At 38.4% G+C, this 70,177-nt stretch overlaps 7 protein-coding genes and 1 long non-coding RNA gene across 11 annotated transcripts; all 8 read right to left on the bottom strand.

The window, feature by feature from the left end:
* Positions 1 to 84: 84 nt before the first annotated feature.
* On the bottom strand, positions 85 to 1,812 carry LOC146581499 (signal-regulatory protein beta-2-like). Its single transcript, XM_085283351.1, has 6 exons — positions 1,770 to 1,812; positions 1,311 to 1,631; positions 866 to 1,222; positions 646 to 762; positions 325 to 374; positions 85 to 228 (listed from the first exon to the last, which is right to left on the bottom strand). Exons 1-6 carry the CDS (start codon positions 1,810 to 1,812, stop codon positions 130 to 132), a joined length of 987 nt encoding a protein of 328 aa, XP_085139477.1. The 3' UTR covers positions 85 to 129.
* Positions 1,813 to 6,090: 4,278 nt separating this feature from the next.
* LOC146581500 (uncharacterized) lies at positions 6,091 to 7,675 on the bottom strand. Its single transcript, XM_085283383.1, has 6 exons — positions 7,633 to 7,675; positions 7,150 to 7,473; positions 6,719 to 7,075; positions 6,503 to 6,616; positions 6,295 to 6,344; positions 6,091 to 6,207 (listed from the first exon to the last, which is right to left on the bottom strand). The coding sequence occupies exons 1-6, from the start codon at positions 7,673 to 7,675 to the stop codon at positions 6,091 to 6,093; spliced, it is 1,005 nt and encodes a 334-aa protein (XP_085139509.1).
* Positions 7,676 to 12,564: 4,889 nt separating this feature from the next.
* Positions 12,565 to 14,404, bottom strand: LOC146581501 (uncharacterized). The gene is made up of 6 exons (XM_085283392.1): positions 14,265 to 14,404; positions 13,848 to 14,171; positions 13,323 to 13,661; positions 13,103 to 13,222; positions 12,787 to 12,830; positions 12,565 to 12,678 (listed from the first exon to the last, which is right to left on the bottom strand). Exons 1-6 carry the CDS (start codon positions 14,305 to 14,307, stop codon positions 12,565 to 12,567), a joined length of 984 nt encoding a protein of 327 aa, XP_085139518.1. The 5' UTR covers positions 14,308 to 14,404.
* A 9,831-nt stretch (positions 14,405 to 24,235) lies between these two features.
* On the bottom strand, positions 24,236 to 25,979 carry LOC146581502 (uncharacterized). The gene is made up of 6 exons (XM_085283341.1): positions 25,913 to 25,979; positions 25,442 to 25,771; positions 25,002 to 25,358; positions 24,783 to 24,893; positions 24,532 to 24,575; positions 24,236 to 24,436 (listed from the first exon to the last, which is right to left on the bottom strand). Exons 1-6 carry the CDS (start codon positions 25,956 to 25,958, stop codon positions 24,320 to 24,322), a joined length of 1,005 nt encoding a protein of 334 aa, XP_085139467.1. The 5' UTR covers positions 25,959 to 25,979; the 3' UTR covers positions 24,236 to 24,319.
* Positions 25,980 to 30,872: 4,893 nt separating this feature from the next.
* Positions 30,873 to 32,820, bottom strand: LOC146581503 (immunoglobulin superfamily member 3-like). The gene is made up of 6 exons (XM_085283374.1): positions 32,778 to 32,820; positions 32,282 to 32,611; positions 31,845 to 32,201; positions 31,639 to 31,755; positions 31,270 to 31,319; positions 30,873 to 31,178 (listed from the first exon to the last, which is right to left on the bottom strand). The coding sequence occupies exons 1-6, from the start codon at positions 32,818 to 32,820 to the stop codon at positions 31,062 to 31,064; spliced, it is 1,014 nt and encodes a 337-aa protein (XP_085139500.1). The 3' UTR covers positions 30,873 to 31,061.
* Positions 32,821 to 36,154: 3,334 nt separating this feature from the next.
* LOC146581504 (uncharacterized) lies at positions 36,155 to 46,446 on the bottom strand. 4 transcript variants are annotated; one of them, XR_014893525.1, is made up of 7 exons: positions 41,454 to 46,446; positions 41,163 to 41,293; positions 41,031 to 41,070; positions 40,740 to 40,758; positions 39,424 to 39,716; positions 39,106 to 39,242; positions 36,155 to 39,019 (listed from the first exon to the last, which is right to left on the bottom strand). XR_014893525.1 is itself a non-coding variant. In XM_085283408.1 (2 exons), the coding sequence occupies exons 1-2, from the start codon at positions 46,443 to 46,445 to the stop codon at positions 41,183 to 41,185; spliced, it is 5,103 nt and encodes a 1,700-aa protein (XP_085139534.1). In that variant the 5' UTR covers position 46,446; the 3' UTR covers positions 40,033 to 41,182. The 4 variants fall into 4 exon arrangements, 1 of the variants encoding a protein (XP_085139534.1); XR_014893519.1 differs by having other exon boundaries at positions 41,031 to 41,293; XR_014893518.1 differs by having other exon boundaries at positions 40,740 to 41,293.
* Positions 46,447 to 48,894: 2,448 nt separating this feature from the next.
* Positions 48,895 to 53,553, bottom strand: LOC146581505 (uncharacterized). The gene is made up of 4 exons (XR_014893528.1): positions 53,492 to 53,553; positions 51,465 to 51,496; positions 50,616 to 50,641; positions 48,895 to 49,369 (listed from the first exon to the last, which is right to left on the bottom strand). It is a non-coding gene; the product is annotated as an uncharacterized LOC146581505 (long non-coding RNA).
* A 10,122-nt stretch (positions 53,554 to 63,675) lies between these two features.
* Positions 63,676 to 65,979, bottom strand: LOC146581506 (uncharacterized). The gene is made up of 6 exons (XM_085246592.1): positions 65,920 to 65,979; positions 65,417 to 65,734; positions 64,982 to 65,338; positions 64,773 to 64,886; positions 64,487 to 64,536; positions 63,676 to 64,111 (listed from the first exon to the last, which is right to left on the bottom strand). Exons 1-6 carry the CDS (start codon positions 65,960 to 65,962, stop codon positions 63,992 to 63,994), a joined length of 1,002 nt encoding a protein of 333 aa, XP_085102718.1. The 5' UTR covers positions 65,963 to 65,979; the 3' UTR covers positions 63,676 to 63,991.
* Between the last annotated feature and the right edge of the window lie 4,198 nt (positions 65,980 to 70,177).

Raw genomic sequence — 70,177 nt, forward strand, 5'->3', positions numbered from 1 at the left:
TAGTGATGAAGCAAATTTATGACAAAGACTGAAACTAACAATACCAAAAAGTCACAAACATAGACTCTGTAAAAGGATGTCAGGTTTATTTTCAAGGACATACTCAATATGTTGATACTTCATCAACATTTAGGAGTAGACACTAGTCTCAGTAAACTCCCTCTTCCTTCTTCCTCTGGTTTTTCGTTCAGAGAAATTCAGTGCAGCGTAGTTTATATCAGCTTCAGTCTGTGTTATAATAAGAATACACAAACATAGTTTAGATTGTGATGAGGAACTCTTTAGACATATGTGAACTGAACAGCTGTAATTTCTCGTACTTACTGATTGGAACAAATTGTCGGTTTGGACTTCTGTCACAGCGCTTTCGTATCCTTAAAATATACATTGTAACAATAAATTATAATAGTGAAATGCACTAAATGTGATATTACCTTGTGAATTTATTGTCACAAAAATCTCACTCATAGACATAGATACATGCATTAAACAAATTCAGATACACAAAGTAAAGGCAGTCACTGTGGGGAAGGAGGTGTCGTACAGATTCATTAACAATTAATTTACCTTATGGTGTTATAGGAAAACTCATTTAAAGATTTTGTTTGTAAAAGGCATGACTCTTTACCTTCAGATAACACTTACCTTTACTTTTCTTACATACGCTTCGTCTGCAGATGAGGAAAACATTTCCAATGACTGAAATGGCCAAACAGCTTATTAATATTGCCATTTGATTAAACACGAGTTGTGTTGTTCGCTCTACAAAAAAGAACACAAAAATTACATTCTTAAAAGGTCTTATAACTTATCTTGATATTAACATAGTTTAGTATAAATGCTAGCAAATAAAACAAAATCATACCAAGTTCAACTGTAGTTCCGTTTCCGAATAATATCTCCCCACATGTGGCCACAGCACAGTAGTAAGTCCCAGCATCAGAGGAGCTGACGTTCTTAGAGAAGCGATAAACACATCTATCCTGATGGTCAGAGCTTTTCTCACATTGATCAGTTCTATTTCCATCAGTGTAAATGATGTTTGGATGAGATTTATTAGATCCAGCTCTGAACCAGAAAACATTATTAACTCCTGGACACGTCTTGTTCTCAGAATCAGAGAGAACTGAACACTGAAGAGTTGCTGTGTCTCCTGGACGCAGTGGATTTGATTCTATCGGCTGCTGTACAACAATATAGTTTGATGTCCTTTCAGTGTTTCCTGCATAATATAAAATGTATTACAATGACATTCTTCAAAAAATACTCTGAAAGATTAAAAAGTCTGTAAAAGTTGGTCTGTTTATTACCTTTAACTAACAAATATGTCCCACTCCATTCAAGATCACGCCATGCTGTGGTTCCACAATGATAAATTCCCTCATCCTCTTGGATTGTCTCCAGAATAGTCAGTTTGCTAAAATTGTTTGCGTTCTTTGCAGAAAATCTTGATTTCAAAAACGGAGAATAATACACAGGTTCTGTATCTCGATATAGTCTCACAATTAATTTAAGTGTATCCCCAACACTCTGCCTGTACCAGTATACTTTACTGCTGATGTCTTTGGATATATCACACTTTAAGGTTGCTGGTTCACCAAGCTGAACCATTTTCACTGGAACCAGAGAATCTGAGTTAAAACAAAATGAAGAAAAACAAAATTTTGTTTTAGACGAATATCTTAAAATTATTATTAACATAATTATTGATAAATCCTGACAAATCTATTCAACGTAAATGACAAATGACAGAAGAAATTAGCACTTACTCCCATGATGAAGAAGAAGTAATATCATCCATAACACCACCATCTTGACACTGCTCCTTCTCGGGGTTTTTCAGTAAGTTAAGTTGGTGAAAGGAGCATGTTGGGTTGGGCCATAAAAGAAATCTGATTGGTTAACACGGAAGAGACTCAAAAGTACACTTCCTGTCACACTGGTCTCATTTTGAGCTTTTTAAAAACACATCTTCTCTTTTCATCTTCTGTTGCAAGGTTTCACGTTGTTCACTTTTTATGTTTGACTGTCTCTGTTTGATTTTAATTTTAAATCTTAAGCACAGAAACAGCAAATGGCAATTCTGCTCTTGGTTGTCTTGGTTGCGATATGCACTGCAAGAAATACCTCAAATACATCAAACTCTGCACTTCAGAGGAAATTTGAAAGCAGAATGTTTCATTGCTAAGAGGTCATAATATCTTGTTTTTCAGACGACGTGAACAGCAACATGAAACGATGCTGCATGGTTTTACTTCTTCAGAAAACAGAACAAATGAGTATTTTATTTATTCATATAGGAAACGACCTAGAAGCAGATATTCCACCAAAAGTCACCCACATTAACCACATGTCCAGAATAAGAGCAACATTTTAGTTGTGACTGTCAGTGGACTGAAAGTAGTCAAAGTGCAATCAAAGTGCTTTTTTACTGCAAGCCAATTCAATCCATGCAGTCATGCAAACATTCATACAAGCTCTTTTCCCAACACCTAAGCAGCATGATGAACATTTGTGGACACATCCACATTGGGAGAAACCAGAGGGGCAGCATCTTCATGAAAAATACTTCAACATGCAAAATAGATTAGCTGGGGAATGAATGACTAAGCTTTTGATTGGTAGAAGACTCACTTTTTTCCTGAGCCGCTTCCACCCCAATCTGAGGATTCAAAATAAGTATACTTTATTATTTCAAGACAGGGTAGTAATAAGGAAATGATGCACAAAAATACTAAGCATATGTCCCAGCATATATCAAGGCTGAGCACTGGGGGTCGGTGTGCATCTGTGAGCAGACTCACAAGAGACTGAGATGCTTATAAAGCTGACTCTGACTCTCCTCTCACCACTGTGAAATTACTTATGCTATAGGATCATTATTATATGCATGTGTATATTATGTGGAAACACAGGCAGCAGAAGCCAGTATAGGAGCAAATTATCCTGCAGTTGATCATCTGAGCACATAGGTTTTCTTCACTAATCACCTTAGGCAGTGTAGAAGATTCAGACTTTATTGTGAATAAAACTTTGATTAAAACATTTATGAAAAGGATTCAGATCATCAAAAGGGGACAGTCGACTCCTACGCTGTCGAGTTTGAAAATAAAACAAAATCAATGTCATCAGTGTCTTGGGACAACATTTTCACATTAGTAGATATGAGAAATCACTTGGTTGACCAGATTTTTTAAGTTGAACCAGTTATTTTATAAAATACACCCACTTGATATGAAACTGTATATTTTAATCTGGTCCAATCGTTTTTTTTAAATGTATTAAAAAGTGATTGAGCAACTTTCTCTTTGCCTCTTTGCACTTGGCTACAAACAGCCCCAGTGTGAGCTGGAGGTCACTGCTTGATGAAGGCATAAGAAGCCACATCATCTGCAAAAACAAAAACCTTCTTCCTCTTGTCTGCCTTTAGAAATTATGTCCTTAAAATTATGAAAACACTCATTGACAGAAGGGGAGCTGTGAATGATCTGGCCTGAAAACTGTCTTGATATCACACATTCTCAATGCACCCAACCCAGGCCAAGTACTATGAAGTCATGTTTAATGAAAGAGTACAGATGATAGTCAGAACCCGCACCCACACCCAAAGGTTATAGCATTTGACACAGCCGATCACATGGCAGGTAATCTCAGCTGTATTCAGACAAAGTATCATAAAAATGATTTAAATTGCTTTGAATATGGGATGGTTATTGATGCCACATGGGCTGCACAACCATGCCTAATATCTAGTGAGAAGCAGTTCTGTGGGAAACAATGCCTTCCTGATGCCACATTGAAATAAATGGGGTACATCAACAGAATACCACGGTAGGTGCTCTTCCTGTCAGGTACGAACAAGAAAGAGTTTCACAGAATCATCAAAATCTGATGATAACAGATTCCAAAACATTGCCCAGTCAGAGTAATCTCAATTTCCACTTCAACATTCAGCTGGCAGTCTTAATTTGCTGTAAATAACACAAGAGTATTGCTCTATTCTGCCTTGTTTTAACAATCCAACCTGTTGGTAGCATGTTGATGTGGGGATATTTCCCTGGCAAACTCTAGGGCTTAGTACCAATTAAATATAGTTTAAAATGCCACAGTCCCTTTATGACAACAGCGTTTCCATTTTCTGATGACTACTTTGATTAGGAAGCACACACAATGTCACAATGTCCCTGCACTCAGTGAAGTCAACCTGCAATTAAACCAGATCTCATTCTAATACAGCACCTTGGGATGTGGTGGAATGGGAGAGTTGCATTTAAGCGTTGCAGCTGATTTTCAGCAACTTCATGATGTTATCATGTTAATATGGACCATTAATATGCACCAAGATCACAGAGGAAAGTTTCCAGCACCTTGTTAAAGCTATGTCCAGTGTTGGGAAGGTCACTTTTAAAATGTAGATTACAGATTACAGAGTACATGGCCCAAAATGTATTTTGTATCGTATTACGTTGCGTTACTCAATGAGAGTAATGTATTATGAATACTTTGGACTACTTATATTATATATTATCATGCATTTTAAAACTACATGATGTACTATTGCTGCGTGATTTATTACTATTACTGAAAGTTACTCACCATACCAATACATATTAGATTTTTAAATCTTAATATAAAATGAGTAACAGTAGGTGGACATTAGGTAAGGCTGCACTTTTTGCAGCGACCTCGTGTAGAAAACTATATAAAACAAGTCCGCGGCTCCGAACTGTAGTAAAGGGACCTCTGGCTAATACGTCGGGTTCGTGTTGGGCTCGTAGCTGAAAACTATAGTTTTTTACTTTGCTGTCAGGATCAACAGAGACAGAGAGAGGCGTCAAAAGGCTGCTCCAAATTAGTAATAGCTTAATAGCTTACTTACAACTGGGCTCGTCAGGTACTCTTTTTGGCTGCAGTGGTTATTATTATATTTACATGCTTCTCCCATTTCTGGTCAGTGACAACTCTTACTTTATGACTCTTCTTTGTCTCCCTCCCTCACGCTCACAGACACATAACAGGTATGGCAGTCCATTCTCCCTGCAGCACGGACTACACTGCCCATGAGGCTACATTCTTTAGGGCTATGCCTGTAACACTCTGTCTATTGCCTTCATATTAAATCATTTTTTCAATAATAATTAAAAAAAATATTTCTTCACGTCATTATGTGGGCCGCAAGTAGAGGTGACATCGTCCGCGAGATTGAGACCCAGGCATTAGAGCAGGGGTGGGCAATTCCAGGCCCCGAGGGCTGGTGTCCCTGCAGGTTTTAGATCTCACCCTGGGTCACCACACCTGAATCACATGATTAGTTCGTTACCAGGCCTCTGGAGAACTTCAAGACATGTTGAGGAGCTAATTTAGCCATTTAAATCAGCTGTGTTGGTTCAAGGACACATCTAAAACCTGCAGGGACACCGGCCCTCGGGGCCTGGAATTACCCACCCCTGCATTAGAGCCTCTTATTGCCTGTTTTGTTTGGGTTTCCAGAGGGCATAGCCTAACATATAAAAAAGGAAAAGACCACCATGTAATCCATTTACTTCAGCAAAGTAACTGTATCCTGAGTACCGCTTTTTTAAATGCTAACTGTAACGGAATACAGTCCCCAACACTGGCTATGTCCTAATGAACTATTGCATTTGACCCACTATTGGTTAGGTGTATGTAATAAAGTATTTGTTGAGTGTATGCAGATATTTTCTTATGTTTTTATATTCTGTCAAATGTTTCTCAAACACAGTCTCAATTTCCACATCAGAATTTTAAATTTGCACAAAAAAGAGCTTTAACCTGTTTTGCGTTCTGTTGTTTGAAGTCACAAAATAGCAGAAACAAATAGATACCATTGACCAAACATACAAAGCATTGGAGGAATTAAAGAAACATTTATTAATTCAAAATTTAAAAAAAAAACAAGGACTACGTACAGTTTCAAATTTTGCCCTCAGATATGCAATAAATCTAAGTTACAGGCTTTGAGAGCCCAAATGGTGGAACAAACAAATTGCCAAGTCTCAAATATAAGGTCAATAACAGAATATGAGGTTCCTTTTAAAATTCAGGAAATGCTCAACATTGTCATGAAGTTCAACATTTAACTTGAGAGTAGACGCTGTCCTCAGCAAACTCTCTCTTCCGTCTTCCTTTTGTTTTTCTTTCAGAGAAATTAATTGAGGCGTAGTTTAGCTCTTCATCAGCTTCACCCTGCTTTATAATTAAAACCATGAGCAAAAACTGTAATAAATAACTGGTAAAACAATATTTTAACTAACAATATTTGTTATTACTTACAGCTTGGTGCAATTTGTCATTTTGTGCTCCTGATATAGCACTTTCTGTTCCTGTAAATATGACAGTAGGTCAAAAATGCACTTAATGTGGCATTCGTTCCTGAATTTGTCTGACATGTACATATAGAATATATGTTTATTTTCCATTTTCCAAGTGCAATGAGGTCAGTTTTGCCTTTAAGAAAGACTATAACTTCTATAACACTTACCTTTATATGGTTTCCATAATCTTTGGTAGAAGATGAGGAAAACATTTCCAATGACAGAAATGGACAAGAACACTAATAAGGTCATTTGGATAGATATTGATTGTGTTGTTTGTTCTGGAAAATAAAAACAAATAAATCTTCTTAAAAAGTCTTATGCCTCATTTTAGAATAACATGTTATTGTGTATTAATTCCAGTACTTAATTCATAATCGTACCAAGTTCCACTGAAGATCCATTTCCAAATATAATCTCTCCACATGTGGCCACAGCGCAGTAGTAAGTCCCAGCATCAAAAGCGCTGATATTTTTAGAGAAGTGATAAACACAGTTTTTCTGAGTCTCTGATCTTTTCTCACATTCGTTTTTTCTATTTCCATCAGAGTAGATGATGTTTGGGTGAGATTTTTGTGATCCTGCTCTGAACCAAAAGACATTATAATCTCCTGGACATGCCTCATTCTGAGACTCAGAGAGGACTGAACACTCAAGAGTCACTGTGTCTCCTGTACGGTCCGGTTTTGATTCTGTCGGCTGCTGGACAACAGAGTAGTTTGATGTCCTCTGAATGTTTCCTTTATAATACAAAACACAAACATTCTTCAAAGCATGCTCAGAAGATATTTGATAAATTAGGGTGCAAAATTACCTTTCACTAACAGGTATGTCCCACTCCATTCAGCATTAATCCACTCTGTGATTCCACAGTGATAGATTCCCTCATCCTCTTGGATTGTCTTCAGAATCATCAAGTTGCTAAAATTTTTATCATTATTTACATTAAATCTTGAATTTGAAAATTCAGGACCATATTCCGGTGGTGTATTTTTATACAGTGCCAATATCAATTTAAGAGTTTCTCCAATGTTCTGCTTGTACCAGTAGATTGCTTTACTGCTCAGCTCTTTCGGTAAAGCACATGTTAAGGTTGCCGCTTCACCAAGTTGAACTATGTTCACTGGCACCAGAGAGTCTGAGTTGAAACAAAACACAGAAAAACAAAATTTTGCTTGAAAATTTTTAAATTGTTATCATTTCAAAAACATTATTGTTATTATCTATAACTCTACACATATATATTTTACAGTAACAACGTATATCAGATTTATGAACAGAGAAAAGTAGCCCTTACGTCCTTGATGAAGAAATAGCCATGTCATCCATAACCCCACCATCTTGATACTACTCCTTTTTAGGAACCTCATTGCTATTTCTGTGAGAGAAGGAAGTGAGATGAGTGACTGGGTAAGACCATCTATGCATATGATAGCTCTGATTGGTTAAAACATAATAGATTCAAAAGTACACTTCCTGTCACATTGATCTCAACCAGAGGTTTTTCTGTTTCATCTTCTGTTGCAGTTGTTCAGATTGTTCAGTTTTCATATTTATATTCGAGTTTGTGATTGTAATTCATCTTCTCAAGCAAAAAGCATGGATCCATGGATAATAATTATTGGTACATACAACAAGATATACCCCAGATATGTAACACTTTGTAACACTTTCGAGTAAATTTGCAATGTTTCTTTGGTGGGAAGGTCATGAAATTTCTTCCTTGGAAGAGTTGAAGAGCAGACTGAACTGATAGAATAATAAGTGCAAGATTTTATTTGTGATTTTTTTTTGATAATCACAATATGCAAGCTCTTTTTCTATTAGTTAGCTCCAGGTACACCCTTATTCAGAGATCATGGGTATTATGATTGTCGTTATGAAATCAATTTTTTTGTCAAAAGGTTTTCTTTTTCATCCCCGGCTCAAACTACCATCAGGTTCCTTACCTCCAATTTTTTTCTGGGGGAGTACTGTGGTGTATCTTTAAGACTGACTAAGACTCACCCCAGTCCATTTGTTTGTCTTCTCCACTTCCAAACAAGAGTTGCTCCACCTGAGACAGCAAGGAGGAAGTCTGTGCTACAGCCCATCAGCATCAATGGGGAGTGCGTGGAAAGGTTGTCCAGTTTCAAGTCCCTGGCTGTGCACATAGACATAGACCTCCAATGGAGCTCAAATACCTTGGCGGTTGTAAAGAATACCCAACAGCTTCTCCACTTACTGAGAATCCTCAGAAAAGTGGACCTGAAGTGGGGGCTGCTGATTGTCTTCTACTGTTGCTTCATTGAAAGTGTGCTGACATACTGCATCTGTCTATGGTTCTCCAGCTGCACCATGGCACACAAAAAGGCACTTCAGAGGGTCATTAATATGGCCCAAAATATCATCGGACATCCTCTTCCCTCCCTCAATGACCTGTACAGCACTCACAGGGCACGCAGCATCCTGCAGGATTGCACACACCCAGGACACCGGGTGTTAAGCTGCTGCCGTCTGGCACGAGATTCAGTTTGCTGAGGTGGCGGACAAACAGACTCAAGGATAGCTTTTACAGGGCAATAGCTCAAATCAATGCTAACAGACACCAAAGCGCTCCTCAAAGACAAGAGGAGGGCCTTCCGAGCAGGCAATAGAGAGGAGGTGAGAATGGGTCTATGGCGTTATTAAAGGGAAAGATCAGAGAGGCTAAAGAAAATTACAGGAGATAACTGGAGTGAAAACTCCAGCAGAAGCGCATGAGAGTGGTGTGGAGTGCCGTGACACCCCTCTCCCACTGATTACTTTTACTCACGACCAGATGCAAAGACAAATGAGAAGACTCCACTCAGGCAAGTCTGCTGGCCAGGCAGGATGAGTCCCCGTGTCCTCAAGGCCTGTGCAGCCCAGCCTTATGGATTCTTTAATAAACTGTTCATGTTGAGTCTGAGTCTGCAGAGGGTCCCATTGCGGTGGACGACATCATGCCTCGTTCCTGTACCAAAGATGCCACGTCCCAGTGGCTCCAGGGTTTCGAGCCTGTGGCACTGACTTTCCACGTCATGAAGACCCTGGAAAGAGTCATTCTTGACAAGCTTCCAACCTATTGTCAGGCCACATCAGCATCCCCTTTAGTTCTCTTACCAGCTTACCAGAGCTGAGGACGCCATTGTCTGCCTGCTCTATGCCCATCTGGACCAGCCAGCGAGCACAGTGAGGGTCATGTTTTCAATAACATCAGGCCGACCCTTCTGGGTGATAAGCCCACAGCAATGCAGGTGGATGCCTCTCTGGTGTCCTGGGTTGTTGATTACCTCACAGGAAGATCACAACATGTGTGTCTTCAACATTATGTGTCTGACAAGGTTAGCAGCAACACAGGCACACCACAAGGGACTGTCCTCTCCCCTTTCCTCTTCAACCTCTACACCACAGACTTCAGCCACTGCACAGAGACCTGCCATCCTCAGAAGTTTTCTGATGACTCTGTGATGGTTTTATGCATCAGTGAGGGCGATGAGATGGAGTACCTGGCTGCGGTTCAAGCCTTTGTAAATGGTGTGAGCAAAATCATCTGCAACTCAACGTGACAAAGACCAAAGACTTGAAATTAGACTTTAAGAGGACCAAACCTGTGACGCCTGTTTCAATCCAGGGAGTCGATGTGGACACTGTGGTGGACTACAAATACCTCGGAGTACACATGACAATGCCCAATATTTTTTATGAGTCTGTTGTGGCGAGTTGTGGGTGGCAGATACCAACAGAGTCAATAAACTGATCTACAAGGCCAGTAATGTTGTGAGTATGGAGCTGGACTCCCCTAAGGTGGTGTAGGAGAGGCGGATGTAGTCCAAAAAAATGCTGGACAATACCTCCCACCCACTCCATTATGTGCTGGCAGGTCACAGGAACACGTTCAGTGAGAGGCTGAGATTAACCAAATGCACCACTAATCTCCCTGTACAACTCCTCCATCTAATGCACAGTTCACAGTGCAATAGTTACACATTTTTGCACATGCTCTGTAGTAAAATTAACAAAGTTTTACAGTTGTCAACCATATATATTTCACCTCTATAATATACTGGATATTTATGATTGAGCTATTCGTATATATTAGAGTTATTTCTTATATTTCTTAACTTTGTAATATATTGTGTTATTTAATTTAATCCAGTCTGTTACAGCTATTGTCTTGGAGCAACTGTAACCACATAATTTCCTTTTAGTATTCTGATTCTGATGATGATATACATTGTGAATAAACATGCTCCCTGTGGGGACACTGAAGAGAGTTTAGGCTGGTAGTCAAGCTGCCTCTGGCTCTGTTTTCACTCCTCTTATATCAATTATGATATTGTTAAATTGTTATAGACATTTCCAGATGTCTGCATAAACAGAGGCAGGGAAATAGAGCAGGTAAGTTTTCCCTCACTAATCAGCTTTGCTAACATGTAGAGGAGTGCAGTGTAAATCGATCGTGGCTCAAGAGTTGGGAGTTTGTCTTGTAATCGGAAGGTTGCCGGTTCGAGCCCCGGCTCGGACAGTCTTGGTCGTTGTGTCCTTGGGCAAGACACTTCACCCGTTGCCTACTGGTGGTGGTCAGAGGGCCCGGTGGCGCCAGTGTTCGGCAGCCTCGCCTCTGTCAGTGTACCCCAGGGCAGCTGTGGCTACAATGTAGCTGCCATCACCTGTGTGTGTGAATGGGTGGATGACTGGATATGTAAAGCGCTTTGGGGTCCTTAGGGACTAGTAAAGCGCTATATAAATACAGGCCATTTACCATTTAAATAAACTTTTAATAACTTTTCTAGAACATTTCTAGTATATTAACAATGAAAGCCTTAATAAAGACAGGGGCACATTTTGAAACTGGACAAAGACAACCAGAGTAAACACAAAATTTGTAATCATGATTTTATTTATTAAAGAAAAAAATCTGTCCAAACCTACCAGGCCCAAAGTAACTGCCCTCTAAACCTATAAAATGGTATGTTTAGGTCTAAACTAAAATCAAACATTTGCAATAACTGGAAATTACTTTTACGTTCTGTGTCGTGGTCCTCCAGTCCTCCTGTGCTGGCTTTGGGGGAATGAGCTGACTTGGGGACTTGGGTTTAGTGCATAATTTTTACATTTATGATTTTCTAGTTTCTCTGTTGCTATATTGTGTGCTTGCATTAATCACACAATCTGCTGCAGTGGCAGGTCCTCCTCTGGTTGCCACCCTGCAGTCCAGCACGCAATGTGTTGATTAACTCACATGTTGACAGTCATGTGATCAGCCTGTCTGTTATTTAAACATTTTTTTAAGTAACGCAATAATTACTTTTCCTAGTAATTAATTAATTTACAATTAGTGTTTTGAAGAAGTAACTAGTAACTATAACCGATTACTTTTTTAAAGTAACTTGCCCAATCATTATGTTAAATGTCCAAATAACCATGGAGAATTGGCACCTCCAAGTTTGAGGCCATGGTTCCTAGCTGGTCTGTTGTGGTGATCAGGAGTCTGAGCGCAAAGATGTCAACTTGTTCAAACTACATCCCTGCCATCACCAGTGATCATGAAAGAGTACGTGAAAGTACATGAAACTATATAAATAATGCATGTAGTCATCCATAATTGGTTTGTGGTGCTTTAAAACCTCAATCTTAGCATTTTGGCCTCTGCCATAGTCTTCTCGAGCTAAAAGCAATCATATTTGGAACACAGAGCACAAAATTACAAGCCAAAGCTTGCAAGTGACTTAGTAAGGATTTTAGTTCATAGCACACAATGCTTGTGTCAGTGTTGGGATTGTCATGCAAAAAAAAGTGAATGTATTACACATGACTTAGTCACTGAAGAAAGCAATTCATTACATCGAAATAGTCTCAATTTTTGCATAGCATCACAACCTTTGATCTGTACACAGATTTTCCTTTGATTTTTCGTTCTCCCTGCTGGATTAAATTCACAAATGACCTGAAACCAGATTATACTGCATTATACCTTTGATAACTAGATGTCATTAAATAAACATAAAAAGCATCAGGAGAATTAATTTTGATTTATTGCAGAAAGGATGACAAGTTCATACAGTTCAATCAGGGATGACAAAAAATGCAACAAAACTATGTTGGCTTTGAGAGTCCAAATATAATAAGTAAAACACAGACATTTAAGTTAAAAAGAGTAAAATCAAAGAGTTTCAAACACCGGGTCTGTAACAGGATGTCAGGCTCACTTGAAATTTCAGTTCTATCATTTAACTTGAGAGTAGACGCTCTCCTCAGGCGGCTCTCGCTTCTTTCTTCCTCGTGTTTTTCTTTCAGAGAAATTTAGTGCAGCATAGTTTAGTTCTTCATCAGCTTCGGTCTGCATTGTAAGTACAACAGACAAAACAAATGTTTCTTAATCTGGTTTAGATGGTTATACTAACTTTTCAGACATTTTAACTAAACACCAATATTTTTTATTACTTACCAGTTGGCATAAGGCGTCATTTTGTGCTTCAGTTATTACACTTTCTGCTATAAACATGAGATCATAGTAACAAATACATATTACTAAAATGCACTTAATATGCCGTTTACTTCTGAATTTGTTATAACCATAAAATTCAGTGATATAAATAAATTCTTCCAATAATTAACATAGGAATAATAACCACCATGGAGTGTATTTGCAGTGTATACAATGACTATCTCCCCCATGGATTTATTTTACATAAATGATTAGTCTTTAAATTATTTAAGTGTAATGGAATAATTTTGTTCTCATAATTTTAGATACCTGTAGCTCTTACCTTTAATTGGCGTACATATTCTTCGTTTGCAAACAAGGAAAATATTCCCAGAGACAGAAATGGCCAAACAGACTATTAAGGCTATTTGAAGAAACTCAATTTTTTTGGCTTGCTCTATAAAAAACAAACAAAATAATATGTTCTCAGAATGTCTCATCACTCATATTTTAACATATTTGAAGTATAAACACCAGTACTGAACACAAAATCATACCAAGTTCGAGTGTCGTCCCATTTCCAAATAATATCTCCCCACATGTGGCCACAGCGCAGTAGTAAGTCCCAGCATCGGAGGAGCTGACGTTCTTAGAGAAGTGATAAACACATGTCCTCTGAGTATCAGATCTTTTCTCACATTCATTATGTGTATTAGCGTAAATGACTGGATGAGATTCATGAGATCTGTCTCTGAACCAAAGAACTCTGAGACCTCCTGGACACGTCTTGTTGACAGAGTGAGAGACTGAACACTGGAAAGTCACTGTGTCTCCTGGATGGATTGGATTTGATCCTGTCAGCTGTTGAACAACTACTGATGCTTTCTGATTGTTTCCTGTGTAATAAAAATGCAAAGACATTACGCTGTCATAGTAGCTGAAAAATATTGTAAATGAGTGTTACGTTCCCCTAAAAAGGTTCAGGGGATGAGGGGGATGTAACAAAATGTGTCCAGGTCGAAAAAAGGAGACAGAGAGGCAAAAGAGCTTTTTTAAAGCTTATATTAAGGATGTACACTTACCTTTTACAAACAAATATGTGCCACTCCAGTTAGTCCTAATCCACTCTGTGAGCCCACAGTGATAGATTCCCTCGTCCTCTTGGACGGTCTTCAAAATAGTCACATTGCTGAAATTGTTATCATTATGTTCCTCAAATCTTGATCTAGAAAATGCAGGACCATATTGCGCTGGTGTAGATTTAAACGATGTCATAATTAACTTTAGGGTATCCCCGTGATTCTGCTTGTACCAGTGGACTTCTCCACTCTGGAGCCCTTTGGGCAAAGCACATGTTAAGGTCACTGGTTGACCAAGTTGAACTGTTTTCACTGGAACCAGAGAATCTGAAAGAAGAAAAAATATATAAAAATGGAAAAAGCTTTTTCTTGCAACAATCAATGCACGCAAATTTTTCCACATAACAAAAAAACCCTTACATCCTTGCCGAAGAACAAACAATGTCATCCATAAGACGATCATCTTGACACTGCACCTCGTTCAGGACTTCACTGGTGTTTTAGTGAGTGAAAGAGGTGGCATGATTGTATTAGGTCAGACGCTAAAATGTATCTGATTGGTTAACACTGAAAAGACTGAAAAATACACTTCCTGTCACATTGGTCTCATCCTGGGCTTTGTGAAGCATATCACCTCGCTTTCAACTGTTCAGATGTACAGAAATGCATTGCAAAAGGGGACAAAAGAACAAGCAGAGCCAATGTCCTTTTTCCAATTAATGTGGCAAAGTTTGTGGCAAACGATTCAGCAGTCGCATTAAATATCACCCAGGTTTACCCCATGGTGGAGCTAGAGGTAAAGACAGGATAATGGCAACTGCAAGATTTTAGCTGTCATTATCCTTCCTCAATTAAATTAGAAAGACTTCTTTCATATCAGCTGGATCCAGAAAAACTAAAAGCCAATGGCACTGTTGTATCATGTGTCATGATAGTAGCCATGAAATCAAATCATTATTTGTCAAGACAGTTTTTCTTAATATGGCACTGACCAAACCCTCTTTCAAATTCAAATGTGCACCATATAAACTTCCTCTGAACTGAAATACACGGATAGAGGTCAGAGGTCACAGAGAGAAATGGGAAATAGGAAAAAAAACAAAAACAGAAAGGATTTCTGAATCTTTTAATCTTTAGTTTTTAAATGTATTTAATACACTCTAAATGCCCATAATTTATTTTTAACTTGCAAACTGCTTTGAGATCTCAAATTAAAGTTAAAGTTAAAAAAAAATTAAATTAAATTCATACATCTATTTTCTACTGCTTATAAATCGTGTCAGGAATCTATCTTATATACAATGTTCCCAAAACACCTCACCGAAAAGGTGTCAAAGGTGCATCAGTGTCAGATACCCACATCTTCAGCTGTTTCCTTTGATTCTGAACTTTTTAAAAAAAATGATCAAAGTGTGTTTGAGGTTTGACAAAGTTGCTATCAGCAAAGGCTTACCAGCAAACCTCCCACAGAGCCTTTCCTCCTTGTTATCTATGCAAAGCGTAAACAACAAGAAGCACAGAAGTTAAGCTGGCTCATAACTCAAGCATAAAAGAGTCTTAAAGGGAGAATGACCACTAGTGGTGTGCGGATCGATATTGAAATATCGATTCTTCCGATACCAGTAATTTATGTTCTAGAATCGATTCTCATATTAAAATATCGATATTTTAGTACTTTGGGGTAAATTTGTAGTTTTTCATTAACAGGAACACAGTGGAAAGAAACTATCATTCAGATCGTCTAAATTGGAAGGAACTACTTCCGCTTCTGCCTTTCACAGTCATGTGCGAAATACGGCTGTATAAATGTGTCGCAGCCCCTGGCGTGCGCATTCACAACAATGGCTGAGCGTATAAACGGAGGGATGTGCGCACGTATTTTACCTCCACAAACAGCCAAGACGCGGTTTGCGATACATGTGGCAAGACAGTGAGGTGTTGTGGTAACACCACTAACTTCGTCAAACACCTCACAGTGAATCATATCACAGAATATGACGAGGTTATGTTGAGGTGAACTGAAGAGGAGGAGAGGGGCAGGTGCTGCTAGGGCGAGACAGACGTCTCTGAGTCCTTTAGTGCTGCAGGCAGGCAACGTGTTCAAATAGCGCACAGCTTCAGGTTTTTTATTTCTAAATAATAATTCTGCATTATGAAGCGATAAGAACAAGTAGTCTGATGTCCTGTAATCATTATGAAGCTTTATTATTATATTATTATTACAATTTCATAATACAATTACATATTGTATTATAAACATTACGTTTTTGTACAAAGTATCGGTATCGGATCAGTATTGTCGATTTACCCTGAATTTTACTTGGTATTGGATCGGAAAGGAAATCAGTGGTATCACACATCACTAATGACCACAGTTTAAAGGATGCAAAGTGGCTGATTGGCTCAAAGAAGGCCAACAAGGAGATGATTGGACTAGTGTAATGATGCCACTATTGATTTTGACACTGTGGGAAAGTAGAGATGTAAAGAAGAGACTACCAACTGAATACTGAGGAAACAGGCAGATGAGTGATTACAGACTGTCCTTATTAAACTAAGAACAAACGTAATCAATAGACTAACAAATTTTCTAATTCCATTATCTGATCTGTTGGATATTGCCTGCCTCTGCTAAATTCTTTTTATACCTGGTGGAGATAAAAATGTACTTCGCCCTCTGATTTTAAGTGCTTAATCATGAGTTTACAGCACAATCAACAATGAAATCAGAAATGGACTTTCTCTTTCAACAATCACGATTCTGTTAAAGATGATATTTTATAGCGGGATGATCTGGATGCATCCTATTTCCAACATTTCATTAAGCACAACTATTTCAGTGTGAAAACAGTCAGCTAGAAATGTACGTTTTCCACCTGCCTGGTTGTTGACATTAGAATTCCCTACAAAGGTGAGAGGTCCGGCCTCTCTTTTCAGCTTGATAAAATGCAGCTGCAGACCAAGGCTGCTTTGACATTCTGCAGTTATGAAGGGCATCTCTGGAGAAATTACATGTATGCTTTTTGGCTTTGCTAGTAATAATGCACCTATGACTGGCTTACAGAGAGGAGCAACCACACCTGTGCAAAAAGATTAACCACAACTGTTATTCACAAGCTATGATTTGTTGCCCATGACGCTGTAAAACAGATTACAGACCTAGGTATTGATCAACTTTGACTCCAAAAATGTCCTGATGATCTCGGTAAATTTAACAGCGTGGCCTTATTCTCTGTTCAGAGAAATGCGTATGTGGGTAAAATAAAGCTGCAGATGACCCTTTGCAGAAAAACTCCATGACTAAAGCAGCTTGCTGTCTGCTTTAATGATTCTGACGTGGAAAACTCTATTGTTACAAAATATTTCTCAATTTTTAGCATTTTGTGCTGTTAAAGTTTGAGATTTGTCATGGAAACTCAAAAGACACTGCAAACACCCGATGAGCTTGTTCGAAATGGTTTATTCACATGTCGCAACATGGAGAGAGCGCGCTGGTCAAATGCCAAAGTCATCTCTGAAGATGGGCCGCCACCCTATAAGACATGTATAACATATATATATAAGACATATATATAAGACACTATAGTGTCTTATGTATGAACAAAAAAAGCACAGAGACAAAGAAACTCCACAGCACATCACGCAGGTCTATACCTCCCAGTTCAGCTCATCCTTGAAACCTTCCTATATTCTTGGGAATGCTGGGATTATTACTGTTATTATTATTATTGTTATTATGTTTAAATTTGGAAATTCTATATTTAAAGTTCATAATAAATATGTAGTTGTGGTTGTATATATATTTGAGCCTCTATGTAGATGTTTAACTTGTGTGTATTAGAAAAAAAAATCAAAAATCAATGGAAATTTGTGCACCCAACTCTAGATTTTTTATTGTGATGTAGAATGCAAGATATACATTCATGTTTTCTATGGCTAAGTTCTTTCTAGTTGATATTTAAACATATTAACACTCCAATAAATGCATCAGAGAACAACTTAGGGCTCACCGTTTTGCCCCAAAATACACTGGCAGCAGGGGATTGAACTAAGAATCGTTCCGTTATGATGACCTCTACCTTGTGAGCTACTTTTTAAGGTGTGTTAATTTACAGTAAGATAGTTTGGGTTAATGTTAGAAATCCATTTCCCCGTGTAAATGTTTTCTGTTTTCTAAAAATTGGTGCTCACCTGATTTTGTGGGAGAGCTGGGGCTCTATCAAAACTTCAGTGGGACATGCTGATACACAATAAGACAACAAAATATTTATTAAGACAATTTATTACAAGACTGCAGCAAAATGGTGAAATGTCCTACATGGTTACATATGATGTAATAAAAGTATTATTTACAGTTCACTGTTGCAGAGTTACAAATATTAACACACTCCACTGGTATATATATGAACATATTTAAATTCCCATTTGGTAGACATCCTGACTTCTTATGTGATTTTAGTAATGTCCATTTTCAATCCCGTACATAGTTTTTGATGTGCTTGTGCAATAATGTAAATGAGATAAAAGACAGAGTAAAACAACAGCCATTCATGACCAAACTGCTGCTTTATTAAACACTGACAAAAGCATGAACAGAACAACATACCAAGGAGTGATACGTAGACCTAATTCAGCCCAAAAGCCTTGGCAGCCATGTAGATTTGCTGCCTCTTTGCTGGCTTTGTGTTGTTTTTTGTACATCTGTCAGCTTTCATCATGGTAAAGACAACACCAGAAAACATCCACGTATCCATATTCTAGGATAATAGAGTAAATAAAAATATTATAAATATCAAAACACATAAAATCGCTAAAAGAAAATTCAAAATTACAATCAAATTTATAGCATTAAGAACTTTACCTGTTGTATTTTTTGATAGCTGAAGTTGTTCTGCAGGACAGCAGCTTGAATGGTAAATGGTCTGTATTTGTACAGCGCTTTACACTACAATCAGTCATCCACCCAGTCACACACACATTCACACACTGGTAACCAGTGGTGAATGTGTGTGTGACCACAATTCAGAGATGGTCCTGGTGTTTCACCGGGATGCTCTCTCCACATTGCAATGTGTTTATTAAACTCACTTCAAATCAAGCTCACTGGGTGTGTTGCAGGTTATTGTTAAAATTTCCATAACAAGCTTCTGTGAAGCACTTTGGGATTTTTATCTTTATAGGTGCTATATAAATAAAATTTTACTTACTTTTTTACTTACTTATCCCAATTGAGCTCCTGATGAAGGCTCTCAGGGTCCTGTTGAACTTGTATAGTTCTAGGCATTCAGGTGTGGGGTATTGAGTCATAGGCTTCTTGTAGTCAATCCAGGCAGTCCACAGGTTGGTCAGTCTGGTCTTGCAGTCTCGGGCGACAGCTCTGTCTACCAGTAGCTGGTGTTTCACTCCTCTGGTATTCCTGCCAATTCCTTTCTGTGCCCCACTCATGTACTGATCCATGTGCCTGTTCCTCTAAGGCCCTACCCATATGGAAAAGATATATATATAAATCTTATAAAGTTTGTATCTGTCTTGTGTGAAACTTGTATGAAAAGCATACAAGAGTGAAAACAGATATAAGATCCCTTGAAAAATTATATAATGAAACTTGTATGTTTTGGATACTTACTAAAACAATGTATGAAAGTAATGAGAAAGTGGCCACTTTCATGAGTAATCACATATAAGTTTTTACTATTTCTTTTCCATATGGGTATGATGCCTGACAGGAGCTTCCATGTGGTACTGAGGCAGGTTACTGACCAGTAGTTGGATGGGACCAGTCCCTTCTGTGGGTCCTTGGGGATCAGGAGTGTCCTGCCTTCAGCTAGCCCAGGGGTCTGCAACCCTCGGCTCCAGAGCCACACGTGGCTCTTTCATCCTTATACTGCAGCTCTGTGTGAATGGAAAAAATACATTATAAGTATTTAACTGAAGTGTTAGTTCTTTTTAGAAAGTGTAATTCTAACTTGGAAGATTATTGTGATCTTGAAATATTAAAATAAAATTATATTTTATTATTTTCATTGCTCAAAATAAGTGTCACACTCACAGAAGCCTGTATATCCGCCAAAAGTCCATGCATTTATCGAGACTTTCAACCCCGGGTAGGCCAAGTATGAGGAAATGTAAGAAAAGAAAAATATCTTAAGAAAATAGAACATTTAATGATGCCTGGGCAGATGGAGAAGGCTGATCTGAGTAAAAATCAATTCAAGACGTGGATGAAGTCTGCAAATTCAACTATATATGCAAATTTTGTGGCAGCTCAGGAAATAGTCAGGCATGGGAAGCTGTCCATGGACGGAGAATATATGAAGGATTCATTCATTAAGATTTCAGAACACCTAATCGCAGACTTTAAAAACAAGAGAGATGCCTCTCTCTGCGAAGACTGTCAAAGACAGAACCACAGAAATGGCGTTGCTGTTTAAGGTGGAGCACATGTACTCTGATCTCCTGCTTTGTAACAGATTCTGGTGGCTGTCCAGAGGAGAGGTGCTGAAACGCTTCGCTGCATGTCAGCGAGAGGTGAAAACTTTCACGAGCAGCAAAGGGCTCACCTTTTCTGAGCTGGAACAGCCAGAGTGGCTGGAAAAGCTGCACTTCATGGTGGACATGACAGTGTTAGTATTTGAGTCCAAACGGAAAGTTTTAGCCAGAGATTTACAGAGAGGCACACTTTCTCACTTCCCTCTGTAAGGGAGTGCAAACAAGCTCATGAGTTGATCAATTCTGAGTATTAGCAGTCTGCAATCACCACAATGCAAGCATTGTTTGGGAAACGATTCAGTGAGTTCAGAGAGAAAAACCCACATTATGCTTCCCTGTCCCTCCTCTGACCATCGATCCATCCCTATTAAATGTGGCTGCAGGTGTAAGTCAACCTGATCTGGAGATCGAGCTGGCTGACATAGCTGACAAAGATATGTGGGTGTCCCAATTCAAACACTTGACAGGGGATGTTGCCCATAGCAGGCCAATAAGTTCAGAATCACAAACTCGTGTTTGAAACATGGAATGCCATCCCCAGCACCTACATAAACATGAAGAAATATACATTTGGAGTCCTATTGATCCGCATACGTATGTGACTAGCTATTCCACCATGAACTATGTTAAAAACAAAAACTGCTCATGCCTCACAGGTGACAGTTTACAGTTCTGCGTAAAGATGAAAGTTGCAGACGCTGTGCGCAGAGGTTCAGGAACAGAAGTCCCATTAACCAGTTAAAATAAATATTTATGCAAATATTTGTTTTCCATTGTTTAGTGACATATTGTTTTTTTCCAATTTATTTTTTAAATTCAGGTCAAGGCTCCAAAAGCCCAAAGGCGATATACGGATGACCCCTCACAATATTGTTTTGCCTGTTACATGGATAATTTAAGTTCAGCTTTTTAATTCATTTGAAAGACGCCTTGGACTCAGCGTGTTTCTCTTTTGTTATTATTTTTTTAAGTGTTCAAGATGATCAAAATGTGTTCATTACATAAATAAAATCTAATTTTCTCTGTAGCACTTCATGGGTTTCATAACCAACACATTATAATTGATTATACAAAGCATAAAGGTAAAAAAACAACAAAACAATATATACAGTGTTATCTGCATTTCAGATGTCACAAAGTATTTGCGGCTCCCAATGTTTGTCTTTTTTTACATGGAAATGGCTCTTTGGGTGTGAAGGTTGCCGACCCCTGAGCTAGCCATTCTGGGTGTGTCTCATTGACCATCAGCTGGTTCATTTGTGCTGCCAGACGCTCATGGAGTGCAGTCAGCTTCTTCAGCCAGTAGGTGTGAATCATGTCAGGGCCTGGTACAGTCCAGCTCTTTATACTGGAAAAGCTTCCTTCTTAAAAGTCTGGCACTGTGGTTACTGGTTCAGGTTCGTTGTTGTGGTCTGCTCTTAGATCCACTAGCCTTTGTGGGTTGTGTTCTTCTCGTATTGCTCTGGAAGGACACGGCCTTGGTGGTGCTGTTCATATATTGTTCCCCGGCCACTGAGAGTACACCTTTGATGATTCCATGAAGTAAAGCTGCTATATTGCTTCGAGCTGCTGGTCAATGCTGTGAGTCTTTGCTTGGATGTAGATTGACAGTAAACTGACAAACTTTACTTTTATGGTTTGCTTGATCTCTGACTGCTGGCTCACTTACCTAAAAGTCGAATGGGAATCAGCCTTTAGCTTTCATGCCCTGTTTTTGTTAAACAAGCCTCCTGATTCAAGAGACAGACTTCACTTATCCTATTTACTCACTATGTAAGTATTTAAACGACATTTTGCATTTAATCATTAGTTATTATTAAACTATCGCTCTCTTCCACAATATCTGCTTTATTCTGTCTTTAGATGAAAGTATATCTAGTTCTGCTGAAGGTTTCTTCTGTTAAAGGGAGTTTTCCCTTCCTACTGTCACCAAGTGCTTGCTCAAAAAGGGAAGATTGATTTTTGGGGTTATCTCTCTATTATTGTAGGGTCTTCATGTTACAAAACAAAGTGCCTCAGGTTGAATGTTATTGTAATTTGGTGCTAAATAAATACAAATGAATTGAATTGATTGGTCACCTATCTCTTAAACACACTCTCAGACTTGGAGGTACTAGAGCCCAGTTAACAACAAACCTTCCCAGCAGGAATCAGTGAGCACTTGTTGAAGCCAGAAAGCCCACATAAAATATAAATTAAAAAGAAAAATATTCCCATGATCTCTGAACTGGAAACCTCTGACAATTTGACTATGGCTAAAAATTATATCCTTAAAAGTTATGGATATAATTATAAACAGAACAATTAACAAAAAGCACCATTTGTGTAGCCCAAGACCTACCAGCAACTAGCATGTTCATAGTGCCATTTAGAAAGTCTATGTGATTAACAAGATATTTAGTACATTTGTACATGTAAGATATGAGTTCATTGTTTGAGAGTGTGGTAGTCGAGATTTTATCATTTTTATATTAATTCCATATTTTATGTTTATTTAGACATTTTGCGTGACTTCATCGAAAGTAAAGACTATTTTTGTTTTATAAAGCATTTAAAAAAGAAACTGAAATGTAATGAAATGACACAGACAGGGCACAAAGACACATAAAACACACAGATATTCATCCCCAGATGCAAACATAAACTGGACCCAAACGCAGACAATGGAGATGAATGTGGATCTTTAACAAAAACGAGCCTTTATTCTTGACTGCACAAAAAGCTACAAAACAAAAGGTGGCGGAGGAACTGAGAAAAAACAAACAAAAAGCTAAACCGGGAAAAGCTCAATTAAAGAACATGAGGAACATAGAAAACATTACCAAAAACCTGAAACTGGAAACGCGGAACCTAAGACATGGAAACCTTGAGGAGGAAATGCAGGATGAAACACGGGGGATGACAAACAGGAGAAAACGCAGACAATCTGACAGAGGCAAGCGCACACTATATATTACACACAGAGAAGTGAGGAAATGGCAGGCAGGCAGGGAACACAGCTCACAATAATCAGACGAGATGAGACCAGGTGGAAGCAAAACAGAATACACTGATGCACAAGACTCTCCGAAGTAAAACAGGAAAGGGGAACATAGAACCAAGAACACTAGACACAACACAAGAAACACAAGGGAGGCACAGAGAACACCTAAACACTGGAAATAATTACAAATAACGAATAAACTAACAAAATCAATGAATATTAATAAACATAAACTGGGAGTCACTAGACTCCGGACCCTCAAAGCAAGTCATATTCATCATAATACATGTCATTATTATTGTTGTTATTATTGCTGTTGTTGTGATTATTAGCAGAGATGATGCATTGCAAGGCGGTCCGTGCAGCTGTGCATGATATAACACTAACATGCAAACTAAAATGGGACTAGGTGACCTAGCATAAAAACAACGAAAGCTATAATTCACATTCAAATTTCCATTCAACTATTTAAGGTAGAAACAAACTACATTATCTAATCTAAAAAAAAACACAAAGCAGCAAATATAAAGTCAAGCTCACCTAACAGGAAAGACAAACAGGCAATACAATGCTACTGCAGTAACAAACAACATGGCTGCAAGGCTCAGTTCAGATAAACTCACCAACACAGTTGATCCTGACTCTCACATTCCTGAATTTATACTGTCAGTCTGCACAAGTGTTTTCTCACACTACAGTATCTCCAACAAAAACAATTTGTTTTTACAAGAAAAGCTTCTAATTCAGCAGCACTCAACTTAATTTCTCTTACAAAGGCAGAAAGCTACCTATGGAATGAGCGGGACTCACGTCTCCTCTCCAACAGGAGTGTGAATCCACTGATTAAATCACATAGTAGTTTGAGGATTTTTTTTTTGTTTTTGTTTTTCTTTTGCAAAATTTTAAGTTGATGTGTTGATTTTTCTTTTCTTTGATATTTTTTCCTAATTTTCTTTTATTTTCTGTGTTTTTGTTTTTTCAAGAAAACACACAACACTTGAAATCAGGATTTAACTTGAGAGTAGACACTGTCCTCAGCAAAGTCTCTCTTCCTTGTGCTTCTCGATTTTCTTTCACTGAAGTTCAGTGCAACATAGTTTACATGGCCATCAGTTTCAGCCTGTGTAATAAAGATATGCAATAATAACAACCAGGTGAAATAATAATAATGAGCTTTTCAGTTTTAATTGAATAACAAGCATTTTCATTACTTACTGGTTGGTGTGAGGTGTCAATTTGGTCTTCCGATATAGCATTTTCTATTCATAAAGATGAATTCAATTATTATGACAAATACAAAATAGTAACATGCATTTGATGTGGCAACTATTTCAAAATGTATTTCCTAACATATAAATATATAACACAAAACATTTAATATGTATTCATATTCATATTTAAACAATGGAAATGCTACTTGAATAACGGGGCAATCTTAGCTTTGGAAATCATCATACAACACTTACCTTTATTTTGTATTCTTTGGTTGCAGATGAGGAAAACATTTCCAGTGACAGAAATGACCAAACACACTATTATTAAGGCCAGTTGAATAAATGCCGACTGTGTTTTTTCCACTACAAAACAAACAACCAGAAAGAGATATCAAAGTTTCCAAAAAAAATCACTCATATGCTGCCAACATACCTTGACTATAACTTCCAGTAGTAAACAAAAAATCATACCAGCTTTCAGATCGGTTCCATTTCCAAATAATATCTCCCCACATGTGGCCACAGCACAATAGTAAGTCCCTTCATCAGAGGAGCTGATGTTCTTAGAGAAGCGATAAACACAGCTATTCTGAAGGTCAGATGGTTTTTCACATTCATTGCTTCTCTTTCTGCCAGTGTAGATGATGCTAGGATGAGATTTGTCTGAACCAGCTCTGAACCAGAACATATCACGATCCCGTGCATATGTGTTGTTGTCAGAGTCAGAGAAAACTGAACACTGGAGAGCTGTTGTGTCTGCTGGATTGACTGGATCTGATACAGCTGGCCACTGAACGACAGTATAGTTTGATGCCCTCTGAGTGTTTCCTGTTTATTAAAAATATAAAGACAATCGTCAAAACATGCTCCAACACACTAATACATTTTTTGAAAGTATGCCAGTTTATTACCTTTTACTAACAAATATGTCCCACTCCATTCAGGATTAAGCCATTCAATGATTCCACAGTGATAGATTCCTTCATCCTCTTGGACTGTCTTCAAAATGGTCAGATTGCTAAATGTTTTTTTATTACATGCGTCATATCTTGATCTAAATATTTCTTGACCATACTGAGGTGGTGTAGTTCCATACAGTGTTGAAATCAGTTTGAGCTCATCCCCGATACTCTGCTTGTACCAGTGGACTTCCAAAGTGCTGAGCTCTTTATTGCTGGGTAAAGCACATATTAACGTTGCTGGTTCACCAAGCTGAACGATTTTCATTGGAACCAAAGAATCTGAATTAAGAGAATACAGAAAAAAAATGATGTGAAAATGTTCAAATGCAAAATAATTCATTTTATTTTCAACACATTTTTTTCTATTTGACATAATTTATCTTCATAGAATAGTTGTGGAGAAAATTAAAGAGCACTTACATCCTTGATGAAGAAAGAGCAAAGTAATCCACAGCACCATCATCATGACACTGCTCGTTGTTGAGAACACGGTCTTTCAGTGAGTGAAGGAGGCAAGATGATCATGTTAGGTAAGGCTGTAAAATGATTCTGATTGGTTAACACATATAGATTCAAAAGGACCCTTCACGTCACACTGGTTCCCTCCTGGGCTCTGTAAAACATTTCACCTCTCTTTGATATTCTGTTGTAATTATCCATTTGGTTAATTTTTACTTCTCTCTTGATGGTTATTCGTTCTCTATTCCTTCCTTTTCTTTTCATCTGAAGGACATAAACAGTGGAACAGTCACCACTTCTGTTTGTGGTGTGTAGTGCAAGAAATAACACAAAAACATTACATATTGAATTTCTGATGAAATTTGACATCTTGACTTGGAGAAAAGCTGGCGCACAGGATGAAGCGAAGGCTTTTGCCCAACTAATGTGCAACTTTATTTATTTATATGTTTTTGCATTTTTCATAACAAACCAATCAGCACTTGCATTGAATGTCACCCATGTTAACCCCATGGTGGAGCTAGAGGTAAAGACAGAATAATGTTACCTCCAAGACCTTAGCTGGTATACACTGTTTTACTTTCTCAATCAAAATGGCATGTCTTCTTTGCATCAGCTGGCTGTATAAAGAATATCAAAATACCTATACAAAGATATGGTATAGACCTAAGTTATGAAATCAAATCATTATGTTCTAAGACAGTTTTCCTTTATTAGTCTGAGCAAACTCTGCACAGCATGGACTGATTTCATGTCCTTTGAGATTGCAGATTTCAAGATCAACAATTGTACACTGCTCAAAAACTTCAGAGAGGCACTTTGAAAACATATCAGACCTCAAAAGTCCTGAGGCATCTCCTCCCAGATCAGGATCAGGGCATCAGTGAGCTCCTGAGCAGTCTGAGGTGCAACCTGCTGGTGTCAGATGGACTGAAACATAATGTCCCAGAGTTGTTCTAATGAATATAGATCACTTGAACATTGGGCCCATTCAATTCCTTTATCCTCCAGGACTTGCCTGCATACTCTTGCAACATGAGGCCATGTATTCTCATAGTCTGTCAGTGGATCCAAGGACATCTAATGGCAGTAAGGGTACTGGTGCCTATCACTTTGAGGTCTGTGAATTTTTCCACGGATTTCCTTCCTCAGACCACCAGTGACCCAACAACAAACTGGTCATGCTAAATGATATTACAGGAATGTTTTACATGGATTCTACAGACGCTTTCCATCTCTTGCATGTGCTCAGGGTGAACCTGCTCTCACATGTAAGAAGCACAGGTCACCAGTGGTAGATCCTGTTCGTCCTTGCACAAAAGAGTATATACCAGTCCTGCTGATGGATAAGGACCTTCTATAACCCAGCTCTCCTAGATTAACTGCCTGTCTCCTAGAATCTATTTAATTCAATTCAGTTCAATTCAGTTTTATTTATACAACGCCAAATCACAACAGTCGTCCCAAGGCACTTTATGTTGTAAGGTAAAGACCCTACAATAATACATACAGAGAAAAACCCAACAATCATATGGCCCCCTATGAGCAAGCACTTTGGCAACAGTGGGAAGGAAAAACTCCCTTTTAAAAGGAAGAAACCCCCTGCAGAACCAGGCTCAGGGAGGGGCGGGGCCATCTGCTGCAACCGGTTAGGTTGAGAGAGGAAGACAGGATAAAGACATGCTGTGGAAGAGAGCCAGAGTTTAATAACGAGCCAGCATCAATATTCTTGAGACTGTGCTGGGAGATACAGCAATCATATGTGATGTGCTATTCTTGAGGAGTTGGACTACCTGTGTAATACCTGTAGTGTCCAGTAGTAATTGAAAAATTGTGCTATCAGTTATAATTGATTTGATGACATACGCTGATTGAAAGGTGTTTCTTTGTTGTTGTTGTTTTGTTTAATTTAAGCCCATTCTTAAATCTATTGAAAATTTGTAGACAGTGAAAAGTCATGAGGAGGAGTCACAAGGAAACCAGTCAATTTTAGTCTGCGCTACCAATTCTGCCAAGAGGAGTGATCCAGTATCCATTCAGAGTACCCAAAAGCATCTGGGGGCATAAAACCAAATATCATTGGAGGTGTATGCATATATCAAAGCCTATTTATAAACGTTTGACTTTGTGTAGATAGAAGAGAATGCAAAAAATACATTAAAACTTATAAACCCTATCATTCTAGGTATTTTTGTATTTATGCTATTTAATCATTCTACCTTGAAAGAAATCATTAAAAGCTCCAAATTGCCATGACATTCGTGCCTATGATGAGTGTAAATGCATCCAGAACAGTATATCACCTAAATAAACTGTTTCTGTCACGGTGTGGCATGGCACACCGTGGAAGGAGTGGGGAAGGAGGACCCAGGCGCGGTGCTCTACGTATAGACAGTGTTTATTTACAGAGGGTGATATCAAACAACAATAAATCCCCGTGTTTCTCCCCAGACTCCCGTGTCGTGTCCTCCAAGTGCTCTCTGCTCCCGTGTCTGCACTCCCGGTGCTCGCTGCTCCTTAAGCCCTCCACGCTCCTCCTGCGGGAAACAATAGCGGCAGCAGTCAGGACACTGAACAATGGCAGGCATACACTACACGACCAAAACCTAAACTGGGTAACTAACGTGGAGTCCCAAGCAATGATCCCGCGTCGGTGGGAGCTCCAAGACTCTCCTAAGTAGCTCCCCCGACGAGCCCTGATCAGCGGCAGGTGTGTGGCTTCGGGTGTGGCCAATCCTTCCACAGGGCCACACCCCTCAGGCCTGCAGGTGGCTGAGCTCCATCCTCCAAGCATACCCGCAGACGTACACACACACACACACACACACACACACACACACACATCTACAAGCATGGAGAAGAGCAGCAGCAACACCAAAATACATATAATAATGATAATAATAATATAATACATAACTGCTCAGGGATCCTGGGTCGCCCAGTCCCAGGACCCTGACAGTTTCTATGCAGTTCTCATTATACATCCCTATCAAAAGTTTAAGACCACTTGAAAAATAGCAAAAAATTGTATTTTGCAAGGTTAAATCTTAACAAAGTTCCAAGTAGAGCTTCAACATGCGACAAGAAGAAATGGGAGTGAGACAAAATATTTGTTTAGAGCATGCAATATATTGAGAACAATGCTTAAAATGAAACAGGCTCTTCTACAGCTGACCTAAAGTTTAGGACCAAATCTGTGCAGAAATGTGGATTCATTGTCATTTTCTGTCAGGTAGTCACATTGTCATGATGTTCTGATGGCAAAGGCAAAAAAAAAGTTTCATTTTTGAACATGTTCAGGTTATTAAACTGCATAAGCAGGGTCTCTTGCAGCACACAATCAATGCTGAGGTGGGATGTAGTAAGACAGTGCTGGTCAGATTTTTTGGGGTCGGAGGATCCCATTGGCTGTCATCAAGACACTGGACAATCCTGAACCCAAATTAAGGATGTTACCGGTACTAACTGCAGCCCCATAACCATCAGATGGCATCTGAGACTGAAGGGCCTCAAAAACAAAAAACGTATTCAAAGGCCTCGTCTCTTTGAACAGCACAAAGCTCACCTTTTGGAAGTTGCAAGAGAGCACCAAACATGGGACATTGAAAGGTGAAAGAAGGTTTTATTCTCTAATGAGAAAAAAAACTTGATGTTTCTAATAGTTTCCAATGTTACTGGTATGACAAGCAGATCCCACCTGAGATGTTTTCTACAACCCACGGTGGAGGGGGTGTAATAATGGTCTCAGGTGCTTTTTCCTTCTGTGGAACAATGGAGCTTCAGGAGGTGCAGGGGCATCAAACGGCCGATGGCTATGTCCAGATGTTGCTGAGAGCATCCCTCATGACTGAGGGCCCTCGTCTGTGTGGTAACGACTGGGTTTTTCAACAGGACAACGCTACATTACACAATGCCTGCAGGATAAGGATCTTCTTCCAGAAGAATAACATCACTATTTTGGCCGGTCCTGCATGTTGCCCTGTTCCAGTTGAAAACCTTTGGGGATGGATGGCAAGGAAAGTTTAAAAAAAAGATGAACAACAGTTCCAGACAGTAGATGCCCTTTGTGCGGCCATCTTCACCACTTGGAGAAATGTTCCCACTCACCTCATGGAAATGCTTGCATCAAGCTTGCTGCAACAAATTTTTGAAGTGATTTTCAGAGGAGCCTTAATGTAAGGTTAAATCAAAGGTAAATAAAGAAAAAATCAACTGAAGTTCAAAATACAAATTTATGTGTGTGTTTTTTTTAAAAAAAAAATGCCTGTCCACATTTATCATTACTCTGGATTTTAATGTTCCATCAACTGTCAAATTTACCTATTCTAGTCTATTAATATGTTCTCTGAGATGAAAACCAACAGACTAATCATTCTTCTAATCTGTGTTTTTTTTTAGCTACAGTTCCATTTGTATAAAGTAAATGAAGCACAAACACACAAACGGCTTCTCTAACATTAATAAGGTATAACTCATAAAGGTTTGCATATATATAGTATAAATTATTTACCACAGTTTACAATCAACCACTGAAAAAAATGGCTGTGCCCAGATTGCTTACATATCAAACAGATACGGGATAATAAAATAATTTCTCTACTTTAACATAAAAGAAGACACTATTAAATATTTACACTTGGGTTTTAAGGGGTATTTATTATTTTCTTCATTATTTTATTTACGGGTTGTACGGAAGCCCCAAATGCAATTTCATTGTTCTCTGACAATGACAATAAATAAATAAATACTAAATACTAAAATACTATTAGCAAAACCACCCAAATTCTAAAAAACTGACCAGTTCTTTTACCTGTAGTATCTTGCCCTAAACATAAAAAAGAATCCAAAATACTAAATGAAATAGTTTTTAATCAACGAAAGCAAGGAAACAGGTTTATACAGATAAAAAATTCAGGGATTTCAAAAATGTGACAAGACTTTGTTTTAGTTTGAGAGCCCAAACTTGTCAGCGATGAGGCAAATAAACTGCTCACAGTTAGTATTTAATCAAGGCAGCAAAATAAGAAGACCTGTCACAAATAATAGGATCTGCAATCATGTTTCAGGTTCAATTTAATTTTTAACGGGCTCTTCACCACTGATATCAGCTTCAGCTTTTAACTTGAGAGTAGACGCTGTCCTCGGTAATGTCTCTCTTCCTTCTTCCTCTTGTTTTCCTTTCAGAGAAATTCAGTGCAGCATAGTTTAGCTGGTCATCGGCTTCAATCTGTTAATTAAATATTAGAAGAAAAATATTGATGCTGAGCTTTCCAGGTAGACAATATTTTAATTAAATAACATTTATTTTCATCACTTACTGGTTGGTTCAACTTGTCAGTTTGTGATTCTGATACAGCACTTTCTTTTCCTAAAGATAAATAAAATGTTTAAAACAAATATATAATAGTGAAGTGCACTTTTTTATTTTAGATTGCATGATCCTTAATAAAAATCCTGCTGATAGGAATGTGTTATTCAAAAAAATAAGTTGGTACACTAAGCAGTGGGGGGGACCTCATTGTAAGCAGGTTTATTAACAATGGTGTGATTGACTCCTGATGATTTTACAGAATAACTTATTATATGAATTTTTACGTTAAATCCATGAATGATTGGTCTTTCCATTATTAAAGTCTAATGAGATCATTTATGACTTTTAAACAATTGTAATGTTTTATAACACTTACCTTTAAATGGTTTACATACTCTTGAGTTGAATATGAGGAACACATTTCCAATGACCGAAATAGCCAAACAAACTATTAATATTAGCATTTGAGTGAATACTGATTGCGCCGGTTGCACTACAAAAACACAAAGAAAATGTTTTAGCACTCAAATCGGTATAAAAATATCTTGTTTGTTGTTTAGAACAGTTAATGAAAAATCATACCGAGTTTCAATGCAGTTCCATTTCCAAATAATATCTCCCCACATATGTCCACAGCACAGTAGTAAGTCCCAGCATCAGAGGAGCTGACGTTCTTAGAGAAGCGATAAACACATCTCTTCTGAGTCTCAGATCGATTCTCACATTCATCATGTGTATTTCCATGAGTATAGATGATGTTTGGATGAGATTTATTTGATTCGGCTCTGAACCAAAAGACACTAAGATCTTCTGAACATGTTGCTTTGTCAAAGACAGAGATGATCGAACATTGCAGAGTCACTGATTCTCCTGGATGGAGTGGGTCTAATACTGGAGGCCACTGAACAACAGTATAGTTTGATCTCATCTGAGTATTTCCTGTGTATTACAAAAGATACGGAGATGCTTTAAAGCTTATAGTAGAAACTTTAAAGTTTGTAAAAGTAGCTCAGTCTTACCTTTTACTGACAAATACGTCTCACTCCACTGAATGGGATACATCCACTCAGCTATTCCACAGTGATAGATTCCCTCATCCTCTTGGACTGTCTTCAGAACGGTCAGGTTGCAAACATTATTAGCATTTTCCACATTAAATCTCTTTCTAGAAAACTCAGGACTATATTCAGGTGGTGCTGATTTTGACAATGTCACAATTAATTTAAGACCATCTCCAGCACTCTGCTTGTACCAGTGGACTGTTATACTGCCGAATTCTTTAATGGGCAAAGCACATGTTAATGTTGCTGCTTCACCGAGCTGAACGGTTTTTACTGGGACCAGAGAACCTGAAGAAAAAGAAAACACAGAAAAATAAAATGTTGTAAGATGTGGAAAATTTTTAATGCAAAATTATATTTATTTGGTTTCTGTTCCTGCAGGTCACAATATAAATCATCATGACAAGTTTTTCACTAAGAATAATTTTGGACAAAAGAAGAAAAAAGTACTTACATCCTTGATGAAGAAAGAACATTGTAATCCACATCACAATCATCTTTACACTGATCTATGTTAAGGACTTTTTTGGTATTTCAGTGAAAAGGAGGTGAGATGATTACAATAAGTCAGACTGTAATGTGCACCTGATTGGTTAACTCTGAAAAGATTCAAATCTACACTTCCTGTTACATTTACCTCCTCCTGGGCATAGTAAAAAACGGCCACCTCTCTTTTATCTAGTGTTGAAGTAATCCTTTTTTAGCTATTGTTTTGTACAATTTCGTCTATCCCTGGATATTTATTATTTTTGTTAGTGAATCTTAAACATGTGTGCCATATAGTCTTAGAAATATATTAGTTCATCATGGTTTGCATTTTAGAGGAAATTTCCTGGTTGGCTGTTTTGCTGGCAATGACAGTTTACTCCTGAGAAGCACTGAAGAACTGACTAAACCAATATCCCCTCCTAAAGAAGATAACCTCACCTCTTCAAAATCAGAACTGCCATATTTGCAGCAAAATTCATTGTGAATCAACCAACATTACTGAAGTAGTTTAATAACGATCACACGTGTTAACCCCATGGTGGAGCTAGAGGTAAATCCAGAATGATGCTAAACTTATACTGCAGCATTTTACTGACTAAATCAAAATAGAAAGCTTTTCTTTGCATCAGCTGGATTGAGAAAACCTACAACCTCAGATAATAATTATGAAATCAAGCCTTTATTTGTAAATGTAGGCATCTTTATCTGCCTCGTTGAAAACTCATTGTTTTATGCATCATTAACCCTTTAAGACCCACCATAGAACCAAGTCCGCCAGAGCTTATATTATATTTTTACATGCTGTGGAGCCATTTTTGGGAGCATTTCAAGTTTATATACATCAATACAACCATTATAGCCCAAATCTTAATAATATGTCTGCATTAAGTGCATAGTAATTACATAAATTGCAAAAAAGTGCAATAAACTACAAAGTTAGAGAAAGTCAGAGACTCATCCCTCAAAACTGTAAATACAAAAAAGTTGCACAAAATAGTTTCCCACCACAGGAAATTTATTTTGAGTGTCTTCATAGTTTTATTTTTGAAATACACCAATTTTTTTATACTGCGGGAAAAATGAAAATAAATATTATAATGCAAATTTGCAAAATAACAGCATGTGCATCAAAATAAACTATTTCCAGCTGTGCAATATGAGTCCTAAGCATCCCAGAAACGACACAGAAAGTCATAAAGTCAAAGATAACTTTTAAAAACACCAATATAGGCTCATAAGGCCCTGATGGTAAAAAAAAAAAACTACATTTCCGCAAAATGACGTCACTTCCGGTTTCGGGCAGGTCATGGCGCTGATGGACGTAGGAAGTGTTTTTTTGAAACGGAGTGTCCCCGCTCCAACCGGCTTTAAAGGGTTAAAAGTTTCTTCTGGGCAATATGAATCAACTAAATGCCCCCTATTCCAGTCAAGAACAGGTAATACAGATCAATGAAACACATTTCAAAAGTATTTCAACTCAAAGTAGCAAGAGAAAAATTATGAACATATTTGATGATCATGTCAATAAAATCAATTTTTAACTTGATGCCTTCTCAATACCCACTTTAAATTTTGCAATACATTTATTTTTACGATGTTTTTTATTTAAAGGGCTTTAGAAGATGTCATTTTAATCATACATTATATAGTATTTTATTCCATACACTTAAAGTACTTTGTTTGCCTCATATTCACAGTCAATTTAGAATTACCAATTCAACTAACTTGGATGTCTTTTGATTGCGGGAGGAAGTTGGAGTACTTGGAGGAAACCCATGCACGCACAGAGAGATCATGGATACACCACACAGAAAGGCCTCAGCAAGGACTTGAACTATAAGCCATCTTGCTGAGAGGAAACAGTGCTAACCAATCCGTCAGTGGACCAACTATTTGCAACTTGTGTGCTCCAAAGAGCTCTTAAAGTATAAACCCTCAATGGTCATGAGAATTTGCATGATTATGATTAAGGAATTGACCTCCCAGCCCAAAGCAGTTGTTTTTTAGCCAAAACAAAGCTAAGTCAGTTATATTAATCACATATTATCTGGAATAAATATCAATAAATGAAAATTTTTTCCAAGTTTGTGTTGTGTTATCCCTGACATGATTCTGGATCTTTGACCAATTAGCAGATATCACCTGGTTCATGTTCCTATATTATATTCTCCGGCCTTCTTAGATTTAGTTTTGCTTCTAAAATCTGTTTATTACGGAGCCCCATAGGGGACATGGGAAAAAAAAATTAAGATGGACTTTTGCGAGATCTTGCAAAACTAACTCGGGATCTCACAAAACTTTTGAGAGATCTCGCAAAACAAACTTGGGATCTCGCAAAACTTTTGCGAGATCTCGCAAAAGTTGAATTCCAACAATGGCGGCAGCTACTTAGTTGTAATATTAGGCTTTCTGGGTCACAAAATACACTTTTAAGATATTTTGAGGCGTGAATGTAGTTGTGTAAACGTCAGATATCTGCTCGGTTTACAAGACATCACATATTTGCAAAAGTGCTCCGACGTTTTTGGAGATCTGACACCCACCATCTCGAAGCTAACGGGAGGTCGAGACCTACTACAGCCGGGAGGAACACCGCTTTCCCGGCACATCGTGCCTCGACCTCCCGACCTCCGTAGAATGCGGCTAAAACTTTTGCGAGATCCCGAGTTTGTTTTGCGAGATCTCGCAAAAGTCCGTCTTAATGTTTTTTCCCTCCCATGTCCCCTGCGGTGCTCCGTAGTTTATAGTTGTAATTTGCTTGTAATCCTAATTTTACTTTACACTGTCTCTCCTGTGTTCCCTGTGACTCGTTAAGTCTCTGTCACCCTGCTAGTATTGATTCTGGTACCCATTTGTCCTTTGCCTTGTTCTTAGTTTACTCCATGCGTTGTTATTTAGATTTATTTCACCTGTGTATAGTTACCATTGTGTCTCCACTCTGCCCTCACCTCTTGTGTTTTTGTTACCTCAGTTTGTTTCAGTTCCTTATCGTGTCATTCTGAATAACAAGGCATGGAGTAACCATTTCATGTTTACTGTTTGTTTGCCCATGAGCTTCCCCCCCTCTTTGGATCTATGGCAGGGGTGTCAAACTCCAGGTATCCTGACTCTTTTACACGTGACTCTGCTGCAACACAGTAAGTAACTAGAAAAATTTGCATTTCCTGCGAAAATGCAGTGTGGATGCTTAAAAGCTGAAGCTGTATGCAAGAAATAGCTGAAAAAGCTGAAAAGTTGCAGAAATTGTAAAAACTTTGCAGAAGCAAAAGAACTTTGCGAAAATGTAATAACTTAGCAGAACTGCAATAACTTAGAGGAAACTGTAAAGCTGAAGCTGTCTGCTGAAAATAGTTGAAGAAGCTGAAGAAATCAAAGTCAGTGTTTAAAAAGTTGCTGAAATTTTAATAACTTTGCAGAACAATATCAAGTTAAGAAAAATGTAATAACTTAGCAGAAATGCAATAATTTAAAATAACATACCTTAACATAACATAACATAACAAACAAAAGTAGTGTAACCTAGCAGAAATAATCTAGTAGAAAATTAAAAACTTGGCAGAAATATTACAACTTATCAGAACTGCTAGAAATTTGCAGAAATGTAATAATTAGGCAAAACTGTCAACAGATAACAGCTGAAAATGCTGAAGTAACCTCAAAGTTACTTGTTTAACTGTGAAAAATTACCAAAAACATTAGAAAAGGAAGAAAACATGCCAGCAGATAAACTAATGTGGAACAAAACCAAGGTAAAATTGCGGAGTTTGCACAGCTGGTGAAATCTAAAAATGGCAAAAAAACAAAACAAAAGCAAAACCCACACAAACAACATTTAGGTAATAAATGCACAAGATGCTGCGGTCAGAGATAAAAACACCCAAAAATAATGTTATTGAAATGCCAAAAAGTGGCAGAAAGTTTAGAAAGTAGAAAACCAGTAGTAGAAAAGTAGAACATTCAAATATTTTTAGAAACATATGATACAAAATATTTACTCAGTTGTTTCCAATGATTACAATAATGGCATAAAGAAATAAAAATACCATTTGGGACAAACAGAAAAATATTAATAGAAAATGCAAATCAAATTAATCTAACATCTATACAAACAATTGAAGCATTTGTTGGAATTGTGAACATATCCTTGTTTGCCATGTTTATGTTTATGGCCCTAAGATGCGCAGACACATGATAGGCTATTAACTGCAAAAATATACACATATATAGCAAGTGAGAGACAAAAATATATCCTCTGATTTGCTGGAGTTTTGTCTAAATACCATTCGGCAAGGATAAACAACATGTTCCTATGCCACATTAAAATTTTCATAAGCTTCATTTTTTCAATTAGTTTACAGTTTCCTGATTTGATGATAAATATGGCATCAATCTACAAAATACTGTCAAAATGAAGTCCACATTGTGATATATTTGAGGTGTGGAGAGTCACACAGCTGAACAATCGATGTGCATATTTAAAGAAACAAGGATCAAATAAAGAACATTGTTGTGCAATAAATTACAGTGAAAAATAATCACTGCTTTGCGTTAGAGAGTGACTTATGATGAGGTATTAATTTTCTTAACTTTACCTCTAACATATTTTCACATAGTGCTGTGACCAGGCTGAAATCCATCATAAAGTAACTGTAAACAGCAGAACCATTAGCATGAATGTTATGGTTCTACTCTGATCAAAACTCAAGTCAGCTGTGTGACCAGATATAAAATGATAAAGAGGAACACATATAAATGGATGTGACCTTTATGAACTTTTCAAAATGACTTTATATGTCTGACCCATTATCTATATATATTACAGCAGCGGTCCCCAACCCCCGGGCCTCGGACCGGTACCGGTCCGTGAGTCGTTTGGTACCGGGCCGCGAGAGATGAGGCTCAGGTGTGAAATGTATCGTTTTCAGGGTTTTTATCGGTTTTCAGCGTTATTTTGTTATCGTTTTTATCGTTTACTCGGTTTTCCTGGGTCTTTTGACGTGTGTTATGAATAAATTTTCTTTTTTTCGGTACCGGTACTAGTTTTATTTTGTTATATTTATCCGCGACACCTTAAAGGCCGGTCCATGAAAATATTGTCGGGCATAAACCGGTCCATGGCGCAAAAAAGTTTGGGGACCGCTGTATTAGAGCAGATGTGGAAAACCACTGTTAGACCTACTCTATACTAATGTAGTTACTGACACCCCATACTAAGGCAGGATTCATACAAACACACATTATTTTTTCTCTTAAACACTTTCTTTTTTCACATTTTGAGATTGTGTAATTTCTAAAAAGAATACATGTAATGGTTCAATAGATATAGTTATTTAAATGTCCATAATAATCACATGATCATTTTTGTACATCCTACAATCCAGGATTTAGAGCTGTGTGTCTGTATGAATTCAGCTTGCTATACTTATAGACTTAGATATATTAATCCACTATTTACCCAAACAAGTTACATTGTTTGGGTAAATAGATTGGGTTTGTTCTACAAAATAATTATTCAACAATAAAAAAAACACAAAAAAAATCTGCACATTAATCCAGAGTTCAGTTTCATATGTCTGATATTGTTTGTTAAATCTGGTGACACAAACACAGTCAATAATTCATAGCTAGCGTGACATGTGGTCCTTTTTGCCTTTGACCAATGATATGCTGGTTACTTGGACCAGTTTAGTATTTGCTGTCACAGAGGAATGTTAACCATAAATCCAAAAGACAAAACTGAAAAAAATATGTTAATTGCAAACATGTTTTTGCTTAGTAAAAGGATTGAAATTACATGGAAACTGTCACCTTAAAGCCTCATTGTAAATATCATCACAAACAGATGTTTTCCACACAGTTAACAAAGCTCCACCACATCCGATCACTGCACATAAATCTAAAAGAAAACAAAAACAAATAAAAAAAATAAAATTAACACAAGGGAAGACTTTTGACTTAATAACTACGCTTAAAATAAGTGTTACCTTTGAATATTTGTGGGAAAAATCTGATGCTACCCCAAGAATACAAAGCCACACTGGAAACGATGACAGGCTTGCAGCCCTCTGTCTTCCTGGAGTCAGGTGCCTGATCAGTAGCAGTGAGTTGACAGAAGTCGGTGTCTGTAAGAGTGGCCAAACACTGATACTCTGTCCACTTGAGTAGAGTCTAAGAAGCTGGAATGCAGGCACACTGGACGAGCTTGTTCTAAAAAATACAGAAAAAGGAACATTTTATTTGTGTTAAGGCCTAAAAACTACAAATAAGTTATGCAATGAACAATGTTGAAATACCTTATAGGTGCTGCAGGCCACATAACCAGAATCCAGAGCAATCTCACACTCACATGATGGTGAGGAAAGACATGAGCTCTGCAATGAGGTTTGAATGTCTCAGTTGGGACACTGAAGAACTCAGAAGACAGCAATACCTGCACAGAGAGACAGAGTAGAAAAAGCATAGATTTGTAATCCATAATGTGAATTAAAACTCAAAAAGTGTCAACAAGTATAATCATTTGAGTGTGGAATTATTTATGCACTAAACAGGATTTTAATTAATTAATTGAATTAAAAACACTGACATTTTTTATCAAAGATAAAGAATCATACCTCTCTCTGCTCTGAGGATCACTGAGCATCTCTGACAGGAAATACAGTTTCCTCAGTAGGGGTCATCATTCATGGTCTCAGAGGTTGTAGTGTGGCAGCATGATGATGGTCTCCAGATCAGGCAGGAGGTCAGGTGATGGGTGTGTCATCTTCTCCATTGAAGACATACTGGTATGGCAGTTCATAAAACAGCAGTCTCTGTGTGGCATGTAGTTATCTGTGCAGTCCAGCACTGATGGATCAGGTTTGGCTCAGCAGTTCATGAAGATGGTGTTAAGATGTTGTTGTTTCAGCTGAGGATGGTGAAGTTTGAAGGTTTTCCCACAAAGGAAACAGGACTGTGTGTGCCCTGTCTGAAAAAAATACATCTACAAAACATAAAGTGCTTTTAACACCACCCACCCCCCCTCCCCACCCACCCATCTCAGCCCCCAAGTGTCTATATAATGCTGGTATGGGGTGTCAGTTACTAAATCTAATTAGTGCGTCAGAAAGCGGGGGCTACACCTAAAGCCCCCGCTTTCTGATGTCTTTGTTTATTAGCAGCTTTTTCCAGCTGCTCAGAGAATTCTGACTTGGCCTTTATCCACCCAAACCCAAACCCACCCAGATAAAGGCCAAGTCAGAAAATGGATGCAGAAACTTTCCATGTACTTCTAAATCAGTTTTTATACAAATTCTGTAAGCTGTAAAAATGTTTTTCTCTACATAATGTATAATTATAGACATCTCTGGTAGCCTAAAGATAGTTTAAAACTTTTAACATTTTTTACCTGTAAAACATGATAAGCAAAACCTCATTCATCCAAAAAACATTTGATTCTACAAAATTTACTATAATCAAGAAAATATAATTGTCTGTATTTATTCATGTGACCCATAATAAATACCTGCATTTATCTGTGATTTATTTATTTACTATTTCATATTTGAAAGCATCTTGGAGGGGAAGATCTCGTTTGTTGAGATACATACGTCAGAGTAAAAAAAGTATCAAAAAAGGAGATGACAATTAACATCCATGAAAAAATGTATAAGTAGATTTAGTCATTTAAAACATGAGAATAAAAAATAAATTATGTCCGTTTAATGCAGTATATTTCAGATCTGAGGTGCATGATAACAGAAAGCAGATCTCCCGGCTCTGCATGAAGTACAGCCATGATTTGGTGACATGATTAATAACATTGCAATAAGAAAGGGTCTTCTTACAGACAGAGTAGGGAAGACAATTTTTTCCAATGAAAAATATTTTTCATACTCTACAATCAGTAAACTCTGTAACAAACATGATCTGTAATTGTTTCAAAACTCACCAGACGACTTCATGATTGGCTCGAGGACAGGACACAAAACACAGGGTTGTGGTAACTGTAGTATGATCTCAGAACACCGGAATGGAGACATTGATCTGGCTGAGAAATAAAAATGAGGTCAAGCAGGGTGTTCTTGTCTGTAGTGGCAGAAGTGATCAGCTGTGAATACCCTCTCGACTGAAACTGCTCCAGAATCTGTTTTCTTCCACTCTGCAACTGGTTCTCATTAAAATCTCCACACACAATGATTGGGTGACAGTCCATTATTTCAAGGGAATCTAAAAGACTTACCAGGTTTTGCATGAATGGTGTCAAACTGTAGTCAGGGGGTCTGTACACAACAGCAATGAGTGCAGGGAATGGAGCCTGAACCTTCAACACTAAAAACTCAAGATCAGTGACATTATGCAGATACTGTTTTACCTGAACCTGAAAATGATTCCTCAAATACACAACAACTCCACCACCACTTCTGCTGGCCATGTGAGGAAAGTTTGTGTAGGACACATGTCTGTTGCGTTTGAACATGGTGTAGCCGTCCAAATGAAGACTGTCTGCAACAAAGGAGCCTTGGAGGTGAGACTCTGTGAGACACAAAACATCTGCTAAACACATTTCATGATGACTCTTGATGTCACTGATGTGAGATGGCAAACCCTCCGTATTGTGATGGATCAGTGTAAGAGTGTCAAGTCTGCTGGCTGTTTCTCTGACCTGAAGAAGAGGCATCATTTCCTCAACACTGGCTTGTCTCATGGTTTGGAGCGCTGCAGTTACCTCGGGATTGGAGTAAATCTTTTTCTCATCCAAGTCCTGCAAATAGAGTCCACTGAGAGACGTCACCCTGCTGAGAGCAACATAAGCCATACCTGGTTCAAAAATGTTCTTCATTGAAACTACAGCTGTCTGTGTTGTAAGACCCTGAGTTTTGTGAATTGTGCAGGCAAATGCTAGCTTTACAGGAAACTGTCTGCGTACCGCTCCTTTAAACTTCAGACTCTCCTCTGCTCTCTCAATGTAAACCAGATCATCAGATGCTGCATTAGCACTGCGGTTGTGTCTCATAGGCTGCCGGTTGTCCATTCTGAGCCCCAGTTTGATTATGTGTCCATCATTTTCAGATCTCACCACCTTTACCAGTATACCAAAAGCACCGTTGACTAAACCGTTTAGTGTGTCCAAGTTTCTGGTCAGCATGACTCGAGCTCCTTCAGCAACATTCAGAGTGTCAGGTAAATCATTTCTCCCACCTGTAAATGGTTTGTCTCTTCGTTCCATTCTGCCTGTACGTTTATCCTTCTGGAAATCGTCTGCAGTGATGATTATGATGTTTGAATGAAGCTTCTTCAGGGTATCTGTGTTATGGGATTCCACATTCTTGTTGGTGGCATAAATGTGTAAGACCTCAGTTGGACATTCTTCTGGTGCAGTCACAGCCTGTGACAACAAATCTCTGTCGCACTGAGAAAGCTCATCCGTCTTTTCTTTCACTCTAATCCTGTTCAGCATCTCTGCAAAGGCCACATCATCTTTCTGACGCATGATCTCGGTTAGAGTGATCATCTGAAAATGTTCCTGCCATAGGTCAATCTGTTCTGGATCGTAAACGCAGAGAGGTTTAGACTGTCGCACTGGTGGCAGCTGGTAAAAATCTCCAACAGCTAAAACTGACATTCCACCAAAAGGTCTCTGAGTGCCTTTGATTTGTTTCAGTCTTGCATCCACATAGGCAAAAAGGGGTTTTGAAACCATTGAAATCTCATCAATAACAATAATTTCTGCATTCATCAGCTCAGATCTGACTTCATCCAGTTGGTTACCAAGTCCTTGAATGGGTGGTTTCAGACTCCTGGGTAGTTTCAGTAGAGAATGTAATGTAGAGCCATTGATAGAAAAAGCTGCTGTCCCGGTAAATGAAGTAAGTAAAACAGTTGGATTTGATATGTCAGCTTCTTCTGCATTAGCAGGCAGTCTGCTCAGGATCTTTGATGCTTCAGAGTGAATACATTTAATCAGATGTGACTTTCCAGTTCCTGCACCACCGTTGATATAGAAGAAAAATTGATCTGGGTTCAAACCACAAACTCGCTGAATACACCAGTCTCTTATAGTATAGAACACGCAGGCCTGCTTCTGGTTCAGATTCTGATACATTACACGTACCACGGCTGGATCTACTGCAGGTTGTTCTCTGATGGCTCTGATCTCTGTTACAGCATCAGACTGACGACTGTAGTCGGGGACATTCTCCTGTTCGTTCTCATCATCAGAATGTCTCTCAGGAAGATTCTCATCACATTGCAGCCTCACAACTTCAGATTCAGGAGCAAGATTACACCATTCATCGATCACAACATCCCTATTTTGTTCAAACTCTTCCAGTGCACTCTCAATATCCTCAGAGTTCTTCTCATACTTGTCTTTATTTCTTTTCACAATCCGTTTCACAGACTCACTGTGGTCTGAACATGGAAGTCGCACAAAACCCGAGTTGTAGAAGGACTGATAGGTTTGGAAACATTGTGGTTTCAGTTCCTGCTCTGATCTGTGTGGAAGGTAAAGTCTCAACAGTCGACCATAATATTGCTCAGGATCTTTTTCCTGTGAACAGTGGTAATATCTGATTATAGCTGGTTTATCATTCTTTCGCCTTTGTACAAATCCAAGCTGGTTTAGAAGAGGAAGCACATCTTTTCCTTCATTTGGACCACTCACCAACCGGCACAGGGCAGCAAAATCAGCCAGCGACATTTCCTCATATTCTGGGGTCTCAGGTCTGCATTTGTATTTATCACTCAAACTTGTCATCCAAATATTACAACTGTCATGTGTTGTGCTTTCCAGGAAGCTCATGGGCCGACTCATTTTTACTGGGTTATCATCTGTTGGTACAAATACAACACTGCGGGAACATTTTTTCATTTTTAGGCCACAGACTCGAGTCACACACTCCTGTGCGCTGATCTCTCTCTTTTTTGAGTAAGCCTGCATCACAGCTCTCATTTCATCACATTCATTGACGGTGTTCTTATCAGAGTTATCGATAACTGTCTTCAGGTATTCAGAGAGGCCAGATTCTTTCTTTGTTATATATTTACAGAGGTATTCTACACATGAATAGGCATTCAAAATGAATGAGACATCTAAATTAGAGTTCCAGGCTTCAAGCAGGTCTGGGTTGTAATTGTTGATCCAACAGTCCTTTGGGTCACGTTTCAGAATCAGAGCTGTTTTCTTGTTTATGTTCTGGAGGCATTGTTCATACTCATTCATTGTCAAGTTGCATCGTGACAGAATCTGCTCTATGGTGAGGGAAGCAGCTTCAGGTTCCTTCAGCAGGTTCAACAAAGGTCTGAGTTTGGCTTTTGCAGCTTCAGTGTCTGAATCCTCATCCTGTCTCACAATCATTGTTCTTGTGGATGGTGGTTTTGGAAACCCAAATCTACAACCAGAGTTCACACTCTTAAAGCATGTCTTTGTGTGGTTCTTGCTGTGCTTTTGTAGTTCAGAGACTTTTTTGTGCAGTTCAGGTTGTTTTTCTGGATCAGGGAGTTGAGCTGAGATGTATCTGTCCACAAAGTCACAGACAGTTTGGTCATCATCCACATCTGCTTCTACCTTTTCTCGAATCCACAGCAACATGTGTATATGCGGACTACCTCTGTGCTGGAACTCAACTCTGTAAAAGTAATCAATGATCTCACCAAGGGGCTGTGCAGGAGAAAAAAGCAAATCTCTGAACAAAGCCTCAACACGTTTATCAAACATTCGCATGGTGGTTACTGGATTTGATCTTAGAATTTCACACTTTTCTGACCAGTCCAGGGCTTCAAAATCAACCTCTTCACCTTGCTGTCTCTTTATTGCTTGAATCACTTCAGGCCATCTCATCTCAGCAGCAGAGAAAGTGACAAAGAACTGAGGTGTTCCTATTTGACGAATCATACTGAATAAATCTTTGGTAGTTTTCTGCCAGTAAGCTGGAGTTCCTCTGAGTGGCTGCATAAATCTGATTGCATCTTTATTTCTTACCAGCTTCTCTACTTCTGTCTTACTTTGTAACATTCCCGATGTGATTTTGCGTCCATCTTTGGTCATAGTTTTACCTTTCCTTAGCTGTATTGTCATGCTGGAATTAGCCAAATGTATTTCAGTGACAAACTGTGAGAAAAACAGGTAATTTGTGTCTTTAGCAAATCTTGCATCAATGTTGAAAAGCCTTGACTTGAAGTAAGCACTTGGTGTGAGTTTAAGAAGTCTCTTTTCATCCAGTGTATTCTGACCGGTAGGAAACTGCACAGGAAATGCCATGGCTTCCAAATGAGGAGTTCTGAAGAAGCTAACAGGATTGTTTCTTTCTGCAGGAGCCACACAATATGTGTTATCAGTGAAACAGAGAATCTCTTCTGAAATGTCAACAGGCTGCAGACAACTTTCTAGAGCAAAACCTCCATTGTTCAAATCACTTTCTGGTTCATCTGGATTTTGTTCCTCTGGTTGTTCATCACAGGATTGCATATTAATAGCTTGTTCACTTTCAGACTCACTTTCGCACAAAAGGGCATCTTTTTCATAGTTGTCAATTTCCATTAAATCTGCTTCATCATAATCATCACTTCCCATGCTGGCTTCATCACTGCTGTCATCATCAGGTAACGTTGGATCACAAAGCAATGCATCATCTCTGATAATAATATCTGTGTACTGTGGATGAATTTGTTTGAGTTTACGCAGGGCTTGAATGAGTTTAGACCAGGTGACAGTCTGGAACAGCTGATGGCCTTTGTAGCACAGTCGTCTTTTCAGCTTTATCCTCATGATCTGTGATTGGCTTCTGATCCTCGGTAAACTGTCAACTGTTTGTTGGACTTCAGATGGTACACACACCACATTACCACGTATGAGTCTCTGTCTGCCCTTTGGAAGTGGAATAATCTTAGCAAATGGTATGCATTTGGCAATCAGATGTCTCTCCAGAATGTTGAGATCGCACAGTTCAGCTGGAATATCCTGCAGTTCTAAACCGTTGACAGCAGCAAGTCTTGGCATGCGTCCACTTTTGAGGGAACTGTGACACGTGTGACAGATATACTCCTTTTTTCTCTCAACAGGAAAGCTGCAGTGATCATGACATGCTTCATCACACACATGAACAAATTTACCAGTTAGACACTGCTGAGCTACAATTTGGTGTTTTGAGTAATTTTCTCTTTTGCAGATTTTCACCTGATTAGGAAAAGAAGCTTTTAGACAAACAGTACAAACATAAGATGGTGCTGACTTAATGTTGGATCTGAAACGAGATATGGCCTCATTCATTAAAGTGTTCTCTGGATGACACTGTAAACTGTCAGCTGGTCGATGCATCTGACGATATTTTCTTTTTATTTTCATTGCACATCTGATATTATGCATCTGTCTAAAAGAAATACTGTTCCAATATTTTACTCTCATTCGTTCTCTCATATTGTCCTTGTGTTGCTGCTGAAATTGTCTCTCTTCTCCATAACGTTTAGTGATGTAACATTTTTTTTTCTGTCTAAATTCTACACTTTCTTTATATAGGTTAGAAACATATGACCTCATGTAAGCTTTATGTTTCTCTCTGAATCCAGCACAAGTTCTGTAATTTCTTCTTATACGTTCCTTCTGCTGTTCTTTGAATATAGGAGATTGTCTATAAGATTCTTTATATGTTTTTCTCATACGTTCCTTCTGCTTTTCTCGAAAAATGGGAGATTCTCTATATGTTCTTGTTATACGTTCCTTCTGCTTTTCTCTGAATGAAGAATCTTCTTTATACATCCTTATGACACGTTCTCTTTTTCTCTCTCTAATTTTAGCACTATCTCTATAGATTTTTCTAAAATGTTCTCTCTGTTTCTCTCTATATGTAGCATTGAGTTTACACAGATTATTTTTGTACACACTCTTCTTCTGTCTGTGATCAGGATCATGAGACTTTCTGCTAGAATCTTTTTTCTTTGCCTTAAAGCTTTCATCAAAAGCGTACATCTGTCTTTCTTTCTTTTTCTGATTTTCCCTTCTCTGTGGTAGTTTTTCTTGGACCAACAGTCGTCTCCTAATCTTTCTCCTTTGCTGTTTATTATGCTTCAACAGTTTATGTGAGAGTTCATCTGTTGTCATAGTTAAACAGGAGGCAGTGTTTAAATCATTCAGAGGAACAGAATCTTTTGTTACCTGAGTGTCTCTTACAGAAGCTGCAGAGGTTTCTATTTCTAAATAATCAGAATTGTTCAGCTCAGCAGCTGGCTCATTTGAATAATCCACTCTGGATGACATCACTTCAGTAGCTAAAGTGTCGGCCACAGTTTTCTGTGTTTTCTCAGTGGATTTGGGGGTTTCAAATTTAGGTTCATTTAAAGCTGGTGCTGGAACAGTTGTAGCTGTTTGTCTGTTTTCATCAGCATTTCTTTGGTCAGCAACGTTTTCACTGTGGAACTCAACAGGCTGTAGTTCATAAGTGCAGGTTGGTGCGATGCTACACATTCTGTACAAACGTTTGATCCTGTCAATCATGTCGTTAAGACGTGTGAATTTTAACATAACTGCAGTTCCACCACTTACACTTAGCGACAATGGCATTCCTGTAGACTTACGTGGGTGAGGATCAAAATATGCGTATTCACCTGAAGTCAGCCTGGAAACTGCAATGGCGGTTCCTCCCATGACTAGCAAAGCATAGCAAATGTCTGAAGCCAAACACTGTAGTCCCTGTTCAAGGCTCGGAAGATGATCTGTACCGTCAAATGTGCCATAAAGAGCAAACTGAGACATGTCGACTTGATACTCGTGTCTGCGGCTGATGATCACAGTGGGAAGTTCATCACAGGCTAGAAACACGCTGTTCACAAACCTCTTTCTGGCATCTGAATACACGGCATGGCCTTTATCCAACACACGGTTAAGATCTGCTCTGGTAATGAATTCATCCTCGTGTAAGAATGACAGGAAAACCAAACTGTTCGCCATGCATTGCTGATTCCGGTACTTTCCATACTTAGCATTGGCCTGGCTTCGGGATGCACAGATGCTACTCACTCGTGAACGACTTTCACTGTTTGTAACCTGTACATGAGACGGTCCTGGAGCTTCTCCATCATGCTGCGTTTGCACAGTTAGCTGGGGTTCAGTCTGGATTACCTGCTGTACTTTAGCATTTGGCACCGATGATGAGCAAACACCTCTCTTTACCACATCTGCATAAGACACTGCGGCTGTCTGAACGCTGAGCTGCACTTCTGGACTGGGAATACTTGTAACAGACACCTTTACCTGCTCACCGGTCTGAGAAAGATTTACCTGTTCCTTCTGCTTTTGCCATCTAAGCTTCTGGGACTGTGACCTTTGACCTTTCCTTGGCATTTTGTGCAAGTACAAACTGGACCTTATATGTATTTATACACAAATGTATACAAAAATCAACCTGTAAACACTGAAAAACTCCTCAAGTTTCTATTAAATGGATAAATGTAAAACTATACAAATGATAAAGTGTTCTTATAACTGTTTAATTGATGTAAAAGGCTGGCTTAAATACAAACTCAATATAAAAGTTATTGAAAGATCTTTAAAAAGTTTTATTGTAGCTTTTTCAAAAACTGTATATTATACTTTTTTTTTTTTAACCAGACTGGTTAATGAATAGGTCTATACTTCTGTGAAGTAATATGCAGAATAAATCTCAACAATCAATCAACAGGCTATAATAAAACTCTTAGTTTTAAAGTAGACTTTGTGTAAATCTTTCAGATATCTAAAATCTAAAGCAAATATAAGGAGCTGTGGTGGTGATCAGATGACAGGCGATGAGGATTCTTCAGCTGTATGTTCTGCAGCAGTCAGGAAACAGGAAGTCTGGGTTCTCAGGGCAGCCTCTAGATGACAATTGTAACTGAATACTTACACTGAGTGACAAAAAAAAGGGTTTGTCCTTAAATAATAATAGTTTAAACTTGTAGTCAAATGTTATAGCCAGTGAAACAGACTTGAAAAATGTATTTGAATCTAATTTAATATTTATCTAAATAGAGCAGTCTGAATGTATATATTACAAAATAACCAGATTGTCTTATTACAAATAAACCTTTAAGAGGTGTATATTTTATATAATTTCTCAAAGTAATTGCACCTGTAAGCCAAACAGCCAATCAATGTTTATTCCAAAGTGTAATGCAAAATTAAAATGACAAATTTAGGGCTGTGTAAATAGTTTCTACAGTGACTTCTACTGTACTGTATATTCAACTTCTTACTTGTAATTTCCAGTAAAATGAGTGGATATGAGAGAGTTTAACGACAGGAAAGAAGGAGCAGTGAGAGCAGAGATCTCTCAGATTTCTGAAAACAGATCGTCGAAGTTGCGGTAACTTCAATTTCCAAAAACTTGGTTTGTTGTCAACCTTGGTTTCTTGTCAAACTTGGTTTCTTGTCAAACTAGGGCTTATGCTTGTCAAAATTAGATAGAGTACATGGCGGAGAAATGATAGAAGATAGAATGGCTTGTCAAAAAAGATGGAGCAGGGAGAGGGAGAGTGATAGGACAGACTGAATTTGCTTGTTAATGGCTTGTTAATGATAGAGGGAGAGGGTTTTCTGCAGCAGGTCACCTGTAAGACAGAAAGAAAGTGGAATTAGACACACTTCCAATAAACCTGGCTTTACCCTATTTTTCAGACTATAAGGCACATTTAAAAGCCTTTAATTTTCTCAAAAATAGACAGTGCACCTTATGTATGGTTGTGCTTACTGATTTCAAACCAATTCTATGTGGTACACGGCACTCTGTCAAATGTTTTAGTATGACTTTGGTAAGCTACAAAGCAGCACCACTTGATGTATCGTCGGAGCATGGCTACCATAGTCAGCACCCTCGTAGAGTAATTCGTACTGTGCTTCAACATAATATGGTGTGTGTGTATAAGGGCCTGGCACCTGTTGAGAGCCATGCTTATGTAGCAGATTTCAAACTGATCAATCCACATTCATCAGTCCATAAATCCTGAAAAGTAAGTGTATTGTTCTGTATTTTATGTCTTACAACTGAACAATTTTGAGAGTTATTGTAAATGAGTTGAATAAAGTTTGACTTATCTGTTTTGTTTGGCTTAATGTGCCTTAGAATTTAGTGCGCCTTACAGTCCGAAAAATACAGAACATATATATCATTACACACTGAAGAGTTGTACAGTACATTATTAGATTCAACTGAATAAAAATGTTTATCATATGGTGGTGGAACATTTCTAAGGACATTTTCGCATTCTATTAACACAATAAAAACAAACAGAGTCTGTAAACCAAGATATGGTGCTATAGTAACTTACTATAAACATTATATGGTCAAGCTAAACCCACACAATGAAGTCAGAGCAGACAGTTTCAGACCACCTGCTTTAAACACTTCACATGCACTCAACTCACATGATCCTAAATGCCCAAAGGTCTCAAATTCCCGTTTCTGTGTGTACTTACCTGGTACAACAGTATATCATAATGTCTGGGGAGCAGTTAACATAAAAGTAAAAAATAATTTACTCAGTATGACTTTTGGCAAAATGAAAAATTTGGAGACAGATGACTCCTAAACAGCAGTTTCTACATTTTTCAGTCAAATTTGGGGCATGTTTAATACACACTCCACTAAATCTACAATAAACTTAGCATGGCCGATATTAGGGCCTAATTAAAAATGTACTATGATGATAAGAGAGATCTGTAAGTCTGGAAATGTTTACATAGACTTTTCTATGATCTGATTATTCCCAAGAGCTGTGCTGACTCACTGCACTAAACTGAATCTCCTATAATGAGAAACATTTCCCAGAACTGCACCTCAGACAAACCTTTACTTACCAGACTGAGACGATCAGATCAGCAGTCTAGAGAAAGGAAACAATTCATCAGATCACTGTTTGATGATTCAGACTGTTGAGCCTCTTCACACACAATCCAATTTACTGTGACATAAATTAACTAGTAAATTTATTTAAGGCTTTATGAGCTTACTGTAGTCTAAAGAGGAGATAAATGAACTGCAGCGTCTCACATGGCTATAGCAAGTGTAATAAAAGCATTCTTTACTACAGAAATACAAAGAATAGCCACCAATATTTGTTGGCACAAGTGCAGGATATACCAAATATTTCCTACACAGAAGCTTTGTGGCTCCAACATTTTCTACAACAGGTCAGTACTAGTAAAGTGTGAAAACCAAAACTTTTAAAAATGTTAGATACAAAGTAATTATATAAATCAGAAGCAACAGAAAACCTCATCATGTCTGATATGAATATGTAAATCTTAAAATAAATATTGACATGTTACAATAGCAGAGGTGCACCATGTTTTGTAATTAAAATTAAATGTCTTAAATTTTTACACTAAAAAGTCCTCTCATTGTACCCGTTGCTAGGAATATTTATGTATTTTGCAGTGTACCTTTTTGGCAACTTTTCTATTTAATTTTAAAACACATTATATTCACCAAATAAGTGATAAACTAATTAGACACACTGGCTGTAATGTACCTAACAATGTCCACTCACACCTCTGGTTCTCTTAGTTTTTCATTATGACTTTGTGTTTTTGCCAATCAGTAAATGGAAACATATCACAAAAAGTCAGACTACTGTATGTAAGTTGCCAAATGTGCTACGCAATGCCAGGTTCATACTGCTTCAGTTACAATCACTGTTTACTTACCAGCAAAGGCAAAACCAAAGATCTCTTTCACTCTGTGTAACAAAAGACAAAGCACAAAAACACAGAATAAGACAACTCAAATCAGCATCACAGTCAATACTGCATCACTCTGTGTAGTCCAAAAGATTCAGTACACTTCTTTGTTTACCACAGCAACAAACAACTCACCTCTTTTTTCTACACCTTATTAAAGATTACGTCTTCATTAAGGTAAAATGTGGTTTCATCCATTTGTAATAAGCCACACACGTTTCTCAGTTATGTGATAGCTCTATTAGTTTGGTGCTATTAGATAACACAGTAGATTTAATAAGCAATGATTTACTACACCTAGCTCTGCACACTTTATCAAATTCTGACATCACAATTTCAAAGCATGAACAATCATAAATGAAAGCTTGGATGATATTTTTGTAGGCTTCAACATTTGAGTTCGTCTGCATTCAAATTCTGCTTCCTAAAAATATTATCACCTGCACACAGTATCATTTAATATGCTGTTGTTTTAAATATCTACATATCATATTTATAATATTAATGGTGCACTGCTGCATTTTATTTATTTGAAGGTGGACGTTTTTTATATTTCGTTAGTTTTTCACAAAGTGAGAAGTTAAACAGAACTGCAGGTGAAGGTTTTATTTAAAAAAAAAAAAAACAACCTGCACAAACAAGTGTTTGTTAAACAGTTCTTAAAATTTAACTAAAAAACTAAAATTACCTAATTAAAAAAAACTTCTTGTTAAGAGATGTTATTATTCTTATATTATGTGTTTCATCCTCACTCTCTCTCTCCCTTCTGTTAATTAACCCACAGCACAAAAACACACCGGTACAGGCACGTGACTCTTCTTCTCCCGGCTTTCAGTCAGAAGCTGTGTCCCAAAATGTCGGCTGCATCCTCCGGAGGCCGCATTTGAAGGCCGATTATGTCACAGCCAGTCGACGAAGGCTGTCTCAAATGCGGCCGACAAATGAGTCCTTCATTTCATAAACTTTTAACATATTTTTAGGCGAGAAAGTAGCGGTGTAAATTGCAAATATCTGCTTGGTTTATCAAGACATCGCATATTTGCAAAAGTGTGCCGACGTTTTCAGAGACGTCTGTCACCCACCGGCTCGATGGCAAGCCGGGAGGGGGGTTCAGACCCCCGCTCTTTCGCTACTCAGGTTAAACATGATATACAAGTCACTCTGATAACTTAAAAATGTAATTGTTTGCCTTTTTCTGTGTTTTATTTGTTCTGGAGTAAATCTGTTTGGCTGAGATCAAAGTTATTAGACTATTAGATTAAATAAAGCTTTATTAATCCATCCGGTGGGTTCCTCCGGGATTTTCACATAGCTCAATAAACGTTAAACGGTCGAGAATTTACGCCAGTGTCCTGTTATATTTTAAATAGCAAGGAGCAGACGGCCAAATTTATTAAACTCCAGCGAGACAGCGGTGACGCAAATCTGAAGGCTAGACCGTCCAGTTTCACAGCCTTCTCGGTCCACGTAGACCGCGAAGGCCGGGTCCTCCGAAAGATGCAGCCGACGTTTTGGGACACAGCTAATGGCGGTAAAATGGCTCCTTTGAAGTTGCCGACCCTGCTGCTTCAGCAGCTAATCAGTGGTTCTAAAATGACGGCTCATTACCTTACAACCGAAAGAATGAGGCCGTTTTAACTGACTGATTTGTGAAGAGAACTAACTTCAGCTTCCCTAACAGACTCAGAAACACTAACACACCGAATGAACCAAATACAACACAATAACTGTAATAAACAATCAAATGAACCATATTAATTTCACACTGGGCCTATAGCAGCTAGGCTAGGCGTTAGCACTTAGGGCTAGCATACCAAACACTCCTTTTAAATAGTAAAATTACAACGTTTCACTAAAAAAGCAGCCATTGTGTTACTTTAACATGACTTATACTTCGACTGGCTTCATAAGTCACTAACAACAACTGGGTAAATCCCTCATACAGCTTATAGACATTTCATTTCAGAAAAGAGAGACAGAGAAGCAGCGCTTACCGGTGGGGATCGAGCTGAGAGTGGACGGAGATTCAGGAGTCAGGCAGAGACGTTAAAAAAAGAGGCATTCACGGGTAGTGGGAAATTCCGCAATTACACAAAATTGGCATGGAAAACGTGAAAAATATATGTAAATTTAAATATTATTATACTAGATTTTTTTGCAACAAAAAGCAACTAGCAGAAATTTAATTCTATAAGTTTAATAAATGTTTAAAACAGGAGTCTTTGAATTTGAAATAATGGTTAAAAGACATAAATAAACACAAGGTCATTATGTTAAAATGTACTTTATTATGATAGATTTATTTAACTGACTGCAGTAATAAGAACAGTCTTCTGCTGAACACCAACACCAAGGAGCTGGTGTTGGTGATCGCCTAAGCATCCTCACAGTAGGAGCTGCAGAGGTTCATCTCACTCCACTGCAGGACTCAAGAGGTTCAGGAGGTCCCTTAACCCCACTGCTATGAGACTTTTTAACAGCGACTCCTGATATGTTCATTGCACATTTGTTTCTTTTATTCTACTACATATTGGTTGTAATCATGAATTCTGAATTGCTTTAAAGCTGAAGCTGTCTGCTAAAACTAGCTGAAAAAGCTGAAAAGTTGCAGAAATTGTAAAAACTTTGCAGAAGCAAAGGAACTTTGCTAAAATGGAATAACTTAGCAGAACTGCAATATCTTAGAGGAAACATAATACTTGGCAGAAATACAATAGCATAGCAGAACTTAACAGAAATATTGTAACTTACCAGAAACATGATAACTTCTCAAAAATACAAGAATTTAGGAGAAATAGTATAAGATAACAGAAAGAATATATTTAGCCAAAAATACTTAAACATTACAGAAACATTATGATTTAGAAAAATAGTACAACATAGCAGGAATACTGTGATTTACCAGAAATACAATTATGGAGGACTAATACTTTAAAATGGGAGATATATTGATACACACACACATACACAGAGCCTAAAGGGAAGAGTATTTGTGCCATGGAGTCTTAACAAGAATGTGAGGTCCATATTAGAAAAGCTGGTAAAATCATAAAAGTTTGCAGAATTGTAATAAATGATGAATATGAATTACTGGTCTGTGACAGTGTATTAATTTGTAGGGAAAAAAACATGTTGACCAAGGTGGAATCGAACCCACGATCTTTGGCTTGCAGACCCATGTCATTACCAACTGCGCCACTGGGAAAGAGAGGAGCCGTTTTGAAAAACAGGGTAATGAGGAGTCAGAATTAGATCGCGGCGAGAGGCGAAAAACGCCGTTTTTTGGAGTTACAAAACGTTGTGTAACTCAAAACCTAGGTGGACTAGAAGCATAATTCTTGTACTACTGATCAGGCACCTCACTCCAGGAAGAAGGGCTGCAAGCCTGTCATCGTTTCCAGTGTGGCTTTGTATTCTTGGGGTAGCATCAGATTTTTCCCACAAATATTTAAAGGTAACCCTTATTTTGAGCTTATTTATTAAATCAAAAGTCTTCCATTGTGTAAATTATATTTGATATGTTTTTGTCTTCTTTTAGATTTAGATGCAGTGACCGGATGTGCTGCAGCTTTGTTAACTGTTTGGAAAACATCTGTTTGTGATGGTATTTAAAATTACACTTTAAGGTGACAGTTTCCATGTAATTTCAGTCCTTTTTCTAAACAAAAACATTTTTTAATTAACATATTTTTTTATTTGTTTTACCAGCACATCATTAGTCAAAGTTAAAAAGAGCCACATGTTACACCAACAATGAATTTTTGACTGTGTTTGTGTCACCAGATTTAACAAACAATATCAGACCTATGAAATAAGTAATTGCACCATTTTTGGATAAATGTGCAATTATATTGTTTTGTATTTTCAATTGTTGAATAATTATGTTATAGAACAAACTCAATCTGTTTAGCCAAACAACATAATTTGTTTGGTTAAATAGTGGATTTGTATAATTTTACTCTATAAGTACAGCAAGCTGAATTCATACAAACACACAGCTCTAAATCTTGAATTGTAGGATGCACAATAATGATCATTTAATTATTATGGACATTTAAATCAGAATCTATTGAACCATTACACATATTCTTAATAATTAATTATTTTTAAGAGAGAAGTGCATCAGCGTGTGAACATGAAAGTAATACCAGTCCACGCTCTCTCTGATGCTGCTGTTACCTTTAACTGTTAACTATGCACTTCTCTCTTAAAAATAATTTGATTTCTATTGTGTGGTCTTAAAAAAGTACGGGTGATTTAAAGATGCCAAGTTAAATGTTCAGTATGTTGGTCACACCAAACACATGCACTCTCCAGTTTCTTCTTCTCATCTAATGCAATCTTAATGGTAAATCAACAGGGTACCTGGTTGCATAATTAGGTACCCTGTTGAGGGTACCAGGGAGCGTCAGGGTGGACAACGAGGCCATGAGGCCTATAGTTAAAGTTTTTCAATTTGCAGTTTTCTCCAGCTGCGTTAAACTCCATGTCTGTCCCTGTGCTCACGTCTGCAGTCTGTCTCGTTCCTTTGAGGATTCTCTCTGCACAGTTTCACCCCTCATATAACAAACCTCTTAAACATGAAGATGTAATCTTGGCCTCTGGAACTGATGCCACTCCTGGTCGGCTGCCTGTTCACCTGTTGCTGTCTCAATCTTATTTGCCATGTCGTCTGTGCTTTCATCCTCACTGCAGACATGCACACACTCTGTGGGGTCCAGCCTGTACTCACAGTGTAGAGTAGCAGTGGCAGGTAAAGAAGAGGATCTTGGTAAATGTTTACCAAGATCCAATTCAGTCAACCAGTCTAAATATATTGAATTTGAATCTTAGAATGAGATAATCACATTAAAAGGCTTTCTCTCTCTCTCTCTCTCTCTCTCTCTCTCTCTCTCTCTCTCTCTCTCTCTCTCTCTGACACACACACACACACACACACACACACACACACACACACACACACACAGACAAACAGGGAGAGAGAAGTAAGTTTCTAGGTCAGCCTGGGAGCTGCTGAATTTGAATCCACCAATCAGAGAGGCTGTGTACTTTTTCCCGCCAAAACTGGTGCCTGCAGCACACAGAGAGACACAGGATTATTGCAGCCTATTTCTCATAGTGACGACTCCCCTCAAACAAATGACCATAATTTCCTAACCGTAGGGGCTAGAGCGGTCATTCTTACACCGTTTTGTTCAGAAGAGATGGGGGAATCTTCCAGTGTTAACAATTTATCATTAAAATATGAATTATTAAAGATATTTGACTTGTAATGCACCATAACTGAGTAGAGCGAAGCAAAAACTGCCTTGACTTGCCCTCAAACAACGCTTTCTAACTCTAAATCTATTTGGAGTATCGATATCATTCTTTCACCGTAAGAGACAGCAGGCTTTGGTGAACAATCATGGAAATTTTCAGGTCTCTGTGGAAATCCAACAAAAAGTTATGACGAGAGAAAAAAGTGGTTCATTTCCAGAGTTTGAAATCTGAAGAAATCTGAGCGAGGGACAAATTTCCTACCCTCAAACAAACATAATTCATGGCCAAATGGTAATAGGTGAGAAAACAATTCTTGAATTGTGAGCGTCAGGAGTGTCTGAAGATATACCAGGACAAGCCTCATGTCTTAACTTTGCTTCGTTAAGGAGATATGACGATTCGAATATGCCTCTCATTACAGAAATCCAGCGATGATTTTGAACAAACTCTCCATTGACTTTGTATGGAGAGTTTTCTGACCTTGTGTTGGTCTGAGGAGATTTGCCAAAATTCTATAAATCCCACAACAATGATAGTGACATTTTCTGAAAGCCAGCAAAAATACCTACGTTTTGATGTATAATTTGTGGAAGTTGAGTGAAAATTGAGCAAGTAGCAAGAAGTTGTTCGGACATGAAGTGAAAATTGCAAAACCTTCAGTGACACACTGGAAGCCAAGAGCATAGCAACCATAACAACGCATGTATTTTGTGAAAAATCACAATTGTGCAACTGAAAACTTTAAGAGGCATAAAAGTAAAATGGTAAAAGATTTGAAAAAGCTGAATCATACATCAATAGCCCAATAATTTGTGAACATTTTAAAGTTTGAATGGTTGTTCTAGGTGAAAGTATGAGGAAGTAGTTAAGTTTCAAAAACAAGCAAAATTTAGCAGAATTTTGGAAGTTTCCCATTCATTTCAATGGGACAAATTAAAGGAAAAAAGTGGAATATTTTAAAAAGTATAATAGCAAAAAATAGCAAAAATCATAGCGATCATTAGCAGAAATAGCAGAATAGTTTAAAATTTGAACGGTGAAAATCGGCTGAAAATTGTGGAAGTAGTTAAGTGCCAAAAAGTGTACGGAAGCAACTGGAATAATAAAGTATAAAGAACTAGAAAAATTTGCATTTCCTGCGAAAATGCAGTGTGGATGCTTAAAGCTGAAGCTGTATGCAAAAAGTAGCTGAAAAAGCTGAAAAGTTGCAGAAATTGTAAAAACTTTGCAGAAGCAAAAGAAGTTTGCTAAAATGGAATAACTTAGCAGAACTGCAATATCTTAGAGGAAACATAATACTTGGCAGAAATACAATAGCATAGCAGAATTTAGCAGAAATATTGTAACTTACCAGAAACATGATAACTTCTCAAAAATACAAGAATTAAGGAGAAATAGTATAAGATAACAGAAAGATTATATTTAGCCAAAAATACTTAAACATTACAGAAACACTATGATTTAGAAAAATAGTACAACAGAGCAGAAATATTGTGATTTACCAGAGACACTGTGATGAACTATGAATATTGTAATTTTAAATTGAGACTATGTTTTAGCACAAATATTATAATTTGGCAGAAATACTATAATTTAGCAGAAATACTATATTAAGCACAAATCCTATAAAAAGCAGAAATGGTATGATTAAGCACAAATACTACATTTAGTAGAAATACTTTGTTTTAGCACAAATCCCATAAAAAGCAGAAATACTGTACTATGATTTAGTAGAAAAACTATAATTAATCAGAAATACTAAATTTAGCAGAAATACTATATTAAGCACAAATACTATAAAAAGCAGAAATAGTATGATTAAGCATAAATACTACATTTAGCAGAAATACTATATTAAGCACAAATCCTATAAAAGCAGAAATAGTATATTAAGCACAAATCTTATAAAATAGCAGAAATAGTATGATTTAGCACAATAGTAATAAGTTAAACAGAAAAATTGGAAAAGCAAAATGGACAGCTGAAAAAATGCTGAACATGCTGAGGGTCCCTCAAATATACTTGTTAAATGACAAAAATCTGCAAAAAAATTTATTACAGCCACACAATTACAAATATGTACACATGAGGAAACACACATGCACAGAGAGACCCACACACAAGATCCAATTCAGTCAACCAGTCTAAATATATTGAATTTAAATCTTAGAATGAGATCATCCCATTAAAAGCCTTTCTCTCTCTCTCTCTCTCTCTCTCTCTCTCTGTCACACACACACACACACACACACACACACAGGGAGAGAGAAGTAAGTTTCTAGGTCAGCCTGGGAGCTGGTGAATTTGAATCCACCAATCAGAGAGGCTGTGCACTTTTCCCCACCAAAACAGGTGCATCTGTTTACACACGCAGCAGCACAGAGAGACACAGGATTTTTGCAGTCTATTTCTCATAGTGACGACTCCCCTCAAACAAATGACCGTAATTTCCTAACCGTAGGGGCTAGAACGGTCATTCTTACACCGTTTTGTTCAGAAGAGATGGGGGAATCTTCAAGTGTTGACAATTTAATATTAAAATATGAATTTTTAGAGATATATGACATGGATGACTTGTTGACTTAGAAGCCACGAATTCCCCAATATGCAAATTTGAATGCCTGAGACCACATATGTGATTGGCTGGCTGGGAAGCCGTGCAGGCCCTGATTTGTGGATTTGAATTCCTCAGCCCTCAGATATGATTGGCTGGCTTAGAAGCCACGAAGGCCCCAATATGCAAATTTGAATGCCTCAGGACACTTATTTGATTGGCTGGGAAACTGTGCAGGCCCTGATTTGAAAATTTGAATGTCTCAGTCCTCACAGAGGATTGGCTGCCTGGGGACCTGGCAGAAATATATAGAAATACTATTATTAAGCATAAATACTACATTTAGTAGAAATACTATGTTTTAGCACAAATATTATAAAAAGAAGAAAAACTATAATTTAGTAGAAATACTATATTAAGCACAAATCCTATAAAAAGCAGAAATACTATAATTTAGAACAAATAGTATAAAAAGCAGAAATACTATAATTTAGCAGAAATACTATGTTAAGCACAAATCCTATAAAAAGCAGAAATACTATAATTTAGCAGAAATACTATGTTAGGCACAAATCCTATAAAAAGCAGAAATACTATAATTTAGCAGAAATACTATATTAGGCATAAATCCTATGAAAAGCAGAAATAGTATGATTTAGCAGAAATACTGTATTTAGCACAAGTACCGAAAAGTACCAGAAATACTATGATTTAGCAGAATAGTAATAACTTATTGAAACACAAATGCACAGAGGGACACACAAACACAGGCTCTAATCCAGTCAACCAGTCTACCTATATTGAATTTAAATCCTACAATGACATGCTGCCAAATAAGGGCAGGGTCCTCTCTCTCCCACTAAACACACACACACACACACACACACACACACACACACACACACACAGAGGGAGAGAGCTGCCGAATTTAAATCCACCAATCAGAGTGGCTGTTTACGTTTTCCCGCCAAAACAGGTGCATCTTTTTACACACGCAGCAGCACAGAGAGGCACAGGATTATTGCAGCCTATTTCTCATAGTGAGGACTCCCCTCAAACAAATGACCATAATTTCCTAACCGTAGGGGCGAGAGCGGTCATTCTTACACTGTTTTGTTCAGAAGAGATGGGGGAATCTTCCAGTGTTAACAATTTATCATTAAAATGTGAATTTTTAGAGATATATGACATGGATGACTTGTTGACTTAGAAGCAACGAATTCCCCAATATGCAAATATGAATGCCTGAGACCACATATATGATTGGCTGGCTGGGAAGCCGTGCAGGCCCTGATTTGTGGATTTGAATTCCTCAGCACTCAGATATGATTGGCTGGCTTAGAAGCCATGAAGGCCCCAATATGCAAATTTGAATGCCTCAGGACACATATATGATTGGCTGGGAAGCCGTGCAGGCCCTGATTTGAAAATTTGAATTTCTCAGTCCTCACAGAGGATTGGCTGCCTGGGGACCTGGCAGAAATATATAGAAATACTATGATTAAGCATAAATACTACATTTAGTAGAAATACTATGTTTTAGCACAAATACTATAAAAAGCAGAAATACTATAATTTAGCAGAAATACTATATTAAGCACAAATCCTATAAAAAGCAGAAATAGGATGATTAAGCATAAACACTACATTTAGTAGAAATACTATGTTTGAGCAAAAATCCTATAAAAAGCAGAAATACTATATTAGGCACAAATCCCATAAAAAGCAGAAATAGTATGATTAAGCATAAATACTACATTTAGTAGAAATACTATGTTTTAGCACAAATAGTATAAAAAGCAGAAATATTGTAATTTAGCAGAAATACTATATTAGGCACAAATCTTATAAAATAGCAGAAATAGTATTATTTAGCACAATAGTAATAAGTTAAACAGAAAAATTGGAAAAGCAAAATGGACAGCTGAAAAAATGCTGAACATGCTGAGGGTCCCTCAAATATACTTGTTAAATGAAAAAATCAGCAAAAAAATGCACAGGGAGAGAGAAGTAAGTTTCTAGGTCAGCCTGGGAGCTGCTGAATTTGAATCCACCAATCAGAGAGCCTGTGTACTTTTTCCCGCCAAAACATGTGCCTCTTTTTACACACGCAGCACAGAGAGGCACAGGATTATTGCAGCCTATTTCTCATAGTGAGGACTCCCCTCAAACAAATGACCATAATTTCCAAACCGTAGGGGCTAGAGCGGTCATTCTTACACCGTTTTGTTCAGAAGAGATGGGGGAATCTTCCAGTGTTTACAATTTATCATTAAAATATGAATTATTAAAGATATTTGACTTGTAATGCACCATAACTGAGTAGAGCGAAGCAAAAACTGCCTTGACTTGCCCTCAAACAACGCTTTCTAACTCAAAATCTATTTGGAGTATCGATATCATTCTTTCACCGTAAGAGACAGCAGGCTTTGGTGAACAATCATGGAAATTTTCAGGTCTCTGTGGAAATCCAACAAAAAGTTATGACGAGAGAAAAAAGTGGTTCATTTCCACAGTTTGAAATCTGAAGAAATCTGAGCGAAGGACGAATTTCCTACCCTCAAACAAGTCCAACTCATTTCAGAACGGTAATAGGTGAGAAAGAAATTCTTGAATTGTGAGCGTCAGGGGTGTCTGAAGATATTCGGGGACAAGCCTCATGTCTTAACTTTGCTTCGTTAAGGAGATATGACGATTCGAATATGCCTCTCATTACAGAAATCCAGCGGTGATTTTGAACAAGCTCTCCATTCACTTTATATGGAGAGTTTTCTGACCTTGTGTTAGTCTGAGGAGATTTGCAAAAATTCTATAAATCCCACAACAATGATGGTGACATTTTCTGAAAGCCAGCAAAAATACCTACGTTTTGATGTATAATTTGTGGAAGTTGAGTGAAAATTGAGCAAGTAGCAGGAAGTTGTTCGGACATGAAGTGAAAATTGCAAAACCTTCAGTGGCACACTGGAAGCCAAGAGCATAGCAACCATAACAACGCATGTATTTTGTGAAAAATCACAATTTTGCAACTCAAAACTTTAAGAGGCATAAAAGTAAAACAGTAGAAGATTTGAAAAAGCTGAATCATACCTGAATAGCCCAATAATTTGTGAACATTTTAAAATTTGAATGGTTGTTCTAGGTGAAAATATGAGGAAGTAGTTAAGTTTCAAAAACAAGCAAATTTTAGCAGAATTGCTGAAGTTTCCCATTCATTTCAATGGGACAAATTAAAGGAAAAAAGCTTAATATTTTAAAAAGTATAATAGTTAAAAATACCAAAAGTCATAGCGCACATTAGCAGAAGAAGCAGAATAGTTTAAAATTTGAACGGTGAAAATCGGCTGAAAATTGTGGAAGTAGTTAAGTGCCAAAAAGTGTACGGAAGCAACTAGAATAATAATAATAAAGAATAAAGAGAAACAGGAACTCAATAGTGTGGATGCTTAAAGCATCCACACAATAAAGAGAAACAGGAACTCAATAGTGTGGATGCTTAAAGCATCCACACAATTAGCAAGATCCTATAGAACGTGACTGCATAACCCTACTCAAGAAAATTTAAATAAATGTAAGTGTTGGGAAAAATGTGTATTCTTCTAGTAAATAAACTCTTCAAACTTGTTTAGTGAAATCCGCCTTTTGAGTCCACTCATCTGGCATCTGATGTGACAAAACTGCATTGTAACATTGTTTCTCAAATCAATACCAACCATAGTTCTATAAGCAAAGTTATTGCTGACATAATGACTTTTTTTTTGCATTAAAGGCTTTCTAAATTGTTATTTTAAAGATGTAGATGAGATTTAACAATAAATATTGTATAGAATCTGTCCAAATACAGAAAAAATAGGAAAATAAGCACTAAAATGTGTGTTTTGGATTGTTCCTTTTAGAAATAAAATATCTTGGAAGCAAAAATATAAAAAAAAAATTCTTGTACTGTATTGCATTAATTACAAAGAAAAAAACAACAACTGACACCTCAAAAATATATTTTTAATTACAAAGAGTAGGACAATCATTGAATACAGTTTAAAATCAGGGATTTGAGAAATGCGACAAAACTAAATTTCTAGCTTTGAGAGCCAGTCAGTAATGAAGCAAATAAACTGTTAACAGTTAATATTTAATGAAGAGGAAAAAAAAACATGACTAAAGGGTCACAAATATAGAATTTCAGGAGATTGTCATGGACATTTTAAATAAACCCGCAAACACCTTGGTGAGCATGATTTAAAGTGAGTTTAATAACATATTGCAATATGGAGAGACTCTGGTCAAATACCTAAGCAGTCTCTGACGATGGCTGCCGCCCTTACATCTTATATACAAACAGACAAAGACATTCCACAACTCCTACATGTTGCCCAATCTCACAGGCCTATACCTTCCCTTCAAAGAGAGAGGGAGAGAGAGAGGTAAAGAATTACACATGTTTTTGCCGAGCCGTCACCTAGAGATTAGCAGGAGTCTCACCATCTGTTTAACGTCTCCCATGAACTAACAATGGCTCCTTTCTGTGTGTGTGTATATATGTGTGATAGAGCATAAGGCCCACTTGTGGTGCACATGCATACAACTGGTGAAAATGTAATTCTACAATTACTAAAGTTATATGGTTAAAACATGTGATCAATACAAAAAAAAGCAATCTTCCACGACATTGTTACTGGCATCAGCGTTTAACTTGAGAGTAGACACTGTGTTCAGCACCCTCTCTCTTCCTTTTTCCTCTTGTTTTTCTTTCAGAGAAATTCAGTGCAGCGTAGTTTAGTTCATCATCAGCTTCTTCAGTCTGTGCCGTAGTTAAAAACAGTTATATAAAAATAAAATTATATAATTGAGATAGAGTTAGGTAGATAGTCTAAGGAGCTTGGAAAGAAAAGCGTCTGGACTTCTTTGAGTTGCTTGAAGACGTTTCACCTCTCATCCGAGAAGCTTCTTCAGTTCTAAGGGTCAAATGGTGGAGAGTCCCAGATTTAAACCCAGTGGGACTTTCCCCCACTGGGGATGAGAGATGAAATGTCTTCAAGCAACTCAAAGAAGTCCAGACGCTTTTCTTTCCAAGCTCCTTAGACTACGATGACCTGGATGACTGAGAACCTTCACAGACAGTTAGATAGAAAAACAATTGTCACATCTTTTAACACCAATAATTATTATTACTTACAAGTTGGTGCGAGGTTTCAGTTTGTATATCTGATAAAGCACCTTCATTTCCTAAGAATAAAAATAATAAATAAATAAATAGTGAAATGAACTTAACTGTGTCATTTGACTTAGAACCTAAAAATCTCATGCATAGAAATACATTGTTCTAATAAAATATATTAGATTGATTAATTACTAACCACTATAAACACCTCAATTATTGCAGATTCTATTCATCGTTCTTCTGTAGAACTTATGATATTGTATATAAAATGTATAAATGTTTTACTTTTTATAACGCTTACCTCTATGTGATTTACATACTTGTTGGTTGAAGATGAGGAACGCGTTTCCAATCACAGAAACAGCCAAACAAACTATTAATATCGTGCTCTGAATGAATACTGTCTCAGTTGATTCTACAAAAACAAACAAACAAAAAGTTCTCAAACATTTTTATCACTCGTGCTGATTTTGTAAACAGAACTTCCAGTTTTTAAATAGAAAATCATACCAAGTTCCAGTGTAATTCCCTTTCCAAATAATATCTCCCCACATGTGGCCACAGCACAGTAGTAGGTCCCAGCATCAGAGGAGCTGACGTTCTTAGAGAACTGAAAAACACATCTATCCTGAGGGTCAGAACTTTTCTCACAGTCATTACTTCTATTTGTGTCAGTGTAGATGATGTTTGGATGAGCATTATTTGATCCAGTTCTGAACCAGAGAATATTGAGACCTCCTGGACATGTCTGGTTGTCAGAGTCAGAGAAGACTGAACACTGAAGAGTCATCGTGTCTCCTGAACGAACTGGGTTTGATTCTATCTGCAGCTGACTAACTGTATAGTTTGATGTCCTCTGAGTGTTTCCTGTAATAAAAAAAGATTTTTTTTCAAAACACGTTTTAAAACAATTTCAAACTTTGTAAAAGCATGTCAGTTTATTACCTTTTACCAACAAATACGTCCCACTCCATTTAACTCCAATCCTTTCTGTGTTTGCACAGTGATAGATTCCCTCATCGTCTTGATCTGCTTTCAAAATGGTCAGGCTGGCAAAATCATCACCTATGTCAAATTTCAAACTAGTAAATTCAGGACCAAAAGTAGGTTCTGTAGATTTGAATACTGTCATTATTAACTTCAGAGTTTCCCCAAAGCTCTGCTTGTACCAGTGGACTCCTCTACTGCTGAGCTCTTTGGGTATAGCACATGTTATAGTCGCTGGTTCACCAAGCTGAACAGTTTTCACTGGAACTACAGTATCTGAATTAAGAGAAAGCAGAAAAATAAAATCTTGTTTGATATATATTTAACTTGCACTACATGCAAGGTACATGTAGTGCAAGGTAACTTAGAAGTGCAAAACTATTTTTACAGCAATTTATATGCATCTGTTTGACAAGTAAATTCTTAAGAACATTTTTAGACAAATTTAAAAAAGCACTTACATCCTTGGTGAATTAAAAACAATGTAATCCATAAGATGATCATCTTGACAGTGCTTCTGTTGGAGACCACACTGGTATTTCAGTGAGTGGAGGAGGCAAGATGGTTGTTTTAGGTCAGACGGTATCTGATTGGTTAACACACAATAGATTCAAAAGTACATTTCCTGTCGCAATTGCCTCATCCTGGGCTTTGCAAAACCTATCACCTCTCTTTCATCTTCTGTTGCAACTGTCCATTTTCCAAACAATAACACCGTATAGTAATGTATAATGTATAATGTGTATGTGTTAGTCCCCATAGGGAAATTACTCCTCTGCATTTAACCCATTCACCCAGTGAAGCAGTGGGCAGCCACCAATGCAGCGCCCGGGGAGCAGCGTGTGGGGACGGTGCCTTGCTCAGGGGTACCTCAGGGTAGCTGTTCAGTCGAACCCCCGACCTTCCGATCATGGGGCAACCACTCTACCTACTGAGCTATCCTGCCCCCCCCCCCCCCTTTTTATTTATTTTTTTATTTTTAATGTTGCCTCTATTTGATTTTTATTCTTGTCCTTAAACCTTGAACACTCAAATAGGACTCAGTTCAGTCAGCACTGCAATTTGTGGCATGTAGTGCAAGGTACAGATATATATCCTGTTTTGCATTTGAAAACAAAGTTTTAAGACTCATCATTCGCTGGGGAGAAAGAATGCTACCTCAAAATTCAAGAAGAGCTGAAGAGCAAAGCTGAACCAATGCCTCTTGCACGCATGAGATGATTTAGCCTCTTGACAAAAAGAGATAATGAGTAAGTCGTGGGTCAAATTATATAGCAACAACACTGCAGTTGTTGAGATACCCGTGTTGCAGAAAACACATGATAAAAAATGAAAAAAAAAACCAACTTCGCAAAGCAGCAATTCTGCAGGAATTTGTTAGAAGTCAACTATCTATCCTGTCACGTTCCTGGGTCTGACCCAGCGTTTTGAGTTTTAGTTTATTTGGATGATATGTTTGAGTTCTTTAGGGTAGCTAAGTTGTTTACTAGTTTCCCTTTGTGTTTTCTACCGCTGTATTTCAGTTTCCCTTTCCCTTTGCCCTTCATGTGTTTCATGCTGCGTGTCTTATGTTGTCAAGTTTATATTGTCTTGTCTGCGTCACATGTTTCCTGTTATATTTTGAAGGTCTGTGTCCTATGTCAGTGTAGTCAGCTTTGCTTCCTTTGTCTCGTTATGTCAGACTAGTGTCAGCTGTTTCCCCATGTGTTTCCACTTCCCCTAATCACCCTTGTGTGTATTTAGTCTGTGTGTTTCTGTTCATTCCTTGTCAGGTTGTCTGTTGTTCACGCCATGTTCTTTACACCAGGTTTCATGTCCAGGTTTTTTCATATTGTTGTTTAGATTTCCCAGTTTAGGTTTGTGTTAATTTTGCTTCAGTTTGCCTTGCCTTTTGTTTGTACCTTTTACCAGCCTCATTAAACGGCTCACTCTTTGTTAACATTCAAGTTTTGTTCCCTGTTCCTTGGGGTCTGCGTTTTGGGTCCTTATCAATTCATACAGTCTGCCCTCGCCAGACTGTGACATATCTTCTCTGCCCAAAATGTGAACAATGGCATCCTTGAAAGAGTGACCTTTGTCCTTTAGATGCAGAGCATTGTCCTGTTGAGGTGGCTCTTGTCTCCCATCTCTTTTTTTTTTTTTTTTTTTTTTTTTTTTTGTTTTGTTTTGTTTTTTTTTGGCCTGTCCCGTTTGGCTCTTTTGCCCTCAGAATTGTTGTCTAAAGGCAAAGAAAGATGCCCAACGGATTTACTTTACCAAACTGACCATCCCAGCCTTGCCATAATGGTCCATTTGATTCACCTTTTATTGTTTATTTTATTTTCACTTACTGAATACGGGACAGACTTGACTGGGGGAAAGAAGGGGAGAAAGAAAGAGGGAAAGAGAAACAGCTGAGAAGAGGGACGGGGGAGAAGGGCAAAAGACAAAAACCAACAGAACGGGCAGAGAAAAAAAATGCATATATCGATCACCTGGATCACCTGCTGAGAAAGAAAAAAGAAAGCAAGCAGAAGAGAACAAGAGTAATAGAATAAACAACATCACAATGATATATGGGAATATGACAGTAAATACTAAATGTTAAACATTATTGTGCAGCACATAAGATCAACAGAACACAGTGTGCTTTGAGGTAGGAGCCAAAAAGGGTTAGTTTGTGGGTGTGATCACCCGTGTGTACACCTGTGAGCATGGACGCGCTTGTTTTTTGTTTTTTTAAAAGGTTCCTTCATGTAATAATCTGCTAGAGGGTGTGGGGGGGCCACAGCCCCGTCCTCCAGGGCGTGAAGCAGGTGTGGAGGAGATCAAAACTCCAGACATCCAGAGGCCCCCAGAACACAAGAGACCAAGGAAGACCAACAGAGGGGCAGCTGCGCCACTGTCCCGGAAAGAGCTGAGGAGAGTCCCAGATGAGGGCTCACTCAGCAGCCGCGGAGCAGAAGCCAGGGGGAGTTGCAGTGACGCGCCCGTGAGCTCCGCCGGCAGCCAGCTGCGCCTGAGTGACCGAGCTCCAGGCCGAGAGGCCGGGGGCACCCCACCTCCGAAGTGGCCCGAGCGAGCCCCAGGCTCCAGGCCCCGATAAGCGGCCGCCAAGGAGTGAGCCGGTGTGTACTTGGACGCCCATCCCCGGACACAAAGAACCACCAACGCACCGATGTCTGAGGGGGTCCGCCACTGGCAGGGGAAGTGGTGGTAGGGGGAGATAGGCCTCCAAACCTTGGAGGGCCTGAGATGTCCCCAGAGAGGTGGCGTCTGATACCCAACCTGACATATAGACACAGACATACAGGCACACACAGACACAAACATCCATTCCCACCCTCATGCTCTCATATACACTTACTCCACACTCAACCAACGTGGAGACAGACATAAAGAGACGCTGTACACACGATCACACTCCCCAAGCGTACTCTACAAACCGGGTCTAGGTGCCCTCGCCCCTGGAGGGGGGAACTGCACCCAGACCCAGGTGGTGTTTCCCTTTTCCCTGCGGTGGGGGGAGGCAGACCGCCCCGACTCCGCAGCAGCAGGAAGGCTCCACACTCCAGACCGCAGTCGGACGGCCAACTCCTCCTCCTAGCCCCCCCGCTCCAGCAGGTCGCAGAGAATGGGGGTGGGAGAAGACTCCAAACCTCCCTCCACCCGCTCATTGTAATGTTGATGCATGTGTGTTCTAAGGTGCATTTAAAACCCAGGAGGGCATGGAGCTACCTGCCAGAGAGCAGCAGGTAAGCGCATGGTCCCTCCTGATAGCCCTCAATGTCTACGTGTATTTAAAATTGAGAGGTGGGCAACGATGCCAGGGGTGAGGTATACACCCTGATGGTACTTTGGACTCCGTGTATCGTGCCCACCCCCAAGATCCTATATGTATGTGTAATGAGAGTGTGAGTAATGTGAATGTCTAAGTTGTGGGATAAAATTGAGGCAGAGGCAGCCAGAAGGGGACAGAGGGGGGGTAGCCTCCTCTGCACCCTGGTGACATACCCCTACTCCAAGGCCCTGCATGTGTGGGTGGTTGTGGTGGAGCGGGAAGAGGGAGGCAGCTGGAGATGGGGAGGGAAGGAAGGGAGGGGCAAGTGACCCCTCCCTGGGGCCAGCTCCCCAGCTGACCCCAGTAGGCACCCCCATACTCCGCGACCCGCCAGGGAAAGGGGGCCCAGGCCCATCCAGACCGGGCCCAGTGCAGCAGCGCCGCCCGGCCCCACAGAGCCCGGGACAGTCCACCCAACCCCACCACAGAGAAAACTGCACCCACCCCACCATCCACTCATCTTCCAGACTACATAAGACAATAAACACCCAGGCTGAGATCTTCCTCCACCTCTCCTCTATCTCCCCCTCCTGCAGAGGGAGCTCCTGAGGAGAGGAAAGCTCCTGCAAGATGTGACAATCTCCCCCACCAGTTGAAGAGCCCCCCAGGTGGCTCGACGCACCGGCGGCACCCTGCTCCAGGGCTGGGCCCCCATGCACCCACCCGCCCACAACCCCGGCAACACACCAAGCCCCCGAGGCCCGGTCCGGGTCCCAGCCCTGAGACGGAGTGCCCCCAGAACCTCACGCCCATCCCGGACCCACCCAGGGGCAGCCAGGCTACCAGGTCATTAACCCATGTCCGTCAGCACAGACCCTCCCCTAGCCCCGCTGCACGCAGCCGCGAGGAAACAGTCACCGGAGAGCCAACAGAGCCCCTAACCGGACATGACCGCTACC

The sequence above is a fragment of the Mchenga conophoros genome, linkage group LG2, assembly GCF_057382185.1.
Source record: "Mchenga conophoros isolate Kocher_MC1m ecotype Shallow Benthic linkage group LG2, M_conophoros_male_GT1.1, whole genome shotgun sequence".
Taxonomy (NCBI): domain Eukaryota; kingdom Metazoa; phylum Chordata; class Actinopteri; order Cichliformes; family Cichlidae; genus Mchenga; species Mchenga conophoros.

Excerpts from the sequence above, each read along its gene's own strand:
- LOC146581499 (XM_085283351.1), bottom strand. The coding sequence starts at position 1,812 with ATGGTGGTGTTATGGATGATATTACTTCTTCTTCATCATGGGA. Across the intron at positions 1,632-1,769 it reads ACTTCTTCTTCATCATGGGA|ATTCTCTGGTTCCAGTGAAA; the intron begins GTAAGTGCTAAT and ends GTTTTAACTCAG. Across the intron at positions 375-645 it reads CGTATGTAAGAAAAGTAAAG|GATACGAAAGCGCTGTGACA; the intron begins GTAAGTGTTATC and ends GTATATTTTAAG.
- LOC146581500 (XM_085283383.1), bottom strand. The coding sequence starts at position 7,675 with ATGGTGGGGTTATGGATGACATGGCTATTTCTTCATCAAGGAC. Across the intron at positions 7,076-7,149 it reads GACATACCTGTTAGTGAAAG|GAAACATTCAGAGGACATCA; the intron begins GTAATTTTGCAC and ends TGTATTATAAAG. Across the intron at positions 6,208-6,294 it reads ATGACAAATTGCACCAAGCT|GGTGAAGCTGATGAAGAGCT; the intron begins GTAAGTAATAAC and ends ATTATAAAGCAG.
- LOC146581501 (XM_085283392.1), bottom strand. The coding sequence starts at position 14,307 with ATGATCGTCTTATGGATGACATTGTTTGTTCTTCGGCAAGGAT. Across the intron at positions 13,662-13,847 it reads CACATATTTGTTTGTAAAAG|GAAACAATCAGAAAGCATCA; the intron begins GTAAGTGTACAT and ends TTTATTACACAG. Across the intron at positions 12,831-13,102 it reads TACGCCAATTAAAGGTAAGA|AAAGTGTAATAACTGAAGCA; the intron begins GCTACAGGTATC and ends TGTTTATAGCAG.
- LOC146581502 (XM_085283341.1), bottom strand. The coding sequence starts at position 25,958 with ATGATGATGGTGCTGTGGATTACTTTGCTCTTTCTTCATCAAGGAT. Across the intron at positions 25,772-25,912 it reads GCTCTTTCTTCATCAAGGAT|ATTCTTTGGTTCCAATGAAA; the intron begins GTAAGTGCTCTT and ends CTCTTAATTCAG. Across the intron at positions 24,576-24,782 it reads CCAAAGAATACAAAATAAAG|AAAATGCTATATCGGAAGAC; the intron begins GTAAGTGTTGTA and ends CTTTATGAATAG.
- LOC146581503 (XM_085283374.1), bottom strand. The coding sequence starts at position 32,820 with ATGATTGTGATGTGGATTACAATGTTCTTTCTTCATCAAGGAT. Across the intron at positions 32,202-32,281 it reads GACGTATTTGTCAGTAAAAG|GAAATACTCAGATGAGATCA; the intron begins GTAAGACTGAGC and ends TGTAATACACAG. Across the intron at positions 31,320-31,638 it reads AGTATGTAAACCATTTAAAG|GAAAAGAAAGTGCTGTATCA; the intron begins GTAAGTGTTATA and ends ATTTATCTTTAG.
- LOC146581504 (XM_085283408.1), bottom strand. The coding sequence starts at position 46,445 with ATGAGAAAAACATATAAAGAATCTTATAGACAATCTCCTATATTCAAA. Across the intron at positions 41,294-41,453 it reads AAATGATGCCTCTTCTTCAG|ACAGTCTTCATTTGGACGGC; the intron begins GTCAGAGAAACA and ends CCTTTGTTGCAG.
- LOC146581506 (XM_085246592.1), bottom strand. The coding sequence starts at position 65,962 with ATGATCATCTTATGGATTACATTGTTTTTAATTCACCAAGGAT. Across the intron at positions 65,735-65,919 it reads GTTTTTAATTCACCAAGGAT|ATACTGTAGTTCCAGTGAAA; the intron begins GTAAGTGCTTTT and ends CTCTTAATTCAG. Across the intron at positions 64,887-64,981 it reads GGGAATTACACTGGAACTTG|AATCAACTGAGACAGTATTC; the intron begins GTATGATTTTCT and ends TTGTTTTTGTAG.